The following is a 72,089-nucleotide window of genomic DNA, read 5'->3' on the forward strand; positions in this document are numbered from 1 at the left end:
AGGAATGAAGAGTACTGGGCTAATGGTAAGATTCTTGGCAGTATAGATGAGCAAAGAGATTTCAGTTCTATGTGCATAGATCCTTGAAAGTTGCCACCCAGCTGATAGTGTTGTTATGAAGGCATATGGTGTGTTAGTTTTTATTGGTAGAGGGATTGGGTTTCGGAGCCATGAGGTCAGGTTACAGATGTACAAAACTGGTGCAGCCACTCTTGGAGAATTGTATACAGTTCTGGTCATCACATTATAGGAAGGATGTGAAAGCTTTGGTAGGGTTTCAGAGGTGATTTACTAGGATGTTGCCTGGTATGCAGGGAAGGTGTTATGAAGAAAGGCCGAAGTTCTTGAAGCTGTTTTCATTAGAGAGAAGAAGGTTGAGAGATGACCTAATTGAGATATATAAGATAATCAGAGGGGTGAACAGTGAGAGCCTTTTTGCTAGGATGGTAATGGCTAGCATGGGGGGACATAGCTTTATATTGAGAGGTAATAAATATAGGACAGATGTCTACTTAGAGTAGTAGTGGCGTGGAGCTCCCTGCCTGCAACTGTAACAGACTCGCCAACTCGAAGAACATCCATTATTTGATAAATATGTGGATAAAAATGGAATAGTGTAGGATAGATAGGCTTCAGATTGGTTCCACAGATTGGTGCAGTATCGAGGGCTGAAGGGCCTGTACTGTGCTTTAATGTTCTATATTTTCTCTAACTGCCAAATTTTCCATCTTTACTTAATTGGGGGCTACTTGTAAGATAACAAGCTGAGCTTCTGCCACATTTGGATTTGTCTGTCAAAATAAGACCGATTAAATTGCAGTGAAGTAGTCCTTAGAAGTCACTTGTCTTCATAGTTACTGATGAACTGTTCAGATCATCTTGTATCTCAGCATGGAAGCTCTCTTGTCACTGAGACAAGAGTTTGCTTGATTCAAGCTCCACTCCAAAATTGAGAACATTATGCAGAATAGTGCTTCAACTCAAAAGTGAAGACATACCAGTTTGTTAATTACCTCAGCCATGAAATCTGCTTCTGTAATTCAGTTTTAAGCTCTGTTTTGCTTCTATTTGATACACATGGTGTGTCTGCACACTCTAGTGCTAGCTGATCTGATTTGTATGCAGAAGATACAGTGTGGAGAAGGCACACTGTGGTGACACTCAGACTGTTGCACTAATTGGACACTTAGGCAACCATTTTAGAGCTCAACACTCCAGTTACTGCTACCTCTTAAATGTAATCATTTGAATACAGGTTTAACAGTAGCAAGGATCTCCATCAGGCTATTTATGGTGATTAGCAGCCTCTAAACTACTGTTTGATTTATGTTGGCTCTTGTCATGGTTGTAAAAGCATTCAGTGTTTTTCAGAGTTAGTCCAAGTTGCTAAAATCCATAGGCAGGGATGCGACCCATGCTGAAGAACTTAGTCTTGACTTGCATGTGGATATCACTGAGTCGCCACAGTACAAGGAAACTGAATATGTTTAATTTCTTCTTACCATAAAGACTCAGGTTGCCTTTTCTGATGATTGTAGCTTTCTCCATGTCTTTTGTAGTGAAAATATCATTTGGCAACTCTGAAATGTACTACAACTGTATGGAATGCTAATCCCTCACTGTCCCACTGGTGTGTGACCAGCATATAATCGAGGCCAATGCCTGGTATCTAGCAATCATTACGATGTTCATATTCTTCAGCAGCCTACCATGCTTGTTACATTTGAGCCACTGCTGCAAAATGGAGGATGGCTAATGATTGACAAGGGTTATCACACGATGGCATAACTATAGTGTATTTGTAATCATCTGATGGGACTATAAAGTTGAAGAGGTTGAAGTTATTAACCACATGATATTGCTGGCTGAAGGCAGTAACAAAGTTGTGTTTTTGCATTGATGTGCTAAGTCCATCATGATTGAACGATGAAAACCTTCATCTCTGATTGTTGTTTAATTGTCCACCAGTACTCATAACTGAGTGTGGCTGGACTTCTGAGTTTAGATCTGATCCTGTGGTTGTTGGATTGTGTAACTGCCTGTATCATGCTGCTTCTAGTAGATGACTAGAGATGAGCTTTCAGGAAGTTACGTTCACATGCATTTCTTCCAGGTGGTGGCATTTGTGTCCTTATAAACTGTTATGAAACAAGGTCTGGTGAGTAATGGCCTGGTGTGGCAACTGCTCTGACCAGTCCACTCCAGCTATTTCTGCTCTTACACCTTTTAATTACCTTTGTTCAAGTTTAATTAAAGTACCACCATCATCCACGATACCACCATCATTCTGGCTCACCACTATACCACCTTTTAATTACGCAGATTCAAGTTTAACACAATTGTTTCTGACTCACGTTCCTCCATCTCAAAATGAATGTTACATTCTACTGTGTTATGGTTACTGTTTCCTAGGGGATCTTTTATTTTGAAATAATTTATTAAATCTGTTTGATAATACATTAGCTTGGATCCACTACATATTGTTCCAGGAAACTGGACTGAATATGCTGTATGCATTCCTCCTCGTGGTTCTGCTAAGTGTTTTTTCCCAAACTATGTGACAATTAAAGTCACTCTTGATTAATGTACTACCTTTTTTACATACTGTCAACAATTAATGATTTTTTTCACCGTCCCACCATGCACATACTTTTAGGAGACAAAGAGACAACTTGCACCAGTAGTCTCTTTGCCTTTATAGAACACTGCTTGTGGAACACATCCACTCTGGCTGGAGGAATAATCCTGGCTTTCTAGTTGTTTGTCATCTGAATAAATCACCTGTTCCCATGCTAGCATTTCTGTCCTGGGGCTGCTGCAGTTTTCCAATGAAGCACAACGCAAGCTTGAGGAGCAACACTTCACTGTCCGCTTAAGCAGTTTACAACGTCAAGACTTCAATATTGAATTTATAACCTCAGAAACAGATGGCATGATACCTGCTTTCAGTGTTTCTTAATGCATTCCCTCCCTCTCAATACCCTTGTTTTGTTTGTGTCTTGTTTACTTTGCTGTCACTAGAAAGGACCCATTCTCCCATTTTCATATGTTTATATCTTTTTTCCCACTGGAATCAGCATTAACAATTCATTTGTCTTTTGCATTTGCATCATCGACAGCCATGGATGAAGTGTGCGAAAACTGGAAGATGGCTAATGTTGTACCATTGTTTAAGAAAGGCTGCAAACAAATGCCAGAGAATTATAGACCGGTGAGCCTGACATCAGTGGTGGGTACATTGTTGGAGGGGATTCTGAGGAATAGGATTTATATGAAGGCAAAGACTGACAGGGGCTAGTCAGCATGGCATTGTGCACGCAAAATCATGCCTCACAAATTTTATTGACTACTTTGAGGAGTAGTCAAGATGATCAATGAAGCAATGTCATAGATGTTGCCTACATAGACTTTCACAGGCCTTCTATAAGGATCAACATGATAGACTGGCTAGTCACATGGGATCTCGGGAGGGATAACCTAATGGATAAAAAAAAGCTTGCTGGTAGAGGACATTGGTGGTGGTAGAGATTGTTAGTCATACTGGAGGCCTGTGACCAGTGATGTGTTGTAAGGATTGTATCTGGGTCCAAAGTTGTCTGTCATTAATACCAATGATTTGGATGAGGATGTAGGAGGTATGGTTAGCAAGTTTGCAGATGACATTAAAACTGGTGGTATAGTGAACAGTGAAGAAGGTTATCTAAGAGTACAAAGAGATCCTGATCAGAGAGGTCAATAGGCCAAGAAGTGGCAGATGGAGTGTAATTTAGAGAAAGGGGACGTGTTATATTTTGGGAAGATGAACAAAGGCAGGATTTATACAGTTAATGGTAGGGCCCTGGGGAGTGTTGTTGAACATGTTATGAAGTACTGTACCTTTAAGAAAGTTAAATGCTAACAGAACTACCTGACAGCACCAAGCACACAAGATACAATGCAACCTTTTGATCCAGCAGCTAGTGTAGCTATGCCTGGAGACAAAAAGCAAATTTGAATTAGGCCAATCAGTTTAAATTATACCCCAACTAAAATACCAAAATTCAATCAAGTTTGAATTTTGTGTATTGACAATATTAAAAACCAATGATACAAGCCAATGCTTTGGGGGTATAAGATCAGGAAAACTTGAACAGTTGGGGGAGAACTGCCAAGCCACCAAAACATGCAGACTGCCTGTAGAATAGCTCTCTTTATTGATCAGTGACCTGTGAAACATAATCCCTAAGAAAAAGATAAGAAGACAGAGGAAGATATAAAGAGAAGAATAGACAGCTGGCTAGTTATGAAATTTGAATTTTTGGTAAATTTTAATTGAACTACTATTGTAGAAAGGGGCGGTAAAGGATAGGTTAGAGAATGGAGCTGTAAATAGTTGTTAGCTAATTATTCTGTTATACTTTCAGAAATGAAGTTAATTTTTACATTAAATAGTGACCTTCGGGATAGTTCTTGTCCTCTCGAACTTTCACAGATTACTGCATGGGATAAATCTTTTCTGTGTTGCTGGTTTAAATTAAGCAGGGAAAATTTACCCGTGTCATAACAAACAGAAGGGTGTAGGGTCATGGTTGTTTGAAAGTGGCTTCGTGGATAGGCAGTGTGGTGAAGAAGCTGTTTGGCATATGTGCTTTCATTGGTCAGAGCATTGAATATAGGAGTTGAGACATAATGGTGTATCTTTGCAAGACATTCATGCGGCCTCTTTTGGAATACTGAATACAATTCTGGTTGCCATGCTATAGGAAGGATGTTGTTAAATTAGAAAGTGTGTAGAAAACATATGCAAGGATGTTGCCGGGACTAGAGGATTTGAGTTATAAGAAGAAGCCGGTTAGACTAAGAGTTTCTTTCTTTGGAGTATCAGGGACTGAGGGGTGAACTTATAGAGGTTTATAAAATCATGAAGGCATAAATAAGGTGAAAAGCCAAGATCTTTTTCCAAGGGTAAGGGAGCCCAAAACTGGAAGGCTTAGATTTGAGGTGTGAGGGGAAAGATTTAATAGGGACCTAACAGTAGTTTTTTTGTTATATGGAATGAGCTGCCAGCAGAATTGGTAGAGGAGGATGCAATCACAATATTTAGAAGACATTTAGACAGATACATGAATAAGAATGATTTAAATGGATTTAGTTCAACTGCAGCCAATTGGGACTAAAGATTTTGGAACACTTGGTCGGCATGGATGAATTGGACCAAAGGTGTGTTTCCATGCTGTATGACTATGTGACCTGTTCCTTCATCACTATTCCTGCCCGCAAGCACTCATCTCTGTCAAGATTATTTTTTAAAAATCCTTTTTCTAACGTCTTTCAGTTCTGAAGAAGAATCATACTGGACTCAAAACATTGACTCTATTTCTCCCTCCATGAATCCAATCAGACTTGCTAAGTTTCTCCAGCATTCTCTGTGTTTGTCTTCTTCCTACTGTTACTTTTACCTGCACCCATATGGATTCTACATCTCCCAATCTTGCTATTGTGTTTCATCCATTCCGTACTAACAAAGCTAACCCATCACCATTTCCTTCTTGCCTTTCCATTTGAAAAGCCACATAACCATGTATATTTAGTTTCCATCTTTGATGTCTTTGTAACAGTTCTCTGTAATGGCTGTAATATCACGTTCATAATTGCTGTGTCATTAATATGTTTTTCTTGTTCCAACTGCTAAGTGAATTCAAATGAAGTGCCATTATACATGTCTTTTGGCCATTTGTTTTTCCATCTTTGACTCTATTTTCTGTTGATTTTCTGTGTTTGAATTTTTGCCCCTTCCTGCATCATTCTGGTTATCATTATCAAAATAGTTGCCCTGTAATTTTGGCACATTGTTTTGCAATGTAAACCTACATTTCCTTTCTCCCAATTGCACTCCCCAACACACCCACTCCTGTTCATTACTTTAAAGCCTTTCTCTCACTCTAGCTATTCTTAACACCCAGACATTGGTCTTGGTGCAGTTCCATCAGAACAGTTCCCTGCTTCTAGTGCCAGTGCTGATGAACTGCAGCCCATTCAACATATACCAATCTCTGGAATGCATATTTATCCCCTTGACTATATTATTCTATGCTGGTTTTCTCACAGCTCAGGTAGAGGTCTGGAAATTAATACCTGGGAGATTCTGATCTTTAATTTTCTTCCTAACTGTTCAAAATTTTCAACAGAATCTCCTTGCTGGCATTGGTACCAACATGAATGATGAAAACTGGATTCCTCCTTACCAACTTCTTTTGGAGTCCGAAGGAGATGTCAGCTGGCATCTGAGAGGAACAAACCTTTTGTGACTACTTCACATGGCTGCAGAGAACTGCACCTGTCCCCATGATTCTACATCCCCACCACAACTACATTCCTATTCACACCTCCAACCCTACCTACCTGAATGGTTCCCTATCCCATTTTCCCATAGTCCCCATTCTCATTTATACCACATGCAAGAACCTCAAAACTGTTGGGCAAGATGCACACATAGCAATATTAAAATAAGAAATAGGTAATCAATTTTGCACTAATTAAAACATGTTTGCTTTCTCATTTTATTTTAATTCCACATTTATATGCATTTGAAACTTAAGTGGAGCACAATCACTGCACAAAGTTGGCATTTCTCAATATTAGGGAGTTATTTTATAATCAAACTCTGTGGCACTGAAAACCCACAGCCTGTCAGGCAGCATCTAAGGAGCAGGAGAACTGACATTTCAGGCATAAGCCCATCATCAGGAATGAGGGTTGTGGGCCAAGGGGTCTGATAGATAAATAGGAGGTGGTGGGGTTGGTGTGAAGGTAGCTGGGAATGCAATAGGTAGATGAAGGTGGAGTGAAAGTGATAGGTTGGAGAGGAGGGTGGAGCGGATAGATGGGGAAGGCAATGGACAGGTCAAAAGGGCGGTGCCAAGTTGGAGGCTTTGGACTTGGATAATGTGGGGGGAGGGAAATGAGGAAACAGGTGAAATCCACATTAATCCCATGTGTTTGGAAGGACCCAAACTGGAAGATGAAGAATTCTTCCTTCAGGTGTTGGGTGGTTAGTGATGGAGGAGATCCAGAACCTGCATGTCCTTGGCCAAGTGGAAGATGGAGTTGAAATGTTCATCCACAGGGCAGTGGGGTTGGTCAGTGCAGGTGTCCTAGAGATATTCCCTCAATCGATATGGAAGTTGGGATCCACATTGGAAGAGGAGACCACATTGGATGAAATGGAAGCAGTGGATGACATGTGTGGAGGTACAGGTAAACTTCTATTGCATGTGGAAGGATCCTTTTGAAGCCATGGATGAAGGTGAGAGGGGAGATGTGGGTGCAGGTTTTGCACTTTTTGTGATGGTAGGGGAAGGTGCTTGGAGGGGAGGGTGGATTGATGGAGGGTGTAGACCTGTCAAGGGAGTCAACGCAGATAGGGTGGGTAGGGAACTATATCTCTGATGGTGGGGTTTGCTTGCAGGTGGTGGAAACAGTGAAGGATGATGCGGTGCATCCAGAGGTTGGTGGAGTGGAGGGTGAGGACCAGGGGCTTCTCTCCTTGCTGTGATTGGAGGTGTGGGGTTCAAGGACAGAGGTGTGGGAAGTGGAGGAGATATGCTGGAGGGCATCGTTAACTACATGGAAGGGGAATTTCTGGTATTTGAAATAGGAGGCTATCTAGGATATTCCATAGTGGAAGAGATTCTCCTGGGAGCAGATGCAGTGGAGACGGAGGAATTGGGAATAAGGGATTGAATTTTTACAGGAGTCAGGGTGGGAGGAGGTGTAGTCCAGGTAGCTGTGGGAGTCGGTGAGTTTGTAGTGGATGTCCATATTAAGTCAATCCTAAAAATTGAGATGGAGAGGTCCAGGAAGGGGATGGAGGTGTCTGAGATGGTCCAGGTGAACTTGAGGTCAAGGGGTAAGGTGTTGCTGAAGTTAATGAACTCTTTGACCTCCTCGTGGAAGCACGAGTTAGCGTCAATACAGTCATCCATATAGTAGAGGAAAAGGTGAGGAATGGGTCTGGTGTAGCTGCGGAAGATGGACTGTTCCACATACCCAATGAAAAGACAGGCATAGCTTGGGCCCATGTGGGTGCCAATGACTACCCCTTTTGGTTTGGAGGAATTCGGAGGATTGGAATGAGAACTTGTTGAGGGTGAGGACAGATCAGCGAGGCGAATGAAAGTGTTAGTGGATGGATACTGGTTGGGATGGCGTGAGGAGAAGAAACAGAGGGCTTGGAGGCCTTTGTCATGGCGGACAAATGTGTATTGTGTTCAAAATGAGGAAAGTCAATGCATGGTTGGTCAACATGTTGATTCATTTGGTGCTAACAAACAATCTGAAGTTCATATATTACAGAGGAAACCTTTTAGTTATTTCTAATTACTCAAACACCAAAAGGACAGTTTTTAGTTCATTTTCATGCAGTTCATGGACATTTAGTCTGCACTTACTGTCCGAATGCTCTGTTGTATGGAACTGACAATTTCATTTCAAATGTTACTACATCACTAGCCATCTTGCTATATTCACGAAAGACCAACATGAATAGATTATGGCTTTTGAAACAATTTCATGTTGAAAAATTAAAGGAAGTGAACCTAATTTCATCCCATTAATTTGGGTTAAATGGAATCCTGAATAAATCTTCATCACAGTGGACCCGATGAGTACTGCAAATAGGGATCATAAAATTGCAAAGGCTCAAATCTGCAAAGGGCTAGTCATTGGAGAAAATTACCATAAGGTGGCTATTTTATTGCACGAACCTGCTGTGTGTACCGTAACAAAAAATTTACTCTGTAGTTTCTAATGCTGACAAAATGTCCATTTTTTGTCCCTTTTCTTGTTAAATTCTCTGTCACAAATTGCAGACCTCAAACCAAACTGTTTTTAATTATGTCGTACAACCGCAGAGATAATAATACTAACGGTTATCATAATACAACTGGTCACTCATATAATATAAGGATATGCCTAACATTATTGATTCTAAATGAGGAGAGAGTAAGAAAAGAAGAGATACTGGGATAAAAGAAAGTAAGATCATGTCTGGTAAAATACTTGTTATCGTTAGACAGATCGTGCCACTGAACTAACTGAAATCTTGAAACATAAACTGCAGTAAGTCTGTGAGAGACTCCATAGAGACTTGAAAAGTGCCAAACTCAAGGCCACAGCTGCTTCAGGGTAAATAAAAAGTTACTTTCTCTCCAGTAATTTCATAGCCAGTTGCATCAGTCAGACGTCTCCTATATCAGTAGGAAAGTGATGGATGATACAAATGTTCCCTCAGTAATACATATTAATCAGAATATTAGTCATTCTACCAATGACTTTCAATAGCATACACTATCTGAGGCTAACTATGTTAGATGTGAAAACACGACAACCGAAAATTGCTATTGACATAAATCTTTACGCAATGGCAAAGGTAACAATGTCAGCAGTGACAGAGGATTGCTGTGAGGTTTATTTACAGCATAATTTCCACCATGCTTGAATTTTTTTAATAGAAATGCAGAGGTTATCGTATGCTATTATGTTTAGAGCATATTGTAACTTTGTTGTGCTGATTGCTGATCAGCACATTTGATTACAGTACCCACATTACACAGACATGCCAAGATGGGTAGATCTGAAGAGTTATACTAGACTTAAAGCATTATTTCTGTTTCTCTCTCTAACATTGCTGTCATACATGCCAACATTCTCCAAGGTTTCCAGGTTTCCAGAATCCACAGTATTTCACCTTTGCAGAAAGGATGTTGTCTACAATAATTCCATTGGATCAGAATTACTACTGTTTGTTAGTGTAAGCAATCCAGTGTTTGCCCCATTTAGACTATACAACAAGTGTGCCTCACTCAAAAATGACAATCTATCTAGGGCCTAATTAAATTCTGGAAACTTATTGCAAAACTAAATATCTATTTTGTTGCTTTGATTGATCATACAATGAATACCAAGTGGGGTTGACATGTCACTGATATAGCTAAGTATATTTTTTACTTATTGGCATTCGAAAGCTAACTGCTTTATTGAGCTTTTGCTGACAAAAAGCACACTTTGGAGGTCAGTCCATGCAGCGACAGCAGCAGCAACAGGGTGAACAAAACTGAAACTGGATGTGAAGAATGGCAGCTCCAGCAGGATAAAACCTGAGGAGTAGGGTCAGTCAGAGCAAGCATGGAGAGAATCTAGGAACTGAGGTCCACAGGTAATGCCATAACTTAAGAAATGGCTTAGTCTTGGCTGCTCGGGAATCAGGTTTGCAGACTGACTGAGTAATACCTGGGGAGAGGTAGGTTGCTTTCTTTTTATAGTTGTAGTCTGCTAGAAATGAGAGCAGGAGTGAGAGACCTGAGTTTGTTGACTAGTGGATTAGGTTGTGTAATCAGTTCCTGGATTATGGTCTGTTGTTGATAAAATTAATTTACAATGGCAGGAGAACTTGAATCCAATGAATATTCATCTAATATGTGGGAAATCAGGAACACTTCCAGAGTCCATGGCGACCATGCCTTCAAAGTATTCAGCTGCAACTTCTGATTTACCACATGGAACATCTGAAGCTATGGATAAACTTTCAACAGAGCATCCATGATGCTGAGAATATCATAGATTGTACATTTAATGAGTTAGTCGTCCCACCAGCAAGGGCTATATAGACAGAGAAATGTTAGTTGATCACCATGAAGATGATTAAACATAGATAGGCATTGCAGGAGTACCCTGAGGCAATTCTGCTCTCAAACAGGTACTGAATACTATTATGGAGGGGAGGATCCTTCTGACGTAAAAGCAGCAGCAGCAGCAGCAGCAGCCAGGTCAGCGGCACCGCAGCTGACACTATTGTCCAGCAGGGAGGCTCCAAAAGCAGGCAAGCAGCAATGATAGGCTCACTACAGTCTGGGGCACAGATAGGTTTTTCTGTTACCACAAGTAAGACTTGAAGACAGTGTGTTGCCTCTCTAATACCAGGACCAAAGGTATCACTGAACGGGCACAGGATATTCTGAGAGAGGAAAATGAGCAGACAGAGGTTATGGTCCACATTGGTACAAATGACATAGGCAGAAAAAGAGATGCCATCCTTTGCAAGGAGTTCAGAGAGTTAGACAGGAAGCTAAAAAGCAAGAAATCCAAGGGTGTTATCCCAGGATTATTCCCTGTACCACGTGCAAATGAGCCAAAGGATAGTAAGCTGTTGCACTTAAATATGTGGCTACAGAGCTAGAGTGGGGGCTAGGGCTTCAGGTTTGTTGTTCATTGGGATGCATTTCAGGGCAGGTGAGACAAGATGGATCAGTTGCATCTAAACTACAGAGGCATGAATATCTTGGCAAAGAGGTTTGTTAGTGCCACTTGTAGGAGAAGTGTTAAATTAGTGCCATGGGGGATCAGGAACCAAAGCAATAGATTAGCAAGTAAAATGCAGAAGAAGAATCAGAGACTAAGGTCAGTAAGTCTCACAGGAAAAAGAGACAGGGAGATGATATTGAACACAACAGAACTGGCAGTTGGCAGAATTTGTTAGGTGTGCCAGGATAGCTTTTTGAAACAATCAAACAATTTATTCGGCAGGAACTGGAAAATGTAGAATAGACAGCTGTTTGGGGGTAAACCCACATCTGGCATGTGGGATCCTTTTAAAGGCCTGTTAGTTAGAGATTCGGGCCAGCATATACCTGTGAAAATTAAAGATAAAGGTGGCAAAGTATGAGAAACTTGGATGACATGAGAAATTGAGAGCTTAGTCAAAATGAAAAAGAAAACAAATTAAAAGCTTAAGAAACTGAAGACAGAGAGTCCACAAAAAAACAGATGGGCCAATGGATCAAACAATGGCAGATGGAGTTTAATTTAAATATGAGTATAAATACGTGGTGCTGTATTTTGGAAAGGCAAATCAGGGCAAGACTTATGGACTAAATGGTAAGGTCCTGGGAAGAGTTACTGAAAAAAGAGATAGAGGAGTGCAGGTTCATAGTTCTTTAAAAGTACAGTCAGAATCAGACAAAAGTAATGAAGAAGGTGTTTGGTATGTTTGCCTTTAGTGGTTAGTGCATTGAGTACAGGAGCTGGGAGGTCATGCTGTAACTGTACAGGACATTGGTTAGGTAATTTTGGAAGACTGCAGTCAGTCTTGGTCTTCCTGCTGCAGGAAGGATGTTGTGAAACTTGAAAGAGCTCAGGAAAGCTTTACAAGGATATTGTCAGGGTTGGAAGATTTGAGCTATAGTGAGAGATTGAATAGTTTGGGGCTATTTTCCCAAGAGCGTCAGAGGCTGGGGGTGACATTAGAGAAGTATATAAAATCATGATAAGCATAAATAAAATGAATAGCGAAAGTTTTTTCCCCAGGGTAACAGTGTCCAAAACTAAAGGGCATAGACTTAAGGTGAGAGGGTAAAGATTTAAAAAGGAATTAAGGGGCAACTTCTTCACGCAGAGGGTAGTGTGTGCGTGGAATGAGCTGCCAGAGGAAGTGGTGGAGGCTAGTACAATTATAACATTTGAAAGGTATCTGAGTAGGTAAATGAATATGAAATGGTTAGAGGGATATGGGTCAATGCATGGTAAATGGGACAAGATCAAGTAAGGATGTCTGGTTGGCATGGATGAGTTGGATCAAAGAATTTGTTTCCATGCTATATAACTCTGACTCCATGACCCAAATGCAAAGGTAGTAGGAAAGAACTCAAACAAGGAATTAGGATGGCAAAAAGGGACCATCAAATGACAAACAAGATTAAGGAAAATCTTGAGGTGTTTTATACACATATAAGATCAAGAGGGTAGCAAGGGAAAGGTAGATTCGCTCAAAGACAAAGGAGGGAACTTGTGTGGAGCCTGCAAGGTGGTGCAAACATCCCCATTAGATACACTAGGTTAAAACCCTCTGAACCTGGGACATGAGTTTGTGGAATTCATATTTGAACTAAGATTTCCTGAGACAGACTAGGCAATATGCAAGCCTAGGGGCAGCTGTCTGGTACAGGCGTTTAGCTTGTAAAGTTATAGGAAGATCCCCACAAAAACCTCAGCTAAAGACAATGAACACCAAGGACTGCACAAAACACTATATAGGACAAACAGGAAGACAGCTAACAATCCGCATACATGAACACCAACTAGCCACGAAATGACACGATCAGCTATCCCTAGTAGCCACACACTCAGACAACAAGCAACATGAATTCGACTGGGAAAACACTACTATCATAGGGCAAGCCAGACAGAGAACAGCCAGGGAATTCCTAGAGGCATGGCATTCATCCACAAACTCCATCAACAAACACATCGACCTGGACCCAATATACCAACCACTACAGCGGACAGCTGAAACTGACACCCGGAAGCGGCAAGGACACTATAAATACCGGAAGAAACATCAAAGAAGCGCTTCGCAGGAGGCTCCAGAGCACTGATGACGTCTCCTAGCCAGGGGACGAAACGTTTGCAACAAAAACTTCCAGCTCGGCGAACAGAACCACTACAACAAGCACCCGAGCTACAAATCTTCGCACAAACTTTGAACAATGAACACCAGCCTGCAGAACAAGTAACGGAGACATTCTGGAGTCTACAAGAAATAAAAGCATTCAACTTTCAAACATAGAATCCCTACGGTGTGGAAGCGACCATTTGGCCCAACAAGTCCACACTGACCCACTGAAGATTATCCCACCCAGACTCATTCCTCGACATTTAACCCTGACTAATGCATCTAACTCAGACCCCTGAACACTATGGGCAATTTAGCATGGCCAAATCACCTAACCTACACATGTTTGAATTTTGGGAGGAAACCCACTCAGACACAGGGAGAATTTGCAAACTCCATGAAGACGTCTCCCAAGGCATCTGGTTCTGTGAGAGGGCAGTGCTAACCTCTGAGCCACCGTGTCACACCAATCAGTTTACTCGAACACTGATATATTGAACATTCCACACTGTTTACTACATGCAAACCTGTTTGCCTTTAGATGTGAAGGCGTTACACTACCAGTAAAACTTTAACCTATATCCACCCAAGAGAAATACTGGACATTCAAAACAATAAAGAACCCATGTAATTTTATCAGAGAGCCATTTACACCTTATCAATTATCAGGAGGCTCAGTCAACCCTAAGAGGAGAAACAACAGCTCAGTAATCAAATCCACATTTGGCAAGAGATAAGGGAAACTAAAAGTCAGTGTAACTTGGGAGCCCTGATGTCTAGGAAAAAGAGAACAATATTCAGCATGGGGTCTGGCCAGAGTTGAGAGAATCAGCCACAGCCAGTGCAGTGAGCCATAGACTATAACCATCACAGACTCAGGGAAAGAAGGAGAACAAACAATCTTCTCACTCACCAACATGCATGTACTAATGGGAAGCGACCAGAGAGCCGAGATACCGACCAGTAGCAGCATCAGCAGCATCCATCACCAGCCCAACCGACAGAAGCCACTTCTGAGTTGAGCATAAGGTCATCAAGGCCCTCTGTCCTAGCTCAGTTAGATAGGATAGGAAGGATGGGCATTGGGACTGACTGTTCAGGGCACTCCTGGGGAAGGGAGCAGAATGTGATTCTGGGATTAATGTTTTTCTCTATCTATCTCTCCCTTTTTCCCCTGTCATCCAGTAATTAACAGTTCTCTGTAATTTTAAATCCACAATAAGCAAGTCAAAGATTCAAAGGTTAACTGGGTGTCAGTTAACTGTCAGAGTTTAGATTAGAGTGGTGTTGCAAAAGCACAGCAGGTCAGGCAGCATCCGAGGATCAGGAAAATCGATGTTTTGGCAAAAGCCCTTCATCAGGTCTCCATTTCTGATGAAGGGCTTTTGCCCGGAACATTGATTTTCCCGCTCTTCGGATGCTGCCTGACATGCTGTGCTTTTCCAGCACCACTCTAATCTAAACTCTAGTTCCCAGCATCTGCAGTCCTCACTTTTGCCTATTCAGTTAACTGTCAGATAACATAGAACATAGAACATAATAGCGCAGTACAGGCCCTTCGGCCCTCGATGTTGCACTGCCCTGTCATACTAATCTGAAGCCCATGTATGTCCATTTTTCTGTCCAATGACAACTTAAATGCACTTAAACTTGGCGAATCTACTACCGATGCTGGCAAAGCATTCCATACCCTTACTACTCACTGAGTAAAGAATAAGTCTCACTTCTCCTGATCTATAACATTCGGTTTTTTGAAATACTCAATTTTCTTTTTCAGTTATTGTACATGTTTTTCATTTTGTTTGTGTTAATAAAATCAGAGTTTCCTTTGCCTCTTAAGCATCTGCCTTCTCTGTTTTTCACCACACTACATCTCACGACATAATCACAGTGTCAGAACCAGAGAGCAAGTGTACCATAAATTAACCAGTGGTCCCTACAAGCCAGAGAAGATGGTGGGGTCCTTAATGAATGTATTAAATTGGTATTCACAAAGGAGAAATACATGGTGAATGTTAAATCTTGGGAGGGCATGTTGATATTCTGTATCAATATTAAAAAGGTGTTGAGTGTTTTGCGAAGCATTAAGGTAGATAAGAACCTCAGGTCTGATGGGGTTAATCCCTGGAATAATGAGGGAGGTGGGTAAGAAAATTACTGATTCTTGTACAAAATCTTTCCATCTTATTTAGTCACAGTCGATGTCTGAGAGGACTGAAGAATAACCAACATCATTCCTTTGTTTAAGAAGGGCACTAGGGATAATCAGGGAAATTGCAAGCTGGTGAGCCTTATGTCAATGGTTAGGAATTATTGGAGAAGCTTGTTAGGGATAGAATTTATTCACATTTGGAAAAAAATATGGCGATGGGCAGAATTGCTTTGTGTGGGGAAGGCCTTATCTCATAGACATGCTTGAGTTTTTTGAAGCAGAGACCTGATTGATGAGGACAGGGCAGCAGATGTTATCTATATGGACTTTAGGATGGCTTTTAACAAAGTGTCACATGGCAGGCTGACACAAAAAGTGGAGTCACATGGGCTCTGCGGTGAGTTGGTAAGATGGATACAGGTCTGACTTAGTCACAGAAAATAGAAGTAGCAGTGGAAGGATCTTCCAGTTGGATTGAAGATCTTTGACAAGTGATTTTCTGCAGGGATCTGTGCTCGGACCCCTTTAATTGTAACAAATATAAATGATTTGGAAGAAAATGGAGGTAGCCTCATTTGTACATTTGCAGACAGCAGAAGATTAGGTTATCTGTGGATACTGAGGAGAATTGCCAGAGAATACAGCATGATATTGATAGACTAGAGAATTGGGCAGAGAAATGGCTAATTGAATTTAATCTAGACAAATGCCAGGTGATGAATATTGAAAGATCTAATGGAAGAGGGAAGTATACAATAAATGGCAGAGTCTTTAGTTGCATAAATACAAAGGGATTGAGGCATACAGATCCACATTTCTCTGAATGTGGCAACACAAGCAGATAACGAGGTCAAGAAGACACATAACATGCTTGTCTTCATTGGCTCGGGTTTGGTCTATTAAAATTGTCAAGTCATACAAACTAGTCTTGGGGCAACCAGTTTGGGCGAAGTTCACAACACAGAATCAGATAAGTTAATTGTTGTGTTAAGTCGTTCCAAGAGAAAGGCTGCGTTAGTGTAAACAATGGGTTTTTTTCTTGATTATATGTTTTCGGAGATAAGTCTCTTGATGAAACTTAAAATATAAGCCATAGCTATTAATGTAACCTGGTGCAGTGTTTTGTAGAGGAATAAGATGGTGTTATTTTCTGAGTCTGTAGATTGTGAAGGAGGAAAAATGGCCTTTGCAGTGATATTTACTTCTTGTCAGATGTGGGAGTTTAAAGAGAGTTTAAGGGTTACTGCGTATTATATCTGCCATAAATGCTGTTGGATGCGAATCGTATCAGATCGAGTGGCTAGGTTGGAGAGACAGATAGAAGCAATGAGGAATTTGCAACAGCAACAGTATGTGATGGATGGTAGTTATAGGAAGGGGGGAAATTCTCAGATACAGTCACATAGATGGGTTAACTCCAGGAAGGGTAAGAGAGGTAAGGACCTAGGGCAGGAGTCTTTTGTGGATATACCCATTTCAAACAGGTATGCTGTTTTGGAAAATGTAGGGAGTGATGGATTCTCAGGGAACGTAGCACGAACAGCCAAGTTTCTGGTATTGAGACTGGCTCAAATGCAACGAGGTGTATGTTGGCTGCCAAGAGATCAATTCTGTAAGGGGATTCTGTAGTCTGAGGTACAGACAGATGTTTCTGTGGCCAGTAGAGAAGAAGCAGAATGGTGTGTTGTTTCCCTGGTGCCAGGATCAAGAAGGTTTCAGAGAGGGTGCAGAATGTTCTCACAGGGAGAGGGGCCAGCAAGAGGTCATTGTCCAAATTGGAACCAACGATATAGGAAAGGTAAAGGTTCAGATTCTGAAGGGAGATTACAAAGAGTTAGGCAGAAATTTAAAAAGGCAGTCCTCAAGGGTAGTAATATCTGGATTACTCCCAGTGCTATGAGCTAGTGAAGGCAGGAATAGAAGGATAGAGCAGATGAATGCATGGCTAAGGAGCTGGTGTATGAGAGAAGAATTCACATTTTTGGATCATTGCAATGTCCTTTGGAGTAGAAGTGATCTGTACAAGAAGGACGGATTGCACCTAAATTGGAAGGGGACTAATATACTGTCAGGGAAATTTGCTAGAACTGCTTGGGAGGATTTAAACTAGTAAGGTGGGGAAGGGGGGTGGGTGGACCCAGGAAGAAAGTGAGAGAAGAAATCAATCTGAGACTGGTACAATTGAGAACAGAAGTGAGGCAAACAGTCAGGGCATGCAGGGACAAGGTTGGACTAATAAATTAAACTGCATTTATTTCAATGCAAGGGGCCAAAAAGGATGGCAGATAAATTCAGGGCATGGTTAGGAACATGGGACTGGGATATCATAGCAATTACAGAAACATGGCTCAGGGATGGGCAAGACTAGCAACTTAATGTTCTAGGATACAGATGCTACAGGAAGGATAGAAAAGGAGGCAAGAGAGGAGGGGGAGTGGCATTTTTGATAAGGGATAGCATTACAGCTGTGCTGAGGGAGGATATTCCCGGAAATACATCCAGGAAAGTTATTTGGATGAAACTGAGAAATAAGAAAGGGATGATCACCTGATTGGGATTGTATTATAGACCTCCTAATGGTCAGAGGGAAATTGAGGAACAAACTTGTAAGGAGATCTCAGCTATCTGTAAGAATAATAGGGTAGTTATGGTCAGGGATTTTAACGTTCCAAACATAGGCGGGGACTGCTATAGTGTTAAAGGTTTAGATGGAGAGGAATGTCTTAAGTGCGTACAAGACAATTTTCTGATTCAGGATGTACCTACTAGAGAAGGTGCAAAACTTGACCTATTCTTGGGAAATAAGGCAGGGCAGGTGACTGAGGTGTCAGTGGGGGAGCACTTTGGGACCAGCGACCATAATTCTATTTGTTTTAAAATAATGATGGAAAAGGATAGTCCAGATCCAAAAGTTTAAGTTCTAAATTGGAGAAAGGCCAATTTTGATGGTATTAGGCAAAAACTTTCGAAAGCTGATTGGAGGCAGATGTTTGCAGGTAAAGGGACAGCTGGAAAATGGGAAGCCTTCAGAAATGAGATAACAAGAATCCAGAGAAAGTATAATCCTGTCAGGGTGAAAGGGAAGGCTGGTAGGTATAGGGAATGCTGGATGACTAAATTGAGGGTTTGGTTAAGAAAAATAAGGAAACATATGCCAGGTATAGACAGGATAGATCGAGTGAATCCTTAGAAGAGTATGAAGGCCTAAGGAGTATACTTAGGAGGGAAATCAGGGGGCAAAACGGGGATATGGGGGATTTGGCAAATAGAATTAAGGAGAATCCAAAAGGTTTTTACAGATATATTAAGGACAAAAGGGTAACTAAGGAGAGAATAGGGCCTCTCAAAGATCAGCAGGGTGGCCTTTGTGTGGAGCCACAGAAAATGGGGGAGATACTAAATGAATATTTTGCATCGGTATTTACTGTGGGGAAGGATATGCAGGATATCGACTGTAGGGAAATAAATGGTGACATCTTGCAAAATGTCCACATTACAGAGGAGGAAGTGCTGGATGTCTTGAAATGGTTAAAGGTGGATAAATCCCTAGGATCTGATCAGGTGTACCCGAGAACTCTGTGGGAAGCGAGGGAAGTGATTACTGGGCCTCTTGCTGAAATATTTGTATCATCGATAGTCACAGGTGAGATGCCGGAAGACTGGAGGTTGGGAAATGTGGTTCCTCTGTGTAAGAAGGGCAGTAAAGACAAACCAGGGAACTATAGACCAGTGAGCCTGACCTCGGGAGTGGGCAAGTTGTTGGAGAGAATCCTGAGGGACAGGATGTACAAGTATTTGGAAAGGCAAGGACTGATTCGGGATAGTCAACATGGCTTTGTGCGAGGGAAATCATGTCTCACAATCTTGATTGAGTTTTTTGAAGAAGTAACAAAGAAGATTGATGAGGGCAGAGCAGTAGATGTGATCTATATGGATTTCAGTAAGGCGTTCAACAAGGTTCCCCATGGGAGACTGATTAGCAAGGTTAGATCTCATGCAATACAGGGAAAACTAGCCATTTGGATACAGAACTGGTTCGAAGGTAGAAGACAGACAGTGATGGTGGAGTGTTATTTTTCAGGCTGGAGACCTGTGACCAGTGGAGTGCCACAAGGATAGGTGCTGGGTCTTTTACTTTTTGTCATTTACATAAATGATTTGGATGCGAACATAATAGGTACATAATAGTAAGTTTGCAGATGACACCAAAATTGGAAGTGTAATGGACAGCGAATAGGGTTACCTCAGATTACAACAGGATGTGGACCATATGGGCCAATGGGCTGAGAAGTGGCAGATGGAGTTAATTCAGATAAATGCAAGGTGCTGCATTTTGGGAAAGCAAATCTTAGCTGGACCTATACACTTAATAGTAAGGTCCTAGGGAGTGTTGCTGAACAAAGAGACCTTGGAGTGCAGGTTCATAGTTCCTTGAAAGTGGAGTTGCAGGGAGATAGGATAGTGAAGAAGGCATTTGGTATGCTTTACTTTATTGGTCAGAGTATTGAGTACAGGAGTTGGGAGGTCATGTTGCGGCTGTGCAGGACATTGGTTAGACCACTGTTGGAATATTGCGTGCAATTCTGGTTTCCTTCCTATTAGAAAGATGTTGTGAAACTTGAAAGGGTTCAGAAAAGATTTACAAGGATGTTGCCAGAGTTGGATGATTTGAGCTATAGGGAGAGGCTAAACAGGCTGGGGCTGTTTTCCCTGGAATGTCAGAGGCTGAGGGGTGACCTTATAGAGGTTTACAAAATTATGAGGGGCATGGATAGGGTAATTAAGCAAAGTCGTTTCCCTGGGGTCAGGGAGTCCAGAACTAGAGGGCATAGGTTTAGGGTGAGAGGGGAAAGATATAAAAGAGACCTCAGGGGCAACATTTTCACGTAGAGGGTGGTACATTTATGGAATGAGCTTCTAGATGATGTGGTGGAGGCTGTTACAATTGCAACATTTAAGAGGCATTTGGATGGGTATATGAATAGGAAGGGTTTGGAGGGATATGGGCTGGGTGCTGGCAGGTGGGACTAGATTGGGTTGGGATATCTGGATGGCATGAACAAGTAGGACCGAAGGGTCTGTTTCCATGCTGTATATCTCTATGACTCTGTGACTCTATTGCAGCTCTACAGAATTTTTTAGTCCGTCCACATTTGGAATATTGTTTATAGTTATGGCCACCACACTACCAGAAGGATATGGAGGCTTTGGAGAAGGTACAGAAGTGATTTAACAGGATATTGCCTGGCTTGTACAGTATTAGTTTTGAGGCGAGATTAGATAGTTTGGTTTGTTTTCACTTAAATGTCGCAGGATGAGTGGTGATTTGACAGGCATTTATAAAATGATGACAGGCTATCATAGAATTGATAATCAGAGTCTTCTTCCCAGGTGAAATGTCAATTACTAGGGCACATAAGCTTAAGGTAAAAGGGGGTAAGTTTCAAGGAGATGTGAGAGGCAAGTTGTTTACACAGAGTGTGGTAAGTGGCCAGAATATGTTTCCATTGGTGGAGGTGGTTGCAACAGCAAATTTAAGAGGCAACTTAACAAATATATGAACAGGCAGGGAATAGAGGGACACAGATGACAAAGAGGCAAAAGTTTTTTCGCTTAGAAAGACATCATGTGTTGGTGCAGTCTTGGTGTGCCAAAAGGCCTGGACTTATATATGTGCTGTTCTTTGTTTTTTGATAATAGGACAATGTTTAAATGCCTGACATATTGGAACAGAATGAGTAATGGCATTAGCAAAGATATCAGATGGCAAATAAGGTATTCTGTCTTCCTACTGAAGTGCTGGCTGCATCAATAAACCCACTGTATTACTTCTTGAGAAATAAATAGATGTGATGGTTGATGGCTGAGCTTTAGGCACAGTTTGACGGGGTTAGTACCCTGGTCATCATTCCGTGGCTCCACAATCTGCTTCCCTCAATGCCTATGCTACCTCCTTAAACTAACAAAATCTCCCAGGTGTAAATGTAAAAGCCTGTCGATGCTGGATACCTGAAATAAAACAGAGAATGCTGGAAATGCTCAGCAATACAGACAATACCTGTGTGAGAGAGAAAAAGAGCCAACATTCTGGTTCTGATGAATGATCATGAATCTCAGATCTGGTCTTCTCTCCTCAGCTGTTATTTTGTTACAACATTATGTAAGCGTCTGCATCTCCATGATGCTGCTGTTGCCTGGTAATGGTGATGTGCGTGTCTTATTCAGCATCCTGTGAGAGCTGCTTTGCTGAGGGATTGTATTCCACTGCACTATCAGTACCACAGAAATAGAAGAGGGAGGTCATGATTTAAATTACAGAGGTGATATTTGTATTTGTGTCGAGCTGATATGCAAGTATTCAGTGCCCTGTTTTATTCAGGCAAAACTGAACAGTAATGGTCATGGTGTCTCAGCACTAAAGCTGAGAGTAGTGAAGGCCCACTTGCTGATACATATCAGCTACTTGGCATCCTAAATTATATGGCAATGCTTTCAGCATTTTGAGACCAGCTGTTTTCTCATAAGTGACATTCAGGAAGAGGATTTTGAAAATTCAAGTATATATTCAATGTGTATTATCGTCATCTACCAAAGAATTCCTCACATGTCCAGGGTTTTAGAGATACAGGAGGATAGATTCACACAGCCTGGGGGCCTATGACTAGTGGTGTATTGCAGGGGTTTGTTATTACTTATTTACATAAATGATCTGGATATAAACATACAAGGCATGTAAGTTTGCAGATGATACAAAATTAGGAAGTGTCATTGAGAGTGAAGATTGTAAAAAAAAGGGGATCTTGATCAGAAGGTGAAGTGGGTTGAGAATTGGTATATGCAATTCAACACAGATAAGTGTGAGATGTTGCACTTTGGAAAGACAAACCAAGGTAGGACTTATACAGAAAATGATAAGGTCCAGAGGAGTGTTGTGGAACAGAGGGACCTAGGAATAAAAGTACATAGTTCTTTGGAAGTGGTATTATAGATTGACAGGATGGTGAAGAAAGCATTTAGCATACTAGCCTTCAACAGTCGAGGCATTGATTGTAAGAGTTGGGACATTATGTTACATTTGTATAAGTTGTTAGTGAGGCTGCATTTGGAGTATGGAGTTTTGGTCACCCTGTTATAAGAAAGACATAATTAAACTGGAAAGAGTGCAAAGACATTTACAAGGATGTTGCCAGGACTACTAAGCTTGAGTTATAGAGAGACACTAGCCAGGATAGGACTTTATTCCTTGGAACGTAGGAGAATGACGGGTGACCTTATTGAGGTGTATCATGAGGGGAATAGATAGTATGAATGCGTAGAATCTTTTTCCCAGAGATGGGGAATTGAAAACCAGTGGACATAGGTTTATAGTGAGAAGGGAAAGATTTAAGAAGAACTGAGGGACAAGTTCTTGCAGAGAGTGGTGCATACATGGAATGGGCTGCCAGAGAAAATGGTTGAGGCAGATACAATAGCAACATTTAAAAAAAAACATTTGGATAGACATATGGTTGGGAAGGGTTTAGAGGGATATGGACAAAATGCGGGCAATCAGAACTAGCTGTGTGGGCACCATTGTCAACATGGACCAGTTTGGGCTGAAGGGCCTTATCCCATGCTGTATTACTCTATGACTCAATGACTACCCAAGGCGCTACTTTTATTGTTTATGTCCTGTCCTTGTTTGTTTTACCAAATACAATGCCTTTCATTTATCCAATTTAAACTCCATCTGCCACTCCTCAACCCATTGACACAATTTATCAAGATCTCTTTGTAATTTTAAATAACCTTCTTTACTGTCCACTATACCACCAATGTGTTGCTGGAAAAGGGCAGCAGGTCAGGCAGCATCCAAGGAACAGGAGATTCGATGTTTCGGGCATAAGCCCTTCTTCAGTAATCAATCACAGATTATGCAATACTTATCCATTTACTTACTCCCTTCTTGCTATCTAAGATCTCAGCCATAACTTTCATGTGAAGCAGCAATGTATCTGCTTACCCAGAGGAAATCCACCCAGATATGGGGAGAACATGCAAACTCCACAGATAGTCACTGGAATCAAAGCAGGGTCCCTGGCAATATGAGGCAGCAGTGCTAACATTCAACATTGAAGAGGACCCTGGATGATTATCTGAGCAGAAATAATGCTAAAGACTGCTGGATAAAAGGTGGGAGGTTAACAGAAAGCCAAATGCTTTCTGAAGAATCACCGCAGACATAATGGGTTGTTTGGTTTCTTCATGTAGCACAATGTGATGATTCTGTAAAGAGATTAGCAATTAAAATCAGATCCACTAATTTTGATGGTTTCTATTATTGAGTAGTTGATATTTTCAGGTACTGGTCTCAGAAGGTCAGTGGATTTTGTGAAGGATCAAAGGTTCTTTACTCTCCACCAGTGCTGTGGTTTTAGCACTTTCACACGACCCTACTTTCTTTCAAGCAAACAGCATTTGATTGCACTCTCACCCTCTGTATCTCTCTCTCTCTCTCTCTCTCTCTCTGTCCTCCCTTGGTTAAAACACCCCTCTGAGGGCAGTTTCTCAGGGGATTCTTCTTAGCATCACATGCTTGTCTTAGATTTATACTGTTCCAACCTGAAAATGTGGCTGCCAATACTGTTGAGTTATTTTTCCAACTGTGAGGGCTGATTAGCCCAGATTAGATTGAGACTCATTTATTGTCTTGTCACCAATGTAATCAGTTTTCAAATGCCTGAGTTATCAACTTGAATGGCTCCAACATTGGTGTCTGTTGAGGCAGGAAAAGCTGTTTGAACCTGAGAATGACTTATTGTGTTGCCTGGGGCTTGGTGAATTCTAAATGTCTGTCTTTTTGTGATTTCTGCCTGAGATAGCACAGTTCAATCATCTTTGAAAGCATTCAGTGTAATAGACATGGCCTGCTGGGGTGTCCACCTTGAAGATTTTTTTTCTAAACTGAATTTTCACTGTACAGAATTTAAAACAGAAAGGTACTTTTAACATGTACAACTTAATATCAGCACACCCATAATAACAGTAAACCTTTAACATATTGGAGCTTCGTGCATGAACTAAACTATTAAATTGCTGATAAAACATACAGAAAAATGTGTGACTCCATTTCTGATCCATAATCAATATAGTGGAGGGAGATTCAGTTGAGGAATTCAAGAAAGCATTGAATGGCTAGAAATAGTGTGGAGGAATGGGGGCAAATGCAGGAAAACAGCACTATTAGCTAATAGAACTGGTGCAGGCATGATGAGCCAAATGATGCCCTTCTGCAGCATAACACTTCTGTGATTCTACATCTTTGTTAATGAGGCCAGCAACTAAAACTGAAGTTGGCATAAGTCAGTAGTTGTCTGTGATGATTAAATTACTGTCTGGTGCCTTGCTGCCAAAAGCACAGATTAATAATTCTGGCTACACAGAAATAGATTAACTTTTCCTTTAATTTTCTGCTCATAAAATACAACAAATGCGAGAATCCACAATATATGGTCTTGATAGCTGAGACCTCCTGGCAGCCGGACAACATTTAGAAAATTATCTCTCAAATAAAGACTCACATTCCAAAAAGTGCGGCATAAACCTAACAATATTATGTTGGTTAAGAGTTTCACTGTACTCTTCTGCACTTGCAAATGTACAATCATAATTAAAATAAATGTAGGGAGTAATCATCCAGCGGTGAATCTGCTGACAGATAAGTCCAGAGATTGTATGCTCACATGGCCTCTGGTGTGTTTAGAAATCAAATGAACCATGTGTGTTGATGAATCATCTTCTGCTGTTATGCTAAGCTTTATATAATAATGCAAACCATAAAGTATTTTATCTTGGCCTTTTCCTACAGGAATGCTGACTTCTCCTCACTCAAAGATTAGGGAAAACACCAGAGACATTTTTCAGGCCGACAAACATTACATTATATGCCTCACAAGTGTGCAGAAATGACACAGTTTCTGTGTTTGAAGAGGATTTTTTACTGAATGCTTTAAAATGGTTGCACTGATCACAAGCTTGCAACCTTCTACTTCAAGTTTCATTTCTCTTTCAGTAATCACAGCTATGCTTGACATAAGAGCATGTTGAACAGACCCACACAATCAAACACTAAACAATTCAAAAATTGAAAACCATACAAAAGATATGAGACAAATGAATTTTGGTCTGACATGTTTAGTAATCATGTCCACACCCATGAATAATTAAACCTGCATGAAATTTTGACTATAATCCATCTCTGCAAGTAAAGGTTGCTGATCACTGAGACAAGAGGCACAGAGTCAGGTATGAGAGGCTTATGATCCTTTCACTGCTCAATGCTGTCAGACCTCCACCCCTCAGTGATAGGAAATCCTACCATTAAGTTGTGCAGCTGAAAAATGTGTTCTGGAAAAGCGCAACAGGTCAGGCAGCATCCAAGGAGCAGGAGAATCGACGTTTCGGGCATAAGCCCATCTTCAGGAATGAGGAGAGTGTGCCAAGCAGGCTAAGCTAAAAGGTAGGGAGGAGGGACTTGGCGGAGGGGTTTTGGCAATGCAATAGGTGGAAGGAGATTAAGGTGAGGGCGATAGGCCGGAGAGGGGGTGGGGGGGGGAATGGGGGGGGAGAGGTCGGGAAGAAGATTGCAGGTCAAGAAGGCGGTGCTGAGTCCGAGGGTTGGGACTGAAATAAGGTGGGGGGAGGGGAAATGAGGAAGCTGGAGTTGAAATGTGCATTTCAAGGGGTTCAACGGTGGAAGAGTGGGAAGGTGAGGAGATGCAGTGGAGAGCATTGTCAATGGACTCCTACTTCAAATACTGCAATTTCCCCTCAGACGCAGTTGACGATGCTCTCCACCATATCTTCTCCACTTCCCGTTCCTCTGCACTTGAACCCTGCCCCTCAAATCGCCACCAGGACAGAACCCCACTGGTCCTCACCTACCACTCCACCAACCTCCAGATATATCGTATCATCCTTTGTCATTTCTGCCACCTCCAAACAGACACCACCACCAAGGATATATTTCCCTCCCCACCCCTATCAGCATTCCGGAAAGACCACTCCCTCCACGAATTCCTAGTCAGGTCCACACACCCCACCAACACAACCTCCACTCCCGGCACCTTCCCCTGCAATTGCAAGAAATGCAAAACCTGCGCCCACACCTCCCCCCTCACTTCCCTCCAAAGCCCCAAGGGATCCTTCCATATCCGCCACAAATTCACCTGCACCTCCACACACATCATTTACTGCATCTGCTGCACCCGATTGGCCTCCTCTACATTGGGGAGACAGGTCGCCTCCTTGCGCAACATTTCAGAGAGCACCTCTGGGACACCCGCACCAACCAACCCAACCGCCCTGTGGCTGAACACTTTTACTCCCCCTCCCACTCCTCCAAGGACATGCAGGTCCTAGGCCTCCTCCATCACCAGACCATGGCAACATGACGCCTGGAGGAAGAGAGCCTCATCTTCCACCTAGGAACCCTCCAACTACGAGGGATGAATGCACATTTCTCCAGCTTCCTCATTTCCCGTCCCCCCACCTTATCTCAGGCCCAACCCTCAGACTCAGCATCGCCTTCTTGACCTGCAATCTTCTTCCCGACCTCTCCGCCTCCTCTCCCTCTCCGGCCTATCACCCTCACCTTAACCTCCTTCCACCTATCGCATTCCCAACGCTCCCTCCCTCAAGTCCCTCCTCCCTACCTTTTATCTTGGTACACCCTCCTCATTCCTGAAACGTCGATTCTCCTGCTCCTTGGCCTGACCTGCTGCGCTTTTCCAGCAACACATTTTTCAGCTCTGATCTCCAGCATCTGCAGTCCTCACTTTCTCCTGATTAAGTTGTGCAGCATCAGTCCCAAATTCATCAAATCTCAATGCCAACTGCTGACATATCTGCAAGAGGTACCAGAAAAAGACAATATGGACACCAAAGGCAGGTACATCTGAGGTTCCAGGATAGCAAAAGATCAGCTAATGTTTGGGGCTGGGGGAGAAATATGTGTGGGGGCTGGGCTTTGCAAGGCAGATGAGGAATATAAAGAGGGAAGGACATCCTGGGATGTGCTCCATTGCACAGAATGTACCTGAGTGATCTGCACCCAATTAAATCCCTGTCTGCTCAAAGAAGCCCTTTCAAAACTAACCGTTTCATTCCAAGCAACCTGCCATTGCCTAGCTTTATGGAGGCAGATTGAGAGTGTTAATTCCCACTTAATTGGTTGCTATACAATGCAGTTCATGGTTACTTCATAATCATTAGAGGCATTCTCAATCTGAAAACATTCAGCAAAAGCAAAAATTGAAACAGAACAGGAGTCACATCTTGGGATAATTAGAAATATCACTTTGGCTGATATTACTTCACAGAGCATGTACTGATAAGAGTCACAATTTCTGCCATAATTCAACCAAGACATAACTTTTGATCCAATTATTTCCCACTCTATGGGCAACAGTGGACCTTTGTTTAAAGCCAAAGATAGCAGACAATTTCCTTTCAATTGTAAAGGAAGACAGGCAATATGTAAAGCTACTTGCCTTCTTGCTTGTACCCATTCCACACCTTTGCCCAAGGCCAATTTTACTTCTTTATCTTTACAAATGATAGGTACAATTCTTTCTTATGTTGATAATCCCTGAATAACTGAGCCATATTCCTGAAGTGCAATCCATGTCAACTTTGGAAACCGAGAGATATGTTTCAATGCACTTTGACTACACATGGGTGCTTAAATGCAATCTTGTGCTCATTTCACCAAAGTACATTTAAACAAAGGTTTGAGGTCATTTCCAGAAGTTGCTCACATACCCCCAGCTGAAATGTAACAGTAATTCAGAACATAGCCAAGCTGAAACATTCCTGAGTAATCAATTGTTATTAATTTGGAGTCTTTTTATATTGATGGTAAAGTGCCAGCTTTTAAAATTTGGGACATGGACATCTGTATGCAAGGTACTGGACAAAGTCAACATTGAAGCTGACAATTTATTTGTATCCATTCATCTGATTTCACAGTAAGAAGGTATTAGTTATTGTCTTTTGCATAACACCAACTTTACGTCTATGTTAAATCTGATTTATGTATATTAGAAATAGCATGAATTTCCTCATTCTCCCCATGTCTGTGTGGGTTTCCTCTGGGTGCTCTGGTTTCCTCCAACAATCCAAATCCAAAGATGTGCTGGTTAGGTGAATTGGCCATGCTAAATCGCCCAAAAGGATGCGTAGGTTAGTTGCATGAGTCAAGGTAAATGTAAAGTTGTAGGTGAATCTGTCTGGGTAGGTTGTTCTTCAGAGAGTCAGTGTGGCCTTGTTGGCCAAATGGTCTGTTTCCACACTGTAGGGATTCTATGATTAGATTACTTACTTACAGTGTGGAAACAGGCCCTTCGGCCCAACAAGTCCACATCAACCCGCCGAAGTGCAACCCACCCATTCCCCTACATTTACCCCTTTACCTAACACTATGGGCAATTTAGCATGGCCAATTCACCTAACCTGCACATCTTTGGACTGTGGGAGGAAACCGGAGCACCCGGAGGAAACCCACACAGACACAGGGAGAATGTGCAAACTCCACACAGTCAGTCGCCTGAGTCAGGAATTGAACCCGGGTCTCTGGCGCTGTGAGGCAGCAGTGCTAACCACTGCGCCACCGTGCCGCCCATGATCTATGAGTGCAACTCAAGTTTAAGGCAAAATTGCTTCTTCTCCCAATATAAAATGAATACTCAAATCTCATTACAATATGTCTAACTTAAAATTGATGTAAATATGTATAAATGAGTATGAATGAGGTCAAATGAAGTCACAACATGCATTCCTTCTTTAAGAATGAATATTAGTGTTCTGAGTCATTCAACTATCACTCATTTACATGAGAGACAGCATGATTAAGAGTCTGTATCAGGGGAGACATTTCAATTTTTGATGTGATTTGTACCAATGCCTGAAAAATGCATTGAAATGATCAGAAATGGCAAGGCAGGTTCTGTAAAGATAAATTAGAAAGAAAAACAATCAAATTTGCAATGAAATGCCAGTAAAATTAATTTGTTTCCTGTTGTGCCTGGAAATCTGGTTGTAATTGGAAAGGGTGTTTGAGCAAGTACAATTTACAGGAAACTCATTTCTGAAGTTTTGAAACTTTGTAACAGATGGACCAAATATTTGATTTGAGATTTGTTTGTTTGAAGGGATTGATGGACAGTTGTGAAAGATGAAGGTCCGGGTACAACATAGTTAAAGCGTGTATCCTATTGATGCCCAAAATGCTTCAACTTTTTTCAGCCATTTAATTGGTTTATGCCTAGGTTGCATTTGACCCTGTAGGCAAGCACAGAGGAAATCCAAATAAAGTTTAGAAATTTCAGTTGTGGGAGCTTTCTCAATGACAGTCTCTTCAAAGCCTGTCAACCATCAATAAAGCACAAGTCAGTGTGTGATGGAATATTCCCCACTCACCTGGATGCATGTAGCTCTGACAACACTCTAGAAGCTTGCCACCAATCAGGAAAGAAACAGTCCACTTGATTGGCACCACATCCACCCCTCAACATTCACTCCCTTCCCCACTGACACAGAGTGGCAGGTATGTACAGAGGAACCTCAATTATCCGAACAATACGGTTGCGGACTATTTTGTTCTTGTGGTTCTGTTCGCCGAGCTGGAAGTTTTTGTTGCAAACGTTTCGTCCCCTGGCTAGGCGACATCATCAGTGCTCTGGAGCCTCCTGCAAAGCGCTTCTTTGATGTTTCTTCCGGTATTTATAGTGGTCTGTCCTTGCCGCTTCCGGGTGTCAGTTTCAGCTGTCTGCTGTAGTGGTTGGTATATTGGGTCCAGGTCAATGTGTCTGTTGATGGAGTTTGTGGATGAATGCCATGCCTCTAGGAATTCCCTGGCTGTTCTCTGTCTGGCTTGCCCTATGATAGGGGTGTTTTCCCAGTCGAATTCATGTTGCTTGTTGTCTGAGTGTGTGGCTACTAGGGATAGCTGGTCGTGTTGTTTCGTGGCTAGTTGATGTTCATGTATGCGGATTGTTAGCTGTCTTCCTGTTTGTCCTATATAGTGTTTTGTCCAGTCCTTGCATGGTATTTTGTAAACTACATTAGTTTTGCTCATGTTGGGTATCGGGTCCTTTGTTCTAGTAAGTTGTTGTCTGAGCATGGCTGTTGGTTTGTGTGCCGTTATGAGTCCTAAGGGTTGCAGTAGTCTGGCTGTCAGTTCTGAAACGCTCCTGATGTATGGTAGTGTGGCTAGTCCTTTTGGTTGTGGCATGTCCTCGTTCCGTGGCCTATCTCTTAGGCATCTGTTGATAAAGTTGCGCGGGTATCCGTTTTTGCCGAATACCTTGTATAGGTGTTCCTCTTCCTCTTTTCGCAGTCCTGGTGTACTGCAGTGTACATGAGCATATCCATCATCATATCCATCACAGTTTGTTTGTTGCACTAGCAATGCTGAGGTAAGGGCTGGGTGAAGTGATCAACTGGATGCACAAGTGATCTAGGCAAGTCGGTAAGTAGACAGAATGATTAGGTGGGTGAGGTGGAGAGGGTGTTTAGGTTGGTGACTGGATAGGTGTGTTGTGGGTTGGCAAGATCAGGAGAGAGTAGTCAGGTTGGAGGATGTAGTCAGTTGGTCAAGAGAGTATGGGAGGACATAGTCAGTGGTTCAGAGAGTAACCAACTAACCAAAATGGGGTTAATTGGAGTTCTAAAATGCCCAGATTTCAGGGAATGTGAGATATTGCAAGGTCAGTTCCGAATTGCCCAAGATTTTATCTTGGCTTTACTCTGTCTACATTTGCTGGGTAAATATTCAGGTAAATACATCAGATGCATCAGTAGTCCTGGTCTGGTAAGAGTTACAGACATTCACATAGGTCTTGAGAAATAGACCTGTCTATCTTTCAAGGCAATTCCCATGGAGGTTAGCACATCAGGATTCAGGGCCTCACTGCATATGTTTTATAGTATGCCTTGTCTCCAATGATCAGGTAACCAATAGGTTAGGTCCACTGTTGTCATAAGTGGAACAGGTATTTGGTCCATTAGTGAAGCAATTCAAAAACCTGCCTCTGTGCATTATACACCTCTCTGATAAGTACTAATGAATGTATTAGCATTTGAACATGCAACAAACAATCTTCACAGCATCTTAAATTCTTTATCTATAACTGCAAGAATATAAAATTTAGTAAATTCTGTACAACACTAAAGATCAGGAATTATTTCTGTACTCAGTATGATTAAATAAGTGGGTTATAACTTAACTCTGAGACACATTCATTAATTCAAATCAGTGTATTTCTTGTGACTTGAACTCAATGAAGTGAATTGTGTTTGTTGTCATTTTGGCTATGAATGTTCATTTTGTCATGATGCAGATGTTCCATCTTGGGCGGAGAGAAACAGCACTCAATATTCAACTATCCTTTTGAATTAAACACTACAAAGGGCAGTCAAATAGCAAAGCTGTTACTCTGTCACTGAAGACAAGCATTTGATCTAGTCTTTCCAGTCAAAGGATGTAAAATGATCACTGTAATGAAGAAAATACTATAGACTTAATACTAATTACTGTAAAAGAATCGTTGTTTTCATGTCAAGTTTTTTGAAAGACAATAGTGAAATTTAGTAGGTAAAGAGTTAAATTTTGATTTTATATTGATCTTGTTTCAAGTCAAATTCTGGGAAAGTTTCATGTGTGAGCCAATGTCTATCATTTACAATATTTCATTTAACCCTCATATGCTTGAGGCAGATCCAAAGACCACAAAAGCCTGGACTGATGGCTATCTTGCCATTGATAAAGGAAACTTGGTTTAGCAGGTTGAACACTGGGGACTAACTCACAAACACACAGCTCCTGAAATTTCAAATAAGCAAAGTGTGATTTAAAAGCAGCTAAAATCCTAGGAAACATAGAAGCCTTCTCAAATAAATTGGAAAAAAAAGCTAATTTGTATGCTGAAGAAGCTCACATGAAGTTACACATTTATTAATATGCTGACAAAAACATCCAATCATACAGTACATGCATCCCCTCTCTTCGTAACATTGCAGCTCAGTATACACAGGATCCAGTAGACATATTGACAAATATGAAGGTTGACAAATGCAGTGTCCTTACTCTGCATCAAAATGCAAAGAATTGGATGGGATCTAAGCTGTACTAAGACAAAAGAATTAATTGGATATAGAAGCTTGACTTTGGAAATTATTGAACAAGACAACCTGGCAAATAGGTTTGCCAATTAATATTATGGTACACACTCTCAATTCCTAATGCATATGCTAAAGGTTCAGGCTTCTTCCAATTCTGTTTACTTACTTCCACCATGAAAGGTAGTGTTCATAGACAATGTGCATGCCCTTAACTATCTGAATTTGACTTTATGCTTGTAAGACAGAGTGATCTGTAGGGCAGAAAATATGTTACCAGATTGTAAATAATATAAGGAGCCATAATCCATAGGAACCAAAGGCATCTCTCTTTATTTGAGAGAGACAATTGGTTATGTTTTGCTTGAGGGCAACCCATCGCAAGTGTGAGACAAGGTGAGGAAGCAGGCTTAAATGAGCTACCATAGCTGATACAGGAATGAAGTTGCCATTGTTGCTTTTATTCTACATCATATTCTAGTCATCTAGCTATTTTATACACTGTGGAAAATTATATTGACTTAACTCTCACAGCACCTAAAATTGTTTATAATAGTTATTTTGGATATATCTTGCAAATAAATTACAATTAATCAGATTTTAAAATGAAATTGATATATTTACAAAAGAATACCACAGGGTTGAGATGTCAATACAATAATGTATATACAATAATGTAATAGAAGAATGGGATCAGTTCTGAAACAGATAAGTGAACATTGGTCAGAGATGAAGGCTTCTTCACATTCAACAGAAATAGTTCTAAGACATTTGATAAATTGGACTTAATAGAGCTCATCTTTTGGATGCTATTAAATATATTAGAAATTAAAAAAGGCATCTACTGAGTTTTCCAATGTGAGACAGGCCATATGTCATCTTGATGAAGGCATTACTGTGCACACGACCAATATTGGCTGGAGTAGGAGCACCATCAAGCCATCAAATGTGCAGTGCTAATTAGATGTGAACTTTGCCATTTTGGAGATTCACATTCCTCTCGAGGTTCTGTCTCAACCTTACACAGTTAAACATATGTTGAGCAGCAGGAAGTCACCTGAGAACTGTGTTTTAAAGGGACACATTTATCTCTGCAATCTCACCACATACTGGTTTTGTCTCTCACTTACTCTATTAACATACATGCAGTGGCTGGAATCTCGACCAGTCTTTGCAAGGTTGAAATTGATGTCCTCGTCATCACTTTCCTCATTCTTCCCTATTTGGCCAGACTGGACATCATGGGGATCTACAAGCAAAAGACAAGGCATACAGGATAATATTGTGGTAAAGAAAAGGCAGGGAACGTTAGATACAGACTTAGTCTATTTAGAAATCTGAAGTGATTATGGAATAAGGGAAAGGTGTAGGTTTAGATATGAGGATTCTCTCAGATTCAGTTAAGGATTCTGCCTTATTTCTGGCCAGTGAAGACCCACTTGATTATGTTAAGAACGTTCCCCTTCAATAAACTTCAAGCAAGCTAGTAAGTCTCTCCTACTCCAGTAATGTCTGCTGGCACAATGGACAAATATACTTAAGTGTTCTGGCTATCATGTCTGACCAGTTGGTAAAATGTGCAAACTATGAGATATCAGTGTGCGGTTTTCAACAGTGCTACATTTGTCAATGAGAAGTGGAGCACATCATCATCAGCAGCTATGAGTTTTGAGTGAGAGAGTTTAATAATAGAAGAGCAATACTTTGTGCAGTACATAAAGTTCATCAGGTGATTCTGTGGAATTCCCCAGGGATCCAGTCTTGATACTTTATGCTATTTGCCACAATATCGGTATGTGGTACTAGGTAAGGGTACTGGGCACTTATGGTACTGAATAAGGGTTGTTTAAGGCAGTTTACTGTCACCAATTTTGTTTTGTTTTTAGTTTGTCCTGATCATTGATGGAGGATACACCACCTTCGAGCAGCTATGGAATAGGCATTGTTCTTAAAATACATGGAAATATATTGCATGATAGTAATATGAACAGCAAATTTAACCAAGTGTAGTTACCAGGACTTTACTGAACATTATTTAACATATGGCTGCAGCCTTCAAAAACTGGAGTAATCTCTCAACCTTCACACACAATCTGTGAGTTTGTAATATGGATGAAGTCAATGTAACACAAATTTCAATGCCTTTCGAACCATTAGCTTATAAAAGAATATTGTTTAAAATACATTTTCATCTTGAACATTTATGTGAGATAATTAAGTGCATTGCAGCGATGCACTCAAGTCCCAGTGAAGCACTTTTGGAACTGACCTTTTATGCTGTCTTTGCAACATATAACTGTTGGATCCCTTAGACCCCTAAAGATTCAAGATATCTCTCCTTTCTCCCACCTCCTATACCAAGATCTCCAGTACAATGCCCACAAACCTCTAAGCTCACTCTTGATAAATGTTCAGCCACTCTCTAGATACTCCATCTCAAAATTAGCTCATAAAGGACTCCGAAATCTGCTCCATCACAAGGCCTATCTGCTTCAAAAGATGCAGAATAATTTTAAGTCATGTTTATAAACCATGATATTAGGTCTTGCTGACATATGGTGCTGAGTCATGGTCTGTTTAGTAGTCGGCTGCACGCAGAAACCATGATAACAAGAAAGCAACATGATGATGCTATCCTGTTTGCATTATTTCACAAGAGCCAGAAGTCATTGCACATTATTCTCCCCATGACGCCTTCTAGGGCCTTTACAAATTAGACTTTATCTTCACTCAATAACTTTACAATGGGATATTAGCATTCAACATACTTTACACTGGTGAAGTATTTTCAAACAGAAGTCTTCTTGAGTGGAGACCCAAGTTTTCTTGAGACCACAGTCTCCATAGATTGGATGGGTAATTATGTTGCCCACAGCAAGGAGCCATTTTTATTGTCAGACCTTATTTAAATCTCTTTGGTGGGCTGCTTGTGGTAGAGAACGCATTGGCAGAGTGATGGGGGTGGGGAGAACTCTAGAGAGTTGGGCATTGTGAGAGGTCTATGTGACAGAGTTGTATTTGTGTCACATATTGCTTAAATAAGTTAGAAATACTATAAAATTTATTACGGGTTTAAGTAAAGGTGAAACAGGCTAATCCTCTAAACAGATCTCCGGACATTGCTTATATCACCTGGATGATTGAATTTTTTTTTGAACTGACAGAATCATGTTGAATACAATAGTGAAACAATGTGTGGAAACATGTTAAAATTCAAAGAGTATCTCACTATTTTTACATATTATTTTCAGCCTAGCACTGAGTTCAGAAAATTAACACCCATGGGTAGTTTCCTTTTATTTATCTAGAGATTTACATGCTAAATAGCATTAACTATTTTTAAAGTTATAGAAGCATTTAAGTCTTTAATTTCCATGATTGGGGATCAATTCTGAGAAGCTGCAGTAAAAATGCATTAAAGAAAGCATAACAGTCATCGAAAAAAATGTAATATCAACATAAAACCCACAAATTCAAAAGCGACCACGTTTGAGCAAATGGCAAGTGGAGTAAGGCAAGATTTTGTTGTTCCTTGAGCTGTAGGTACCTTCAGAGTTAATTGAAATTTGAGGGATTGTGTGTGATTATCAGGGCTGAGGGGTCAAAAATGGAGAATTAGGGTTAGGAAGATTTGGGGAATGTGTGGAGGAGTGATAAATAACTGGAAAGATTAATTATTTATTTATTGAGTGATGTGTTAAAAGAAGGGTGCTGCAGGGGAAATAATTTTAAACCATTCCATGCCGTATTGATCCTCTTTACAATCGAAGGGTGCCTGTGATGTGGCAGGGTGAAAATACATTTTAAGCTTTTCTATCTGATTTGGTTTTTCTGATTAACTCAATAAATGTGCTTCTTCAGAATGATCAATGTTGGTCTTCTGTCTTTTACTTAGAACAAAAGTCAGAGTTTTCATTTATTATTTAAATTGTAGTGGCCCCATGCAGTTAGATTAAATTTTGTTGGAACTTACAACATATAGAAGGTATTTATCTTCTGTATTTACCTGTCAGTTTATGCTTGACACATCTAATTTTTCTTAACTCTGGACCAGGACTGGCCTTTGTGGTCAGTTAGCTTGCACCAACTGAGGTTATGCTGCAGGACTCTCTTTTTCAACCTTTCCCATCACCTTAGGTGTGAAGATCCTCAGGTTAAATGGCCACCAATTATCTCTCAAGTGAGAGAGCAGGCCTATAGTCTCATATTGCTGCGGTGACTTTAACTTTGTTGTTCTTCAAATTGAACAACTTTCTTTACTTCTACCTCTGTAAAGCACAAATATGAAAACTAGTACACTAAACAAAATTATATCTCCAAAATACTGAAAGTTCTAGCAATGGTGTGAAGAATTTAAAAATCAAAGCATCTTTAATAATTGTGAATATTGGTAATGTTGCTGTTTCAATGGTTTTATTTTCAACAGTCTCAAGGATAAACAGAAAACTTCAACTAATTTATATTCCACAGATGAAATTCCTGTTTGATTTCAGTCCTAGTTATTATTTATTATCGTCTGATACTGATCGAATCATTAAATGACAGACAAATTGAAATGGAGCAGTCAATGAAGAGATTGCTCATATTCAGTATTTGCTGTTTTTGGCTATTATCCAAATTCAAATTATCTTGCATATCAAAAAAACTGTCAACTATTTCTAAGCACCTCTGATCATTGTATTTGCAGTTTAAAGAATTATGTTCAGTTGACAAGTTAACGTGCTCATTGTCTTAAAACAATTCTACTCTCAATGCTTTCCTACCTCCCTGTGCAATGATACCACTTCAGTCTCCTCCAGATTGCATTTATTTGAGTCCTTTCTGCCAACTCTCCATTTCAGCCCAACCACTTTTCTCTTTGTTGTATCTGAGATCCCTGACAACCATCCACATTAACAATTGTTTCAAACCAGCTTCTCATTTATGTTTTGAACCTTCTTTCATTAATGTTGAAGCAATAATAATAACTTATCTTGTAGAAGGACAACTCCATTTTCCATTACATTATTAGGTGGACATAGATCAAAATGGAAGAAAATAGATGGAAGTAGCTATGTCTCTGCTAAGCAACCATTTGAAGTGTGAACATAAGGAGATAGATGGCAGGAGTAGAGCAATGGGATTTGAAAACAAGTCAGCTGAGAGCGGGAATGTTAGTTGATGAAAAGATACATTGAGATAAGATTTTAGTGAAATAGAGAAAGGTGGTCTCAAAAAGAGTTGGAAACACAGGAGCGTGAAATAAGGACCTCATAGACATGGAATGGGTAATAGTCTCTAAAATACAGCCACGAAAACAATCCCTAGAGACTAAAGAATAAGAGACTCCCTTAGATACTTGTAGAAACTGGACAGCATGGGGGAGGGCAGAGAAAGAAGAAATATATGAAATAGGTAAAAAATATACTGTAAAACCACATTGAAAAGGGCATTTGAAATTTGTTTACTGGTAATTATTTTCTTTTAAATGTGATCACCATCTTTAGCAGGCACATGTAATTGTCATTTTTAAATACTATGAACTCATACAGATAATAATGAAACAGATAACCAGCTTACGTGTTTCGCTGATGTTGTTTGGGACACATTTAAGCAAATGGAATGCAAAATATTACATTCTTTAGATATTATCAGAATTTTATTCTCAGCCAACCAGGAATATAATACCTCATTTTGCTATAGATGCTATGTATAATCCTTAATTCGGCAGCTTGACTTCTTCCCCAACTGCTGGACTGGTTGTTTGAGGCTCAAACCAGTTTCAGTCTTAAATTTCATTAGCATGCCATTGGCAAGCTGTCAACATCAAGAAGTACAATACATCACTGCAGTTCAATAATCCTGAATGGAGCCCATCGTTCTGTGCTTTAAAAATATATCCTCTCTTTGTCCCTTAGCCATACTCCCTGTATTTGACAATATGTAGTTTTTAACCATTGTCTCAAAGCAATTTTAAAAGTTGTCAAGACTCCAGGACATATCAATACAGAAAATATGATTAGTGAGAAGACGATATAACAGCATTGCAGAATCTGAGAATTTCTGTTTTCGGTAATATGATCAGATGTACTAACTCACCCTCTCACTTGGTGGTTGAAAGCCTCATGTTGAAGGTCACTCAATGAATAAAGACAAAATGTTAAAATATAATAGAAGCCTTAAAGACAGAACATACACTCTTGAAGTAATATATCTTTGTACTGAGAAGTAAATAAGTAAATATAAGAGAAAAGTCATGTAACCATGGAAACAACGATTTTAAACCACCTAAAGATGGAACATTTCTTCACCAGAAATATTGATTTTTAGATGTCACAATTCAAAATGCTTTGGATTTAAAAAAAAGTCTAAGGGCTATTTAGAAATATCAGGCAGCACAGTGGCTCAGGGATTAGCACTGCTGCCTCACAGTACCTGGGACCTGGGTTTGATTCCAGTCTCGGGCAACTGTCTGTGTGGAGTTTACACATTCTCCCCATGTCTGTGTGGGTTTCCTCCCACAGTCCAAAGATGTGCAGGTTAGGTGAATTGGCCATGCTAAATTGTTCGTAGTGTTAGGTGCATTAGTTAGGGGTATATATGGGGAATGCGTCTGGGTGGGTTAGTCTTCGAAGGGTTGGTATGGACTTGTTGGGCCAAAGGGCCTGTTTCCATACTGTAGGTAATCTAATCTAACTAGAATGGCTTTCTTTATCAGTTACATTTATTCTGAAAATCAGGACAGGAAATAGTAGAAGAGAACTTGAAGCCCCTTGGAACGTACTGGCTTACCTACCTGCCTTGAAACCTATAGGAATCTATAGAGTCATAGAGATGTACAGCAATGAAACAGACCCTTTGGTCCAACCTGTCCATGCAGACCAGATATCCCAACCCAATCTAGTCCCACCTGCCAGCATCTGGCCCATATCCCTCCAAACCCTTCCTATTCATGTACGCATCCAAATGCCTCTTAAATGTTGCAATTGTAACAGCCTCCACCACATCCTCTGGCAGCTCATTCCCTCTGTGTGAAAAAATTGCCCATTAGGTCTCTTTTATATCTTTCCCTTCTCACCCTAAACCTATGCCCTCTAGTTCTGGACTCCCCGACCCCAGGGAAAAGGCTTTGCCTATTTATCCTATCCATGCCCCTCATAATTTTGTAAACCTCTATAAGGTCACCCTTCAGCCTCCGACGCTTCAGGGAAAACAGCCCAGCCTGTTCAGCGTCTCCCTATAGCTCAGATCCTCCAACCCTGGTAACATCCTTGTAAATCTTTTCTGAACCCCTTTAAGTTTCACAACATCTAGAAGGAGACCAGAATTGCATGCAATATTCGAACAGTGGCCTCACCAATGTCCTGCACAGCCGCAACATGACCTCCCAACTCCTTTACTCAATACTCTGACCAATAAAGGAAAGCATACCAAGCACCTTCTTCACTATCCTATCTACCTGCAACTCCACTTTCAACGAGCTATGAACCTGCACTCCAAGGTCTCTTTGTTCAGCAACACTCCCTAGGACCTTACCATTAAGTATATAAATCCTGCTAAGATTTGCTTCCCCAAAAGCCAGCACCTCACATTTATCTAAATTAAACTCCATCTGCCACTTCTCAGCCCATTGGCCCATCTGATCCAGATCCTGTTGTAATCTGAGGTAACCCTCTTCGCTGTCCACTGCACCTCCAATTTTGGTGTCATCTGCAAACTTACTAACTGTACCTCTTATGCTCACATCCAAATCATTTATGTAAATGACAAAAAGTAGAGGGCGCAGCACCGATCTTTGTGGCACTCCACTATCACAGGACTCCAGTCTGAAAAACAACCCTCCCTCTCTCTGATCTTCAGTATTTTCCAAGGTCCTACCATTGATAGTGTAATCCCCTTTAACCTCCCCCTCCACCATTGTCTCCACCTCTCCAAGTGCATTATCTCATACTTTTCTAGATTAAATTATTTGCCATGGGTCTAACAGGCTGATTGCTATTCATCCACAATTTTAGTCTATCCTTCTCACTGTTTACCACCTGAATAATTATTATGTCATCCACAAATATCTTGATCATTTTCCCCACCTTTAAATCCAAATTATTAACATTTCCCAGAAACAGCAAGGACCCAGCATCAGTCCCTGAAAAACCTTGCTGGAAACAAAGGTTCTTTCGCAGAAACAATGCTCTATCATCACCCTCTGCTTCCTGCTTCACAGCCAATTTTGGATCTAACATTCCACTTTTCCTTGAATCCGTGGGTTCTTACTTTCTTGACCAGACTGCCATGACTTTCACCTTATGAAAGGATTAGCTAACATCCACATAGACCACATCAAATGCATTACTCCCAATAACATTCCTGGTTAATGCCTCAAACATTTGGTCAAATTTATCAAAAATGATCTTCCCTTGACAAATCCATTTTGATAATTCCTAATTAATCTTAATTAATCTTGTTGTCTCCAAGTGCAGTTATAATCTGTCGTTCAGAATCTTTTGTATTAACTTCCCAACAGCAACTGACTGACAGGCCTATAATTTACTGGTCTACTACTTCATCCCTTTTTTAGTGATAGGACAATGTCAGCAGTCCTCTGGCACCTCATTATGAATAGGGAGGATCTTACTGTCTGAGCCCTAGGTATCCCCTCCCTTGCCTCTGAAAACATCTTGCGATATATCTAAACGGCATTTAAGGTTCCTAGATTCCAATCTCTTTATTTTAATCTCTGGTAATATTTTACAGTTTGGCATACGATACCTGCATTATGTCTATACCTGCATTGTCTTCTTCCATTCTGAAGATACATCACCAATGCCGCACGTTTTGCCATTCCGCCCTGATTGTTACTGCCGCTGCAGCCGCTTCTGGCCCCAGTGACATCACCTACGCTAGGTGTTTCATCACTTCCGCCCCCAATGCCATCACCTATGCTACTCGTTCCACCACTTCCATCCCCGCTGCTGCCGTCATCACTGATATGACTCACCCACACACTGCCGACACACCTACCTGTGGATCCCTCGGCCACTATCTTCCCCCCTCCACCACACACCCGATGTCCAGGGTAAGTGTTACTTCCATAAATGACAACACCTCCCCCTGGTCCCTCCACTACCATGCCCATTCCAATTACAGTCTCCACCCCACTCCCAGCTCCAGCCCTATACCAGGTCCTAGCTCCCAGCCTGCTGTGTTTTCACATCTCCCCAGACCTCCCACTCACTGAGGACAAATGATCAGTCCTCAGCAAAGGCTTTACCTTCACACACCCCCACCAGTCCCAGATCAACAAATTCAACACACATGACATCGAACACTTCTTCCACACTTACTTTTTCCATAAAGACTCCCGGCCACATGCCGAGGACCCTTTCGCTGTGCCCCCACCCCCACCTCCAGCACACCACATCTACCTGGACACTCCGTGCCAGTCGTTACCTACCCTTAATCTCTTTATTTCCAACTGCCAATGAGACATAGACTGCCTCAACCTTTCACCCCCCTACCCTACTCCAACCTCTTACCCTCACAATGCTCAGCCCTCCATACCCTCTGGTCCAATCCCAACTTCACCATCAAACCAGTGGACAAGGGGTGTACAGTGGTAGTTTGGCACACTGACCTCGACACCGCTGAAGCCAGGCGCCAAATTGAAGACACCTCCTCCTAACACCACCTTGACCACGACCTACTTCCCATCACCAAACCATCATCTCCCAGGCCTTCCACAACCTCATCACCAAAGGGGATCCCGTACCCACAGCTTCCAACCTCATAGTTCAGGAACCCCGCACTACCCAGTTCTACCTCCTACCCAAGATCGACAGCCTGACTACCCCGTCCAACCTATCATGTCAGCCTGCTCCTGCCCCACCGAATTCATCTCCACATCCCTCGATACTGTGCTACCCCCCACCCCCCCGAATCCAGGACTCCCGACATATGTTCGGGGCACCACCCACACTCTCCATCTCTTCCAAGACATTCGTTTCCCTGGCCCCAATGGCTCATCTTCACCATGGACATCTCATCCCCATACACCTCCATCCACCATGACCAGGGGCTCCAAGCCCTCCGTTTCTTCCTCTCCCCACCAGTACCTTTCCACTGACACTCTTATTCATTTAGCTGAATTCATCCTCACTCTCAATAATTTATCCTTCGAATCCTCCCACTTCCTCCAAATAAAAGGGGTTGCCATGGGCACCCACATGGGCCCCAGCTATGCCTGTCTCTTTGTCAGCAATGTGGAACAATCTATCTTCCCCAGTTACACAGGCACCATTCCCCAGTTTTTCCTCCGTTACATTGATGACTGCATTAGCGTCATCTCATGCTCCCACAAGGAAGGTGAATAATTCATCAACTTCACCAACGCATTTGGCCCTACCTTAAATTCACCTGGACCATCTCAGACACCTCCCTCCCCCTCCTGGACCTCTCCATTTCCATCAATGGTGACTGATTCAACACTGACACTTTCTACAGAGCCAACGACTCCCACAGCTACCTGGATTACAGCTCCTCTCACCCTGCCTCCTGTAAAAATGTTATCCTTTATTCCCAATTCCTCTTCCTCCACCTCTTCTGCTCCCAGGAGGACCAGTTCCACCACAGAACACACCAGATGGCCTCCTTCTTTAAAGACCATGATTTCCCCTCCCATCTGGTTGATGATGTCCTCCAGCACATTTCATCAACCTCTCACACCTCACCCTCGAGCCCCACCCCTCCTCATCTTCCACCCACCAATGTCCCCATGCACCGCATCATCCACCAATATTTCCATCACCTCCAAACAGACCCCACCACCAGAGATATATTTTGCTCCCGACCAATATCTGCTTTCTCTAAAGACCATTCCCTCCACAACTATCTCATCAGGTCCACGCACCCCAAAAACTCACCTTCCCCTCCCAGCATCTTCCCTTGCCTCTGCATCTCCCCCCAACCTCTGTCCAAAACACATGATTCAAAGTTTCAGCAGGACTTCCACATAGTCTTTTACTGTATCTGTTGCTCCTGATTCGGTCTCTTCTACATTGGGGAGACACAACGCCTACTCGCAGAGCGCTTCAGCAAACATCTCCTGGACACCCGCACCAACCAACTCCACTGCCTCGTGACCAACTTCAACTCTTCCTCGCACTCCGCTGAGGACATGCAGATCCTGGGCCTTCTCCATTGCCACTCCACTATCATCCGATGCCTGGAGGAAGAACGCTTCATCTTCTGCCTCGGGACCCTCCAACCACATGGCATCAATGTGGATTTCACCAGTTTCCTAATTTCTACTCCCCCACCTTGTCCCAGTTCCAACCTTCCAGCTCAGCACTGCCCTCATGACCTGTCCTACCTGTCCATCTTCCTTCCCATCTATCCGCTCCACCCTCCTCTCTGATCTATCACCATTACCCCCACCTCCATCCACCGATCGCACTCTCAGCTACCTTCCCCCCAGCCCAACCCTGTCCCATTTATCTCTCCACTCCACAGGCTCTCAGCTTCATTCCTGATGAAGGGCCTTTGCCTGAAATGCCAATTTTTCTGTTCTTTGAATGCTGCCTGACCTGCTGTGCTTTTCCAGCAATGCACTCTCAACTCTAATCTCGCATCTGCAATCCTCACTTTTGCCACCTTGTATTCATCGAGGACAGTGCCCACACCTTCCAGGTCCCCATACAGATTATCTCCAATTAAAATTTATATAAAATTCCCAATATATTTGTCTTTTATACCCATGTTGACAGAAATTTGACCAGTTAACTCTCAAACCCATTTGTAAAACTCTGTGTCTGGACACATATAAAGACAAACACAAAATAAATGAGTGTTACAGATGGGGGAAAAAGCTGGAAAGGCAGTTCAGTGGTTTCTGTTCATAGGATTTGTTAAGATGATCCTATTATTGGTCTGAACGTTGCTTTTCAATCTTCCTTCTTCAGGTATTTTCACTTGTTAGCAGAAGGTTCAGAGTGACTGGTTCTTACATTGGTATGACAGTGAGGGATTTCACAATGCTAATTCCATTAAATGTCAAGGGAGGACAGTTGGACTTTCTCTTGTTAGAGTTTTGACTGGTTCCTTTCCTTGCACTTCAGGCTGTCTTGTGAAAGGGTTTTCCAGGTATTGATGAGGAATGTTGCCTTTTATCAAGGAAGGTTTGAGGGTGTCCTTGCAGCATTTCCGCTGCCATCTTGTTTTGAGAGTCTCATGTCAGGCATGCAGATGGCTGGAACCTCCCAGCAGAGCTGAAGAGCTGGATTAACATTTCGCTGCTGGAGATGTCGGCCTAAGCAAGTTTTGAGGTTTGCTTATTGCCTGACACTTGTAGTAATGTTACCTATTACTTATAAGCTCTAGTTTGAATATTGCTCAGGTCTTGGTGATTTGGGCAGAGACTATCTCAATAATTGTGGAATGAATGATGCTGAGCATTGTGCTGTCACTAGTAAGCCTTCTCATTTCTGACTTTATGGTGAAGTGATTGCCATTGATACAGTAGCTGACAATGGTTGGGCTGAGTATGATATCCTGAGGAACATTTACTATGATCCCTTATGTCTGAGCTAAGTGACCTCCAACAACCACAACTGTCTTCCTTTGTACAAGGTATGGTTCCAAACAGTGAATATTTTTCCATTTGCTTCTAACTGACTTCAGTTTTGTTTGGGCTCCTTTAAGACGTATTCAGTCAAGTATTGCCTTGATTTCAAGGGCAATCACTTTCACTTTCCTTGGCATTACAAAAGTAGACATTGAGCAGTACAGTTCAGAAGCGAGAGGCAATTTTCACTGTGGGACTGCATTATTTTAGGTTCTGGTGAATGAGTGTAGACACAATAGCTACACATGACTGCACTACCTTAGATCAGCTGAAGAGTGTTTGACTGAATCAGCCCTGGGCTTTCCTGATGTTTTTGACTGCAAGTACCCTGGCTGCATTTGATATCTGCTGCTCTTCCTTCTTCAGCAGTGCAGAGCAGTCTCCAACTTCCTCCTCTCACACTTGGAGTTCTTCCTGCTGCAATCCAGTAGTACAAAGCATAGCTGATCACTGGATACCCTTGCTGGTGCATACTGAAGGATGCATCCAGATCAATGCAAGTACCTGAGATTTCCTCAGAGAGTGCTTTGATTGCTATATATCTTCATCTTATGCTGTCCCTTGTGTTCAAGTATGACTTGCTTCTAGAAGAGAAACAAATCCTCAAGAAACTGAACAGTCCAAGATGTAAACTTCAGTCTTTGTCACAGATGGAGAGCTGATGATTTGGGAAATGGGAGCATGGGATACCCATGTTGCATTGCTGCTCAACTTCAGACTGTATTGGAGATGAGCCTTGAGGTGCACTGATCCTTTCTAGACATTTTCCCTGCACTTCGGCCAGTCTTGCACCAGGGTGTTCCAGGTGTCAATGGAGTGCTCTTCTTCAGTGAAGCTTTAAAGGTATTCTTTCGTGTTCCTTTCAGAGGTCTCAGCTCAGGCATGTGGCCCCTCCCAGCAGAGCTGACATTTCGGATGAATATTTCACTTTTGGAGATGTTGACTTGAGTGAGAACATTAACATTGGTTGCATCTATCTTGCTAATGGATTCTCAGGATCATGTGGAGGCAGCATTCCTCTCCATGCCTTTGAGGAGCCTGCATCAAGTAGTCCATATCTCTCATCCTTACAGGAGTGTGGGTATTGCTTCGGCCCTGGAGACAATGAACTTGATGTTAAATTTGATGTCCTTATGTTTTAATATTCTCTTCCTCAGGTGACTAAAAGTAATACTGGGATCCTGAAGGTGATGTTGAAGCTCATTGTTGATATCTGCCATTGTTGACAATAGACACCCAGTAGACAGAAATGGATCTGCATGCTTCAAGGCCCCATCATGGATTTTGACAATTCATATGACAAAGATATGTTGTTGGATGACAATATATCCTTTTCGTTATGGATGTTTAGCATAAGGTCCATACTCTCGTTCACCGCAGTGAAGTTGATGATATTGGTTGTAACTCAGCCATCAGATGAGCATAGATGAAAGCATTATCTCCATCAGATAGATGAAAGGCAGGAATAAGCTTGCCTTGGAGATGGACTGCAGGTGATAGGCTTTATCAAGTTCTGTTTTGTCCTGTACATTAGCTCCACTTGAGACAGGAATCGAATGAGAGTAAGGTGGAAAACTGCAGCAAGGATGGTCAAGAACAACTTTGATGACAGAGTCTTGCTTGACCCCAGTCCAAACATGAGCTGGGTCTGTGGTGGATCTGTTGCATAAGTTCATGGCTTGCAGGTGGAATATAGAGACACACTTGTGAGCAGCCAAAACGTAGGAGGATACTGTATAAATCTTCATGGTTGAGAGTGTCAAGGGATGTAATAAGCTTTAAGAAGAGCACACGGTGTTGTTCCCTAAGATTTTCTTGTCACATAATAAAAATGATGTCAATTATTCCCCTTGCAGGAGTATCCGTGTTGTGACTTGGAAGGAGCTCTTCAGTGACAGGGGAAGGAGATTGAGGAGGATTGTTATAACTTTCCCTGTGGCTGACAGCGGGAATCTTCCAGTGTAGTTATTTCAGTTAGATCTGTCAGTTTTCTTGAAGATGGTACTGATTTGAACATCTCTAAGATCTCCTGGCATATTCTTTCACTTCCAGATAAGAAAGAGGAGGTTGTGTATTAATAATGTTTCGCTGACATATTTTAATGCTTTTCACAGAGATTCCATTTTCTCCTCATGCCCTGTCGTTTTTTAGCTGTCTGTCTATCTATCTCATGTTGGATTTGCTTTGCGTTAAAATGGTGGTGGGCATCATACTGGGGTCAAGTTGAGGACACTCGTGCTGAAGATGTCTCTGTTAAGGAAGTCTTCAGAGTGGTCCTTCCAACAGGTTCTGCCTGCCTCTCTATCACTGATGAGCACCTCTCCATTCTTGGCCAGTAGTGAACTGGTGCCTTGAGTATATTCCTTGACAGTGGTAAAAAGACATGAACATCACAGCAGCAGCATGGCAGCTCACCGACTAGCACTACTGCCACACAGCACCAGGGACCCGGGTTCAATTCCAGCCTTGGGTGACTGTGTGGAGTTTGCACATTCTCCCTACATCTGCATGGGTTTCCTCCAACAATCCAAAGGTGTGCAGGTTAGATGGCTTGGCCATGGTAAATTGCCTCATAGTGTGTAGGAATGTGCAGGCTAGGTTGTTTAGGTTATGAAAAATATGGGGTTACAAGCTTAGCTGTGTGGAGATCTGTGCAGGATGGTCTTCGGACAATTGAAGTAGGCTGAATGGCCTCCTTCTGGATTGTAGGGATTCCATAATCATTCTTATCAGCTCACTGCTGAATTCCCTGTGCTTCTTCCACTCACTACCTGCGATTTAGGTCGACTGTTTGTTATTGGAGCTCTGCTGTCTGCAGATTGCTTCATAGTTCTCAGGTTGGGTCTTGCCCCAGTTTCAGAAATGCCTTGCATTTATAACTTATTCACCCCTGGATCACCTGGTCATTCATACCAAACTAATCTTGATGCTTTCTGATCAGGTGACTGAATGTCTCTTTACACTTACTGATTATGGAGGCCTTAACAGCAGGCTGTAGACACTGCATCTCTGGGTAACTAGGAATTATTAAGGGGGAGAAGAGTCACTGTTTGAGTAGGTCTCAATTATCAAGGTCTTTGAGTGCTTCAGGGTTGATTTTCATTTGCATTGTTTCAGCTGCTGTCACTTCTTGCAGCCAAAGTCAGAAGTCACAACACCACACCAGGTTATAGTCCAACAGGTTCATTTGAAATCACACAAACTTTTGGAGCTTAGACCCTTCGTGATAGAACAAATCAGGTGATTATCTGTCAGCAGTCCTTGGTGTGGTGTAGGTTAAGCACAACTCAATGACTGTCCATTCTCATGATAATCTACCTTGTCCAGAAAATGTAATCGGCCTTTTATTTTGATCGGTGTCATTCAGCAGCGAATTAGGCAAACGTGGCAATTCTGGTAAACATGGCACTGGTGGTCTGTGAGGTGCTCTGCTGGGCAGCTGTTTATGAGATTTTTACATTTGCCCCTGAAACTAGCAGATCCTGAGTGGAACAAAAAGTGAAGCAATTCGGAGTTGTAGTGGTCTTGACTGTTACTTAGCTGTGTGGGGATCTGTGTGGGAAGGTGGTCAAGTTCCAACAGCTTCTACAAAAGTGAGGTACCGATGCTGGGTCATGCCCAGACGTCTCCTGTCTTTGACCTATGTCCTGCCTGTTTGGGGCATTGACCACTGCACGCAGGAGCTTTGTATACATTTCCTCTGTCCTATGGAGTGGCAGGAAACTGAGCAGCAAGCTGCTCCTCATTCTTCTCCTTGCTGGTGATGTCACTCTGCATTCTCAACAGATGCCTGAGCTGAAATGCAAAACAATGCTGCTGAGGAGGTTGAAAGCTGGAAAGTGCAAGTCAAAGTAAAGCAAATTGAAGGTGGCAGAAATGACATTTTTAAAGTGCCGGAAATTAGCTTCAGGGGAGTGAAAGTGTAACCTTGGAGCAAACAATATGAACAAAAATCTTTTACCTCAGAAAAGAAACAGCTGTCATTTCTGGTATGTCTAGGATCTCCAGCCTGTCAATTTCTCAACTCCATCAATTGCCATTGTCTTCTCACCTTGTTTAACCTGTGAAGTTTCAGGTAGCCCAGACAACCAATGTGCTGACAGTTAAGGTTAGAGTTCAATTTTAAAGATACAGCCAACTTTTAAAAAAATATATTTTAATCAGAGACCTGACTCCTGCATTTTGATTTCAAACAAAGTCTCAAATCTATATCAGGTATATATGGAAGTCAGTGGGCTTCTGTTTGCTCCAAGATTCCCTGGTTGGTCTTTTTCCTTCCTTCTTCTGTTTGACCATTTCTCAAGCTTTACATAGAAGTCTGAAAGAGGAAAACCCAAAAGATGTGAACCAGAAATTCAGCCACACTGTCTCTAAAAAACTCTTCGATAGTTATGCTAGAAAGAAATTAAAAGTAGCATGTTCACTGATAACTTCTTTCAGCTGCAGCAGGAAGTGACAGCAGCCCACCTTGACAGATTACATCTTAGTCCAATTTCTCTGGTAGTGGAATCCTGAAACCATGTTGATCCACTGTAATAGACTTTCCAAACCAATGCGGTCAAACAATCAGATCCTCAGCGCTTCAAAGCAGTGTTGATGACTTAATAGCAAAGCTGTCTCATTAATAGAATATGCAGGTGTAACACAGTAATAAAGGGTCAATATTGCTTCCATTTAGCTCCAGGTAAAGCCAGTGTTTGATACGATGAGGCAGTCTGACCTGAACAAGCTGGAAGAAACTTACTAGTATTCTTTATTTGGAAGCTGCATTTATCTTTCCATGTCAAACTGGAATATTAGCCCTCTAAATGTGTCAGAGGTTTGAATTGTATTCTCCAAGGGATTTATGTGTCCTTTGAATTGATTGGAACGTAGCTCTACATATATATATATATATATATATATAGGACTGCAGTAGCGTAACTTAGAGGCATGACTGAACATTTCCAGTTTAAATTGAGTTAAGATCTCGTGGTTACAAAATGGTCACCCTTTAATCAGCACAGCAAGTTGCCACATTATTCATATTCCTGTAAAACTATAAAATCACATAATGCAAGCAACTCTTCAGCAACTCATAAAAAGGATGTTCTTCATCTCCTTTCTGGTTTGTTTGTCCATTTTCTTCAATCTGTGTTCTGTCATCACAGATGTTGTTGCTGGTGCAAGTTATTGTCCATCAATTAATTATTGAACTGTTTCAGAATTTTGAACACTTCTATTAAATCCTCCCTTAACTGACAGTGCCAGTTTTTACAGTGTCTCCATTTAACTGAAGTAATCCCATGATTTAATTCTAGCAAATCCTGTCTCAACTCTTGTCACTTGCCTAAAGAGTGATAATAAGATTAGGGGGCATTAATCTATTGACTTGTCAGAACCAGTTGGGTGGAGGATAGTTGCAGACATATGGAAGGTACTAGTCAACAGTGGAATATTCAGAAATTAGGATTACTCTGTATTCTGCAATATTTTTCATTCTGAAGTGCAATTCCACTGCTCAAATCCTCATTGAAACTTGGCCTGATTTGCTTTTCATTTGTTCACAGGATTTGAACATTTCTCTTTTGATTAGCATTTATTGCCAATCCTAAATTGCCCTTGAGGATGTGATCATGAGATGCTGCTAGACCCTGTGACACTGCAGGAACAGTACTATTATTCTAAATCCAGTTGATGTGTGGTTCAGAGGGAAAATTAAAAGTGATAGAACTTCTAAGCAAATCAAAGGAATTATGCTGAGTTGGTACAATGAATATTGTGGATAGTCCACACTGTTGTCACTGCACATTGCTCGTGAAGGGATTGATGACTGGAGATACCTGGCTGTGTTTCCCACTGCTGGATGTTATCTTACTTCTGTCGAGTAATAGGTACAGAGTTGTTGTACAATATTCCATAGCTCACTTTGATTAGTTCAAGGCTCAATGTGATTTAATTAATTGCTATTCAAGACAGGGGAAGCACCATACTGAAAAATAAAGTGCTGCTGTAGAAAGTACCAATCAATTAAGAAGCAGAAGAAGGCCTAGGAAACAGTAAAGTAAACAGTAAACAGTAAACAAGCAGGAGACTGGAAGAACACAGCAAGCCAGGCAATAGGTTAGATTACTTTACAGTGTGGAAGCAGGCCCTTCAGCCCAACAAGTTTACACCAACCCTCCGAAGAGCAACCCACCCAGACCCATTCCCCTACATTTAACCCTTCACCTAAGACTATGGGCAATTTAGCATGGCCAATTCACCTAACCTGCACATTTTTGGACTGTGGGAAGAAACCGGAGCACCCAGAAAAAACTCACGCAGACACGGGGAGAATGTGCAAACAGGCAGTTGCCTGAGGCGGGAATTGAACCCAGGTCTCTGGCGCTGTGAGGCAGCAGTGCTAACCACTGTGTCACTGTGCCGTCAGTAAATGCAGCTTAGCATTGGAATTAGGGGTCAATAAAAGACTTTTGAAAAAGCCAAATTAATAATTCAATGCATTTTAGATTGGGAGTTGAATAAGCCCATAAGTAATAGTCAGGAGTCAGGTTCTAGGGTGCAAGATACACCAGGAGACAGAAAAGATGTGCAGGAAAGGCAAAGTGTCAGTGAGTTTCAATATGCAGGTTGAAGAGGAAAATCAGGTTGGTAATGAATTGCAAGAAAAGGAATTTGTGGAATGTCTACGAGATGGTATTTTGCAGCAGCTTGTGGTGGAGTCCACTAAGGAACAGGCAATACTGGATTTAGTGTTGAGCAATGAGGCAGACTTGATCAAGGAGCTTAAGGCAAAGGAACCTTATTGATCATAATACGATTGAATTTACTGTGCAATTTGTGAGGGAGAAGATAGAATCAGAGGTAACAGCATTACAGCTGAATAAAGGCAACTGCAGAGGCATGAGGGAGAAGCTGGGTAGAATTGATTGGGAGAGGAGCCTAGCAGGAAAGACAGTGGAACAACAATGGCAGGAGTTTCTGAGAATAACTCAGGAGACACAGCAGAGATTCATTTCAAGGAATTAAGGGTGGCACGATGGCTTAGTGGTTAACACTGCTGCCTCACAGCGCCAGGGACCCAGGTTCAATTCCGGCCCCATGCAACTGTTTGTGTGGGGTTCGCACATTTCCCCATGTCTGGTGGATTTCCTCCGGGTGCTCCGGTTTCCTCCCACAATCCAAAGATGTGCAGGTCGGCTGAATTGGCTATGCTAAATTGACCATAGTGATGGGTGATTTTGTCAAGGGTAAATATAGGCTAAGGGAATGGGTTTGGGAGGGTTACTCTTCAGGGTGTCATTGTGGACTTGTTGGGCTGAAGGCCCTGTTTCCATACTGTAGGAAATCTAATCTAATCAAAAATAAAGAGAAGCGTGGTACGGAGGAGGAGGCAACTATATCAGACTGGGGAATTCAGGGATAGCATAAATATAAAAGAGAAAGCATATAATGTGGTGAAAGGGAAACCAGAGGATTGGGAAGCACACAAAGTCCAACAGAAGGCAACAAAATAAAGAGGGAGAAGGTTAAATATGAGGGTAAGCTAGCCAGTAATATAAAGAAAGACTGTAAGAGTTTCTTTAGATAGATAAAAGGCAAAAGAGAGGCAAAAGTAGACATTGGGCCACTGGAAGATAACAGTGGAGAGATAATAGTGGGAAAGAAGGAAATGACTGAGTAAGTGAATAATTATTTTGCATCAATCTTCATGTGGGAAGACATGAGTATATCCCAAAAATTCAGGAGACTGAGAGGATAGAGTTGAGTATGGTAGCCATCACCAAGGAGATAGTGCAAGAAAAACTGAATAACCTGAGGGTGGGTAAATCATCTGGACCAGATGGACTACACCCCAGAGTTCTAAGGGAGGTAGCTGAAAAGATAGTGGGGGCCGATTACAGACCCAGTAACCTAACATCTGTCATGCGTAAGATACTGGAATCCATTGCGAAGGATGAGATTTCTGAATACTTGGATGTGTATGGTAAAATCGGGCAAAGTCATCATGTTTTCATCAAGGGAGATCATGCCTGACAAATCTGCTAAAATTCTTTAAGGAAGTAACAGATATGTTAGACCAAAGACAGCCAATGAATGTTGTCTATCTGGATTTCAAGAAGGCCTTTAACAAAGTGCCGCACAGAAGGCTACTAACTAAGATAAGAGCCCATGGTGTTAGAGATAAGAAGCTAGTATGGATAGAAACTTGGCTGTCTGCCAGAAAGCAGAGAGTGGGGATAAAAGAGTTTTTCTCAGAATGGCAGCCCGTGACAAGTCATGTTCTGCAAGGCTCAGAGTTTGGACCACAACTTTTCACTTTATACGTTAACAATCTAGATGAAGGAACTGAAGGCATTCTGACTAAGTTTGGAGATATTACAAAGGTAGGTAGAGGGACAGGTAGCATTGAGAAGGTGGGTAGGCTGCAAAATGGTTTAGACAGTTTAGAAGAGTGGGCAAAGAAGTGGCCGATGGAAGACAACGTAGGAAAGTATGAGGTCATGCACTTTGGTAGGAAGAATAGAGGTATGGACTATTTTCCAAATGGTGAGAAAATTTAGAAGTCTGAAGTGCAAAGAGACTTGGGAGTTCTTGTCTGTGATTCTGTCAAGGTAAACTTGTAGTTTAAGTTAGGACAGAGGAACCTCGATTATCTGAACAACATGAGCAGTGAGTACTTTGTTCAGATAATCGAATATTTGGATAATCGACTGCCAAATAATATGGATTAGCCAAGCATCGAGACGTTGCGATTTTGCCAGATAATTCGAAATTTGGATAATCGAATGCAGGATAATTGAGGTTCCACCGTAGTTAGGAAGGCAAATGCAATGATGGCTTTTCTTTTGAGAGGACTTGAATATAAAAGCACAGATGTGCTTCTGAGGCTCTGTAAGGCTCTGGTCAAACCATACTTGGAGTATTGTGTGCAGTCTTAGGCTCCATATCTCAGGAAGGATGTACTGGCCCTGGAGCATATTCAAACGAGGTTCATGAGAATGGATCCAGGGATGAAAAGCTTAACATATGAGGAATGTTTGCGGACTCTGCGTCTATACTCGATGGAGTTTAGAAGGATGAGGGGGGATTTAATTTTACAAAATATTGAATGACCTGAACAGAGTGAATGTTGGGAAGATGTTTCCTTTGGTAGTTGAAATGAGGATTTGAGGGCACAGCTTAGAGTAGAGAGAATACCTTTAGAACAGGGATAAGGAGACATATTTTCAGCCAAAGAGTGGTGAACTTATGAACCTCATTGTCACAGAAGACTGTGGAAGCCAGGTCATTACATGTATTTAAGACTGAGATAGGTAGGTTCTTGATGGTCAAGGGTTATGTGAAGAATGCGGGACAATGGGTTTGAGAAACTTATCAGCCATGATTGAATGGTGGAGCAGACTCAATGGGCTGAATGGCCTAACTTCTGTTCCTATGTCTTATGGTCTTATAGTCTTCTGGACAATCTTAGTTCTTAAACTGAGAATGATTGGAAGTCAGAGATATTCAGGGAAGTACATGAACAAATCCAGGCAGCAGACCCTGGAGAGGGTAATCTCAGCTTACTGTACCCATCTTCTGCGTTTATCTTAGAACTGAGAGGTTATTGGAAAAGGAGCATGCAGTGACTTCTTGATGACTTTAGAGAGAGAAAGATGGGCACTGCAGGGGATGGAATGCTTTTCTTCACCCTCCAATTCCATTTTGATTTAATCTCCTCCATCTCACCATACACTGCTCTCACTTTTTTTTGATGTCAGTATTGCCCTCAACAGACTTTGATTGTTAATTTGCAAATGGTGTTTTCCTGGTGGTGAAAAAATATATACTATGAAGTCTATTCACAATTGTTTCTTTTTCTCTTCCTCACTATCTATTTTATATATATGTATATATTTAAAAACCCAGGGAAGAACTATTTTGGTAAACTTAGCTGTCTGCATAAGATTATGCCCATAAGAAGTAACTGAAATGTGCTTTCCTCAATTCAGGCATGCATTGTACCAAGAAAGGAAAATGAATGATCAAGATGTGAGAAGTCATTAAGGCAGTCCATGAGAGGATGGCTTTTGAAGCAGTTCCAAAACTCCATCTTCAAAAGAGAAGAATTAGGACACTTGGAAAGTTTTAATGAGCTTTGATGATCTTTAGTGACAGCAATGTCTGTTGGAGGAAACATTGCTGAGAAATCTGTAGGATCTGCCTTGACACCAATTGTTATTCGATGTGCTTTATGAAGTTTTTGTCCTTAAATTTTCTCTAGCATTTATCTTAGGTTAATTCAGAGTGCTAGAATATAATTTATATGGTTGATTGTATAATTAGATTAGATTAGACTTACAGTGTGGAAACAGGCCCTTCGGCCCAACAAGTCCACACCGATCCGCCGAAGCGCAACCCACCCATACCCCTACATTTACCCCTTACCTAACACTAGGGGCAATTTAGCATGGCCAATTCACCTGACCCGCACATCTTTGGACTGTGGGAGGAAACCGGAGCACCCGGAGGAAACCCACGCAGACACAGGGAGAACGTGCAAACTCCACACAGTCAGTCGCCTGAGTCGGGAATTGAACTGGGGTCTCAGGCGCTGTGAGGCAGCAGTGCTAACCACAGTGCCACCGTGCCGCCCACTAATGTTCTAAATTTGAATAGAAAATTTATTTTTATTTGTTGAAAACCATTGGATTTTGTGACTTTATCCCCTTAGGGCATATCTGTAATCTACTCTTTGCCTTCTTTAAAAAAATTTCCTACTGGTCCCTAATCAGATCGAGGCATAAGTTTGTTGGTCTGCTCCAGGATCACAATAGGTGACAATCATGTAGGTTGCTTTGTCAAAGAACAAAGAACAATAAACAGTACAGCACAGGAACAGGCCCTTCAGCCCTCCAAACCTGCCTCAACACATTTTGCCCTTACATATTAAAACTGTCTTCATTTACAGGATATATATCCCTTTTTCCCTTCGATTCATGTATTTGTCTAGGTGTTTCTTAAATGCTGCTATTGTGTCTGCTTCCACCACCTCCTCTGGTAGGATGTTCCAGGCACTCACCATCCTTTGTGTGAAACATATGCCTCACATACCCCTTTTGAACTCCACCACCACCCCAAACCCCCCACACCCCCACCAAGGCAATATTCCAAGTATGGCCCAAAGTTCTACAAAGCTGCTGCATAACATGGCTATCCTTGTACTCAATGCAACTTCCAACAAGGGCAAGCTTTGCCAAAGGTTTTTTTTTACTACCTTATCTACCTGCGCTGCCACCTTCAGTGATCTTTGGAACTGAACAAGCAAATCCCTCTGCATATCAACACTCCCAAGGGTTCTGTCACTCACTGTATAGTTTCTACTTGTACTTGACCTTCCAAAATTCAGCACTTCACATTTGTCCACTTTAAATTCCATCTGCCATTTTTCTGCCCATGTCTCTAATTGATCTATGACTTGCTGTGTCCTCTGACAACCATCCTCACTATCCGCAACTCCACTAATCTTTGAATTGTCGCAAAATGACAAATTAGATTAGCCATATTTTTCTCAGAATCATTTATTTAGACTGTGTGCAGCCGAGGTCCCATTACTGGTTCTTGTGGAACACAGACCTCCATTGTGAAAAACATTCTTCTACCACTACCTTCTGTCTCTTATGATTAAGCCAGTTCTGTATCCATCTTGACAGCTCACCCCAATATCATGTGACTTCACTTTTTATACTCGTCTGCCATGAGAGACCTTGTCAAAGGTTTTGCTGAAGTCCATGTATATAACATCAACAACTTTTCCCTCATCAATCATCTTCATCATGTCCTCAGACAACTCAATCAAGTTAGTGAGGCATGCCCTCCCCGGCACAAAACCATACTGTCTATTGCTAATAAATCCAATTGCTTCTATATGCAAAGATTTTATCCAATAATCGCACTACCACCAACATGAAGCTCACAGGCCTGTAATTTCTGAGATTCTCCCTACTGTCCTTCTTAAACAATGGGACAACACTGGCGGTTCTCCACGTCCTCTGGAACCTTACCTGTAGCCAAAGAAGATGCAAAGATGTCTGTCAGAAATTTGGTCTCTTGCCTCCCTCAGTATTCTGGGATAGATTCCATCAGGACCCAGGCACTTATCTACCTTAACACTTCTTAAATTGCACAACACCTCTTTCTTTTTAACAGCAACTTGGCTTAGAAATTCAACACTCCCTTCTCTGAGATCATTCTCCATGAATTCCTTCTCTTCTGTGAATACCGACAAAAAGCTTTTGTTTAGGAACTCACCTACTCCTTCTGGCTCCACACATAAACTTCCTCCTTTACCCTTAAATGGGCCAACCCTTTCCCTGGTTACCATCTTGCTTTTTATGTATGTGTAAAAACATTGAGATTCTCCTTAATCCTGATGATCCCTTTTAGCCCTTCGAATTCTTGTTTAAATTCTTGCCTACTTTCCTTACATACATCAATGTTTCTGTCAGTCCTGATCCTCATAAGGATGTCTTGGATGGTGTCAAGCTTCTTGAGTATTGTTGGAGTTGTACTCATTAAGGTAACTGCTTAATATTCCATCCCACTTCTGACTTGTGCCTTACAAATAATATCAGTAGTCCGGAAGTGAATAACTCATCACAGAAATCAGTTAAGTGAGATGCCTAACTCATGATCACCAGGCTGTGTCCTGCAAACCTGATAAGTGAGTTTTTATCCTAGTGGGTTTGGAGGGGATTACCTGACAAACGATCAATCATGCTAAACGGTAGCACATGGTTAGCACTGCTGCCTCAGAGCACTGGAGAGCCGGGTTCAATTCCCGCCTCAGGCAATTGTCTTTGTGGAATTCGCACATTCTCCCCATGCCTGCATGGGTTTCTTCCGGATGCTCCGGTTTCCTCCCACAGTCCAAAAACAAAAATGTGTGGTTTAAGTGAATTGGCCATGCTAAGTTGCCCATAGTGTTAGGTGAAGGGGTAAATGTAGGGAAATGGGTCTGAGTGGGTTGCTCTTTGGACGGTCGGTGTGGCATTGTTGGGCCAAAGGGCCTGTTTCCCCACTGTAAGTTATCTAATTTAAATGGAGGGTGTTGGAGGGCTGATTGTAGGGAGTTTTCTGTTGGGATGGTTGTGGACTTCTGACGGACTCTGTGTGGAATCATAGCTCAGAAGTAAGGAGGGATAATCAGAGGCCCCAGGTGAGGTCAGAGTCTTCATGTATGAGGTGGGGGTAAATGCAAATGGCTGCAAGGGTGTTCTCTGACTGTATGGATGGTGAGGAAATGTAAGTGGGAATTCCTACAATGTTTCCTGAGGCCTAAGAAAGCCAGCTGGACAGGCACACACATTAATTTAAGTAAAATGATATTCAACCTCCTTGGAGTAGAGGTAAGTTGCTCACAATCTTATCCCATTTCCCAAAAGCAGAATTGGGTATTTTGAAGTTGGATTGATGTTGGAACACAGGTTTGTAATACTAGTGTCCAGCCTGTTCCAAAAATACTGATCTTATTACGTCAAAACTTGCACCATTACTAACAAGTAAAGTTTTAACATGTATTGTTTTTATGCTGGACAATGCTATTTCTAAAGCTTAGAATCATGTTCATATTTATTAATAGCTTGGCATCTCTGAAAATTTATATGTATGAAATTCTGGGTCTGTGTGTTCTCACAGCTCTTTTAAAGTTATAACATTTATTTAATGTTACCTCTCCAAATTCTTACGTTCAAAATACATCATTCATTGGAAGTCTGTATGAAGGTGCAAGTGGAAAATAAGGGGAAAAAAAAACTGTGGGAACAGGATAACGGGTACTTGACCCAAGAAAATTCTGATACTTACCCAAGCAAACTTGGCTCCATTGAAATAAATGATATTCTCAATCTAAATATCCTTGTCAAAGAGAATATTTGCTTGGCACATGCAACAAACAGTACTCTCGCCTCCCAAATGCATATGCATTACTAATAAAATGTTTCATTATATTTTGGGAGATGGAATATTTGACCAATTGCCCCCTAAAAAAAAATTGCCTCTGTCCTGATTTAACTTCAGTTGAAGAAATTATTACTTCTTCCAGCACTTCACAGAGGATTTCAACATACCAGAGAAATCTGATGAAATTTCAAGGAATTTGTTTATCTTAAGAAGATGAGTGGTTCTATTTTACATTAATATTTTCAACTGTCATGTGACAATGCATAAGTACAAGACTTAGTAATATTCTGTTCCTGTTACAGTTATCATTTTGTGGGAAATAAATTACCCATTTATGAGACAGTTGCAATGATGAGTCTTTTAATGCTTATCTCGTTGTTCATGTCAAGTAAACTTCTTTAAACATGGAAGAATGTTTTATCTAGTTGTTGAGTCTGCATTTATTGAGGGAAAATTACCAAATCCCAACAAAAAAAGCCCAATTCATCCAGAAGGTGCAACATACACTTAGGCCTCCAGCAAATTCTTTTCTTCTCAAGACCACTTTGAAGTTTGACACAGAGAAGGATGTTATTTTTGACACTGTAATAGATTTGGCTCAGTAGCCAAATCAAACCGTTTTAATGTCCTGCAGCATTCTTTTGAAAGTTTAGTGCTTTTATATTGCAGAATTCATTTCTAGGAAAGTAAAAGTGCATTTCAACTCACTGAGGTTTACTTCAAGATGTTGTGGCAGCAGCACCAATCAAAAGAAAAAGCATTTTATTGATTCCCACAGCTTACAAAATCTTTCCATTCCTTTATCATAACTTGATAGCATATTTTACATTGTAAAATTTGTTGAAAAGGGAGTCATATTGCTTAAACCATCCATCTTACACTCATTTCGGTGAATACTACAATGCAAAATTCTAAATGAAGACAACTATATGCACCAGAGGAGAGAAAAGTGCTGATTGATTGGCAAGTTGATACATTGGCATCGAGTCTGTTCCAAACATACTGATCTTATTAGGTTGACGTTTGCTCTATTTCTGACAAGTAAAGGTTTAGCAGATGTTGCTTTTGTGCTGGACAGCACTATTTATAAAACTTAGAATAATGTTCATATTTGCTGATAGCTTCTCAATATTTCCTGACATCTCTGAAAATTTGTGTGTATGAAATTCTGGGTCTCACTGTTCCTGCGCCTCTTTTACAGTTGTAATATTTAGTTAATGATGTCTCTCCACATTCTTACTTCCAAAAATATATCATTCATTGGAAGTCTTCTGCTGTATGAAAATACAAGTGGAGAATGAGTTCTCTGTTTGGAGAAATGCACCTGCACAGTGTAGGCTCCGACCTCTATAATTATGTGTTCTCAGATGTAATGACTTTTAGTGTAGGCATAAAACATTAGACACACCACTGAAAATGGCATCTGAAGTGTATAGATGAAATTGTGCAGATTTTCAGAGCTGAAAGACAGCAAACTACTATATGAAACAGTAAGCAAGAATTAGAAATGCAGTCTGAAATTTGAATGACTGGGTAAGTCAAGGGTCACTGTGAATTTTTCAGTTCTTGGTGCTAAGCAAATTTAAAAACCCTGGATGCAGAATTGGAGCATGGACATATTTGGCAATATTATGAAGTATTTTCAGAGTTAAGCAAAAAACCCAAACAATTAAAACCGGCAGCAGTAACAAGTGTTATTGAAATCTGTATTGCTCAATAAATCTAATTGAGCAGCAGAAGAGTCAAGCTGGAGAAATTTTGAAGGCTTTGAAGACATGTTTTGAAATACTGATTGTTCTTACTTTATGAGAATGTTTGTTCAATATGAGAGTTCATAGAAAAAATATTGGTCAGTGTTTGGTAGCTCTGAGACATATAGTCGAATCCTATAAGTTTGAACAAATGACAAGTTATCTCATTAAAAAATAGAATTTTGTTTGGTATAACAGATCCTGATGTGAAAGCACGTCTGCTGAGAGAGAATAAACTTGTTCTCAACACAACTATCAAGATGTGGAAACAAGACTTGACATGCTCAAGCATCAGCCAGGGAGAATTAATTGGAGAATGGACAAAGATTTTCATTATGCTGAAAGATATTCTAGACTAAATAAGAACAACATTTTGGAAACAATGAAGAATTATTTTCAGAAGGGTCAACAAGATGATAAGGTTCAGAGTACTAGATATAAATATTAACATCATGCAACAAAAAGAAAGCATGTCTAATATGGGAAAAGCAAAGTTTTAATTTGTTGAAAACTTAACTGGAAAGAAGCAAAGCAAGCTTTTAAAGATAACCGTGAACAAATAACTGCATGATGCTGTTAAAAAATCAGTACATATCATACAACAATTTGGCATTGTCAGGTCTACAGATGATAAGTGCTTTGTGACTGTTAAAATGATGACTGCAGAAGGAAAGTATCAAGTGGCTAGTGGAAAGTGTTAGATAGTGACCCAAAAGTGAAGCTATTGAAGGTAAATTTGAGGCTTATAATTGAACGTTGCTCATCCTAATGGGACAAATGAAGCTGAGAGTTTGGTGTAATGAGAAAGAAACATTGATCTGCAGTTCCAGAGCATAGACATTAAGACAAATCCATTCATCTTGGCTGAAACAAAGATAAAAGCTTGGACTGGTAACCCTATAAATGTCAGAAAAGACTTGTAGCATTTTGCTGGCCACAAAGTTATTGACTACTGAAAGGGTTCTAAAATATTACAAATTTGTTACAGGTCCTGAGTATTATCCTGGTGAATATTAACTCCAAGTAGTGAAAGACGAATACAGCATCTGTTGAGTAAAGTTACAGCTGTCCCTAAGCTGAAAGTTAATACTTCAGAATTGATGACCCCATTGGCCCAGATGTTCCTCAACAAAGAAAGAACAGATAAAAAGGCCAAGAATCATTCTTTCTGGAACTAGCAGCTATTGATAACAAGTGAAAGGAGAAGGGATGATAATCACAGAAAAGCAAAAGAATAAGCAAAATTATTAACAAAGAATAGAATAAGCAAGACAATGCTAAGGCAGAGTACAACATGTTCCTGTCAATGAAAAGCAACAGCTTGACATGCACTGAAAATCATCAAACAAACTGCACTATTGAATTTGTAAACCAAGCATTTTGCTCAAATCAAATGAAATTTTCTTCTAAATACAAATAAACTACCGTGAACTAATAAAAGTAAAATATGCTTTAAACGAAGGAAACTGTAAAAAGAGGTCATAAGTGTTTCAAAAATCTTATTTACTGGAGAACACTGTAAGTTGTACACAGTATTATGTTTCCCTAAAACAATGAGAGCAAAAAGTACATACATGGTAGCAATATGTTCTAAACTAAAGGAACGTTACTTGACAACAAATTTCTGGTTGGCTCCTGACTGGATGACCATGGGTAACGTGCAACCACTGCAGCAGGAAAGTTTGAATTGGGTCTTTGTTTTTGCATTTGTGGTCATTCTGGCAATGGTTGGGTTTGATTTCCAGTGAATCTGTAATATATTATATCATTTTATATGACATGATATTATATACTGTATATGCACAAATTAGCTCAATTCTAATCTCATACTGATTTCATATCTATCTATCTATCTATCTATCTATCTATCTATCTATCTATCCTTTGTACAATCAAATGCCAAAGAAAAGCAACTATTTAATACTTTTGTCATTTCTCTAGTCATGCTTGTGATGATATCTATCATGTCGGTAAGTAGTCATGTGTCCATTGTGATCTTCAAGGTGGGTCATACTGATTTCAAAACTTTAATTCTGTTTCTCTCTCCAAAAATGTTTTCAGACCTGCTGATCTTTCCTCACACATTTCTGTTTTTATTTCAGATTTCCTTATGAATATCTGGGCTAGTGTCAAAGTTGAGAAAGCTACCACACAGAGTAGTCAAGCAACAGCCTGAAGTAATTTTAGAGGAGAGGGTGTGACTCACTGCTCTACAAGTCCCTTAAATGAAAAAAAATACAAAGGATGATAAAGCATTATCCAGATTAATGAGAGGCAGCTACAGTGTTGTTTGCAAATGACCTCAGGAACTTAACTTAGTTGAAATGAGAAAATAAATTTATGAAAGTCATGTAAGCATTCCTCAGGACCAAATCCCAGGCTATGCTAGCTTCTGATATGATATGAATGGCATTTACTTCATCTCAAGGTCAGTTGAAGGGATTGTGCAATGTTCAGCACCATCCAAGTGTTCCCAGATTCTGGGGATCACTGCAAGGAATGGCTGTTGAATACTCAACTCGGAAAAAGTGAGAACTAAAGATGCTGGAGAACAGACTCAAAAGTAATCAAACACAGCCAATCAAGCAACTGCCAAGAAGCAGGAGAGTAGATGAGCAGAGGGATCTTGGTGTCTATGTACACAGATCTCTGAAAGTTGCCACCCAGGTAAATAGTGCTGTGAGGAAGGCATATGGTGTACTGGGCTTTATTGGCAGAGGAATTGAGTTCCGGAGTCCTGAGGTCATGTTTCAGTTGTATAAGACTCTGGTGAGGCCTCATCTGGAGTATTGTGTGCAGTTTTGGTCGCCATACTATAGGAAGGATGTGGAAGCTTTAGAACGAGTGCAGAGGAGGTTTACCAGGATGTTGCCTGGAATGGTAGGAAAATCTTATGAGGAAAGGCTGAGGCACTTGGGGCTGTTCTCATTGGAGAAGAGAAGGTTTAGGGGAGATCTGATAGAAGTGTATAAGATGATTAGGGGTTTAGATAGGGTAGATACTAAGAACCTTTTACCGCTAATGGAGTCAGGTGTTACTAGGGGACATAGCTTTAAATTAAGGGGTGGTAGGTAAAGGACAGATGTTAGGGGTAGATTCTTCACACAGCGGGTTGTGAGTTCATGGAATGCCCTGCCCGTATCAGTGGTGAACTCTCCTTCTTTATGGTCATTTAAGCGGGCATTGGATAGGCATTTGGAAGTTATTGGGCTAGTATAGGTTAGGTAGGATTCGGTCGGCGCAACATCGAGGGCCGAAGGGCCTGTACTGCGCTGTATCCTTCTATGTTCTATGTTCTATGTTCTATGTTTCGAGCATAAACTCTTCATCAGGAATGGGGGAGGAGGGGTTGGGCATGCAGGAGGCAAGGGGGCTCAGAGATAAATGGGAGGAAGGTGGGGCTGGGGTGAAGGTAGCTGGGAATACGATAGGTGGATAAAGGTGGGGGGTGATTGTGATAGGTCGGTGGAGTGGATCGATGGGAAGGAGGATAGACAGGTAGGACAGTTCAAGACGGCAGTGCCAAATTGGAGGAAGATCTGGTTTAAGGGAGAGGAGATGAGGAAACTGATGAAATCAACATTGATCCCATGTGGTTGGAGGATCCCAAGGTGGAAAATGAGGCGTTCTTCCTCCAGGTGTCAGGTGGCTAGAATTTGGCAGTGGAGGAGGCCCAGGACTTGCATGTCCTTGGAGGAATGGGAGTGAAAGTGAAATGTTCAGCCACAGTGCAGTGGGGTTGTTTTGTGTGTGTGCCCTAGAGACAAACCATTCATTAAGAAGGATAGGGATAGCAGACACAATGGAACATCATGAACTACAAATTCCACTCCAAACAACACACTATCCTGACTGGTAACTGTGTTGCTGTTCCTGCTCTGTAATTATGCCAAAATCCTACACATCCTTTCCTAACAGTATTGTGGTTGATTCTTTATCTTATTTTCTCCTCTTGATCTCAGAAGTCTTGTGGTGTAGTAAATTGTTTCTTCACAACACAGTGTTTGCCTCTATCATGACCACGGATCATAATCTTGGATTTCTTAAGAATGTATCAAATTTTAATGGTAACATGTTTTCTTTTTCAAAAATGTGCAGACAGTCAAAAGCAGATATAAATGCAGTGGTTGTCTGGTGGTAGAATCTCTGCATTGTCTCAAGTAATGATCTAAGAGAAAGTGAGGACTGCAGATGCTGGAGATCAGAGTCGAGAGTGAGGTGCTGGAAAAGCACAACAGGTCAGGCAGCATCAGAGAAGCATTCCTGATGAAGGGCTCTTGACCAAAACATTGACTCTCCTGCTCCTGGGATGCTGCCTGACCTGCTGTGTTTTTCCAGCACCTCACTCTCGACTCAAATAATGACATGCTAAATAAGCCTCAAAGGGAGAAATAAAGCATCAACAGAAGTGAACCCCTGCGAGTGTCACAGACTGTTGACATAATGGTAAACAGCAACAGCAGGAGCCAGAGCAGTCCCTCAATACTAAGAGCTAAGTACTTAGAAGTATCAGGTTTAGAACCTGATATCAAATTGGTAAAACCTCACCCGAAGGACAGTAACAGTTTAAGAAGGTATACATAATCAGATTGTTTTTTTTAATGCAAAGCCCAACATTAAGTCTTTCAGAAGCATTACCTTATCCAACACTGAATCCCACCACCACCCCCCCCTCAAAAATATACAAATTTCAGAAAGTTGAAATACAGACACAGCAAGTGACTAGGAAGGCAGATTGGATGATTGCTTTCATCATAAATGCATTGATGTATGAAAGGAAAGAAGTCTGACTTCAATTGTAGAATCAGTATTATGGCCTCAGCTAGAGCACTGTGGACAGCTTTTATCTCCATTACTAAGAAAAAGCAAATTTGCTCTTGATTTGGTTTGTCCCATAATTGTCCCAATGTCCCAATAGGTTGGTTTATGAAGGAGAAAATGGTCAACAAAGCTTATATCCCATTTGGTTTAGAAGAGTGAATGATAATATAACTAAAATGTACATTATTCATAATAACCTCAACACAGTAGATGCTGAATAAATAAATAAGGAGAACGCATTTTAAGACAGACATGAGAGGAAACTTCTTCAGGTAAATTAATGATTTTTTAAAATTCTTTACCCTAGGGAGGTGTGGATGTTCAATCACTTAATATGTTTAAGTCAGCAGTCAAAAGAGTTCTGGGTGCAAAGTGAATGAAGAGATATAGGGATAATGCAGGAAGGTAGAGTGGAGGTAAAAGATCAGTCATAGTCATGACTAATGGCAATGAAATCTCAAAGGTTCACATAGCTGACATCAACTCTGATACCTCATGTTCCTAATTATTTCATTCCTAGTAAGGTGTAAAATCTTCATATGAACTTTTTGGAATTCATGACGATTATGTGTGGTTTGTTAAGCTCTTTCTGGGGACCTGAGGTACTATAATACATTGACATAGAATAACCCACAGCACCTTCAACTAGGACTTCAACTAGTCTAATGTTACTACAGAAAAATACTGTTGCACATGTTTCAAAGCTCATTGACTTGGAAGGTGAGGCTAGGCAGAATATAGCTAGCAACTGTTTTGAACCTCGGAACTTCAAGGCTTACTTTTAAATTTGACTACAATAACTGAATGCTGCAAAACTTTATAATTATAAATTTAATATCGTATTGGAAAACAGGTACAAAACTTGAAAGAGTTCAGAAAAAAATTGCAAGGACGTTACCAGGGTTGGAGGGCTTAAGCCATAGGAAGAGGCTGAATAGGTTGGGGTTATTTTCCCTGGAGCATTGAAGGCCGAGGGGTGACATAATAAAGGCTTACAAAATCATGCGGGGCCTGGATAAGGTAAGTAGACAAGGTCTTTTCCCATGGGTGGGAGAGTCCAGAACTAGAGGGCATAGGTCGAAGGTGAGAGAGGAAAGATTTAAAAGGGTTCTGAGGGACAACTGTTTCACGCAGAGAGTGGTGTGGATATGGAATGAGTTGTCAAAGGAAGTGGTGGAGGCTGTTACAATCACCACATTTAAAAGGCATCTGGATAGATATCTGAATAGTAAGGGTTTAGAAGGGTATGGACCAAATGTTGGCAAGTAGGACAAGATGAGGTTAGAATATCTCGTCAACATGGACGAGTTGGATCAAAAGCTCTATTTCATGCTGCACATCTCTAAGAGACTAAGACCCCAAGCAGATAACAGTTTTTCTCCACATTGTGACGAGGGCTAATTGAATTGTTGAATATACTGGTGGGAATCAGAGTATTATAAGAGGAATTCAAATCAGGGGAGAAAGTGCTCCTGTACATTATTAGCATTTTTCTGTTATCAATAAAATCATTCGCTGTAGGAGTTACAGCTCTATTTCAGACAATATCAAATCATTTTGAAATGTGTTCAGTGGGAATATGTCTCGATTATTTGCATTCCAGGATTTTATTGAACTGCATTTTTAATTAAGTTGAACTTAATTGCTCTTTCATTGACTTTGACTTGGTCAGCAATTCATGTGAATTGATTGACAATATAAAAACAATGTTTATGTGCAAAGTTTGTTAACAAGGCAACAAATTTCTTTAAATTTTAACAGAATGCTGCAGTATACATGGTTAATAGCTAGTTTGCTCATAGCTAGATTGGTTCATTAGGGATGTCAAATGGTACCAGATCACATAGACCTGAGGGAGGTATTCTAATGGAGTCATGCTTAACCATGTCTTTGTAACTAGTTCATGTGTTTGCATACACTAGTATGGTTTCCAGTCCACATCTACCATAAGCACCAAGAACCTACTTGTAATATTTATGTCCTTTGATGTTGATCCTTATCTTTAATAGATTAAAGATGATCAGTGGTTTTTATAACACTTGAACTCACGATTGCATGTACACAATTACTTTGTGCGGAGCTGAACAGGTTTGTGGGCTTCCCCTTCATTGTGATTCAGAAAAGATTGGTGCAACTGATTGAGCAGAAAGTCAGAAGACTATTTCAGAATGTTCCCTGACAGTGTGTTTCGAATGGCCTCTCTGTGCTGTGTTCTACATGTTGTGCAGTATCAAGATGTTGAATATCCGTGGGCAGCACGATGGTTCAGTGGTTAGCACTGCTGCCTCACATGCCAAGGATGTGTCTTTGATTCGACCCTCAGGTGGCTGTGTGGAGTTTGTACATTCTCTCCATGTCTGCATGGGTTTCTCCTGGGTGCTCTGGTTTCCTCCCACAGTCGAAAAATATGCACTTTTGGTAGATTAACCATGCTAAGTTGCCTTATAGTGTCCAAGGATATGCAGGCTAGATGGATTAGCCAAAGGAAATGTAGGGTTACATGGATGGGGTGGTTCTGGGTGGGATGCTGATTGGAGGGTCAGTGTGGACTTGCTGTGCTAAGTGGCATTTTTCCACACTGTAGGGATTCTACGATTCTGAGGGGCAGAGTTTAGATCCTCTTTGGATGGCATGAAGTAAGTGTGAGATAGATGTGAGATAGAAGGGAGATGAGCAAATAAAAAGGTGATGATGGAAATGCAGCACCAGCTTCACCAGTTTTGTTAGCCATACTTGGTCAAATGCTGTTTGATATCAAGAGTGGTCCTTTTCATCAAAACTTTGGAGTCCAGCTCTTTTGTCTGTGCTGGAATCAATTGTGGTCAAGTGACCACAGACCCAAAATTAGACATCCTAAATTGAGCCACTGCCAGAGAAACCAGGCCTCAAAGAAAATTGGTCAAACTAAATTAAACAGCTGCCAGCAGCTGTCAGTGACCGAGAACAGTGGAAACCAATGTCAAAGAGATCACAAAGAGTCAGAGGGAACTATTTACAACCAACCCAGAGTTGTACATTGGAGACAAGCAATCAGATATCCTGGCACCTTGACTTTATACTAATCCTGAGGAAGCAAACTTTTCACCTTCCTGCATGGCAACTGTGAAGTGTGTTGGCATGACCTCATTGGTTGCTTTGAAACCCAGTTCATGTACCCATTGACCAAAGACCACAGGACATTCTGAATGCCCAGGGAGAGAGGGAGAAAAACGTATACCTGGACACCATCAGTCCAGTGAAGGATCAGCAACACTTGTAGCAGAAGACCATCTGGCTACTCAAGGAGACCAAGCAGAAGATCCATCCTGACCTAAGAGACTCATCGGCAGGGAAGAAAGCCGACTCTCTGTCAAAGAGGAAGGAGATTCCAATTGACCAGTTCAAACATGAGGATTGTGACCCATGACATTCTTTTTCAGAAGGATAGAGTTACATACAGAGTAAATATTGTGAGAATTTGAGAAATGTGCACATGGTATCTTCAAAAAGGAATATTTTGTTAATAAATTTGAGTTGACCATTGACCCACAAACCAAATTCTGTGCCCCTTGGTCTGCCTCATGAACAAGAACACTTAGTTTGTGTTTTTAATACATAAACTAGGTGAAGGGTCTAACAGCATGGGCAGCACAGCTGTACTAAGATCAGGATCTGCATAGCTCTGGTGAAACACGATTTGGGTGCCAGTGAGCAGATAAGTGTTGCTTGATAACACTGCAAATAACCTCTTCCATGATTTCCTGATGATCTTCCATGAACTGACAGGGCAGTAATTGGCCAGGATAAATTTGTTTTATTGATATTGCATAAGTCAGGCCTGAGCAATTTTTCACATTATCTGGTAAACGGCAGTAAAGGAGCACTCTATACTGTAGAGACTATCTTTCTAACTTCTTCTGTTGGACTCTGCAAATTTAAGCTTTTAAATTGTCCCTTTGTCATCTTCTGATGTTACTGATGCTGTGACTTCAGTTTACGTTACGTTTGTCTCTTCATTTCCATACTGTAGCCTTGTTTCATGGTAACTGCATGCTATGGCTACAAAACTCATTGTGAACTGAAATAATTTATTCATTTGCTAGCCTTCTTAACATGTTCCACAGTTTTAAATTACATTTCTCATCTTGCCAAACAGTGTTTTGAATTTTTCTCATGGAACTTCAATGTCTGTTTGTTTTCTAGCTAAACTTCTAATTAGGACTAATCGTAATTGCATTGAGTATAGGAGTTTGGAGGTCGTGTTGCAGCTGCACACGATATTGGTTAGGCCACTTTTGGAATACTGCATTCAATTATAGTCTCCCTGATATAGGAAGGACGTTGTGAAACTTTAAAGAATTCAGAAAGTATTTACAATTATGTTGCTAGTGCTACAGAGCTAGAGCTATAGGGAGAGGCTAAATGAGCTGAGGATGTATTCCCTGGAGTGTCAGAGGTTGACTGGTTTATAGAGGTTTATAAAATCATGAGGGGCATGGATAGGGTAAATAGCCAAGGTCTTTACGCTAGAGGGGGAGTCTAAAAGTAGAGGGCACAAATTTAGGGTGAGAAGAGAAAGATATAAAAGGGACTTAAGGTGCAACTTTTTCACCCAGACGGTGGTGCGTGTATGGAATACACTGCCGAAGGAATTGGTGGAGGCTGATACAACTACAACATTTAAAAGGCACCTGAATGGGTATATGAATAGGAAAGGTTTAGAGGGATATGGGCCAAATGTGGCAAATGGGACTAGATTAATTTAGGATGTCTCCATGGTATTGATGATTTGGACTGAAGGTTGTGTTACCATGCTGCACTGCTCTATGACTCTATGACACCCTGGCTTCCTGATATCACCTGTGACTACCTCATGTAGCTTCTTGCTCATACTTTCTTCTGCACTTCTCTTTCAAGGTTTGAAGTAAAAGCTTGTATTATTACGTGAATTTTCCCCTTAATTGATTTTCCCATATTTCTGTTTGATGGTTCAACTCTGTATCTTCTGAATGTCTGTATGAGTAGTTCTTAAATATCAATGTTTTAAGGCTGTAAATGTTCACCACTTCTCCAGAATATATTGAAAGTCTCATCAGCGTTATTTTGTTATTAAACAAAGCTATCTAATGCTGCTGTCATATTGTATTGAGTTAAAAAGCCACACAGCACCAGGTTATAGTCCAACAGGTTCATTTGGAGGTACAAGCTTTCAGTGCACTGCTCCTTCGTCAGGTAGCTAGTGGGACAGGATCACAGGTAGTGAAAGGTCAAAGTGTCAGACAACTGATATGACATATTGAACAAACCTAGATTGCTATTAAGTCTTTAATCACTTAGAATGGGGTTTCAGGTTTTGATTCATTATTATGTAAACCCCAGTACTTCTTTCAAGTCACTTTCCTGAGATAACTGAAGGTTTTATAAAAAAGGTGACATCTCAGTATAGATAACACATGAAAGTTGAGAGAGTGAGACAGTGAGTCCTTTGTGGTAACTTCAACTGGTGTGTGAATTTAACTCATCTATTGGTACTACTATAGATTAAACCAATTGCCTAGTCAATGAAGCAAACGGTCGCCCTTGTAACTCTCCACATGACCCTCAATGCCAGCCTATTACAGTGTAATGGAGAAATGAGACTAATTAGAAAGTTCTTTCATGGAGCTGGCACATTAATGACCATATGTCCTCCTCTATGTTCTAAAGTGCTATCATATCCTTTAGACTTTTAAAACTAACCATGTCACTGATAAACACTGATAAACCTGTTTATCTTTTCTCCCACCTTTTCGAGAGTAGTTCGAATTTACATTGCATTGGTCCCTTATGGCTAACCAAGAAATTCTCCCACTCTCATGAAATATATTGGAAGGATTTACATGCTGGCAATTAACCTGTTGGCCATAGTAAGGAGATAGAATCCATGGCCAACAATTCCTGGTGTAATATTTGAACCTGCAATATTTGAGTTTCTTGTCCAGTGATGGGACAAAGATTGGGACACATCACTGTGTCACAAGTCTTCCTGTCACTTATTCATTACCATCTTTTATTTCATTTCTTTACTCCCCCTCCCCAGAATATGCTTTCCAGATTTAACTTTGGTTCTTAATTATGGTATCTCAATTCAAAAGCACTTATCACTGACAGTAGTATGCTATATTTAAGTATAATAGTTGCAAATTAACTGTTAATTGGACAGGATTCCTACATTAAACACTATGATAATATTCTACCACAGAGTTCAACTAATCATGTCAACTGTGTCAAGTATCAGAATGC

The sequence above is a fragment of the Hemiscyllium ocellatum genome, chromosome 6 (assembly GCF_020745735.1).
Source record: "Hemiscyllium ocellatum isolate sHemOce1 chromosome 6, sHemOce1.pat.X.cur, whole genome shotgun sequence".
Lineage (NCBI taxonomy): Eukaryota > Metazoa > Chordata > Chondrichthyes > Orectolobiformes > Hemiscylliidae > Hemiscyllium > Hemiscyllium ocellatum.